This window comes from Rhinopithecus roxellana, chromosome 13, assembly GCF_007565055.1.
Source record: "Rhinopithecus roxellana isolate Shanxi Qingling chromosome 13, ASM756505v1, whole genome shotgun sequence".
Lineage (NCBI taxonomy): Eukaryota > Metazoa > Chordata > Mammalia > Primates > Cercopithecidae > Rhinopithecus > Rhinopithecus roxellana.
The window spans coordinates 101,689,539-101,760,286 of NC_044561.1; the positions used below are offsets into that span (position 1 = coordinate 101,689,539).

Here is a 70,748-nt window from a genome sequence, read left to right on the forward strand (position 1 = left end):
AGGGAGAGAAAGGAAACTAACATTTATTGAGTACCCACTATAAACCAGCACTTGACATCAGTCATCTGGCAAGGATATTACAGGACAAGCATTAGATTTCTGCATTTGGTGGGGAAGGAAAGTGAGGCCCCAGGAGGGGGAGCCAGGTGTCCAAGATCCCATCAGTGGTAAGAGGCCACGAGACTCAGCTATGCAGGGTCAGGGCAGGAAGGAAAGACACAAGCCTCAGTGATGGCCTGCCCAGTGCCAAGCATGGGCTCAGTGCTCCCAACCTCCTTGAATCCGCACAGTCACCCTGGCAGGGACTATTCCTGCCCCACTGTGCAGACGTGGGGCCCAAGTCTCAAAGAGGTGCTGTTTGAATTCCCACAGCTACAAAGCAGCAGAGCCGAGATCCAAACTCAGTTGTCTGTATGGAATTTTATCTCAACCTTACACTGGCTCCTTCTGAGCCAGGGGAAACCAAAATCGTATGTCTCTAAAACCTAAGTGAGGAGCTCAAATACTGTAGGTTGTTTCCAAACCCTGGGGTCCATTCAATCCTCTTCCAGGCCTTGGCAGGAGGGCGGGCAGCCCCCGAGGTGGCCCCAGGACACACTCACAAAGACAAGAATACTGAACACCGGAAGGACTCATTATTACCCAGAAATCTTTATTACAAAAATATTTTGCAAGCCAAAAAGTTTAAGTTGCAACTATATACAAAATGGGGCCTGTTTCCTTCCCAGCAGTCTTAAAATAAACTCCTGAAACCATGCTCCTTCCGCAGGGCTGGTTTGACCTCTTCCTTTTCCTGGGGTTCAATACACAAGGTATGTGGAATCTCCAGGTTGCCAGGCTAAAGCTAAAGCTATACATCTTCCTTGGCCTTATTCCCTTATTTCCCCCTCCAAGAATTAAAATAAAATAAAATGAAAATGGCACCAAGAAAACATTCTTTTAAAATACTGAATGTGTGTGTGTGCATGCGTGTGCACACAATGTGCTATCTCTGGGTAGAAGAGAGGGAAACGAAGGTTTACAAGCCAATCTTTTGGAATTTGGAGCTAGCCCGAGCCAGGTGGCTGGGCCACTGTGGCTCCCAGATGCCACATGGGAGCTCTGGCCAAAGCTGTCCACATGGTCTGTTGGCTCAGCTAATTCCTGGATGTCATCATTGAAATCACCAAGTGACCAGGCCCCAGAGAGCTGGGTCTGTGCTGAGCTCCTGCAGTTCCACCTGTAGGACCTCCAGGAATGGGCAGGATGGCTCAGCTTCTCACTTTTACAGCCTGAGCCAGAAATCCCTTGGGCATCCCAAGGCCAGGAGTCATGAACATTAACATCTCAACTCTTAAGAGTTATAGTGAAGACTGAATACTGGTCACCCCTCTGGCCAACCTTCTGGGACAGAGTGGGAATCAGCCTGAGCTTCACAGCTGTGCTGCCCCCTGGCTGTCTTCAATTTATTCCAGTTTGATCCCAGTAGGATTTGAGCGCAGAAATGGAAGATTTCTTCTTCAAGGATCAGCTCGGAAAACCAGGATGGGGGCGGACACTAAAGGGGTAGGATAGACGGCCAGGGCCACTATCCCTACCCTTTACTATGTATTCCTAAAGTGCTTATGAGAGGTGGTGGGGAGGGGTGTCATCTTCACTATCCCCACTTTACGGATGAGCAGACTGAGGCGTTAGGTCTCCACAAGACTGCACTGTCAAGAGGCAGCCCTCAGCAGGCTGGACTTACCACGGCGGGGTCACAGAAGGCTGCACTACCAGCCGCATGGCTCGGCTGAGAACTTGGCCAAGTCAGTCCCAGTCAGAAGGCTAAGTGTCTCCAGGGAGCAGCTGACCTGATCCTTCTTGCCCGTTCTTGGGGTTCTGGGACTTGGAGGAACTCAGTCTTTGCTGTAAGAAAATCCCTCCAGGACAACAAACTGTTAAACCTCAGACTTCACGAGACCCAACCATGGACTTCAACACATGACAGACAGCCAAGATCACGTTGCTGTTGTTTTAAGAAAAAAACAAAACAAAACACCACAGATCAAGTTTTCTAACACCTCAGTTTCAAGATTGCACGTTTTACATTTCTCAGTAATTTACAGGCGTCCACAGCGAGATGTTGCTTAGTGCTAGCTGGAGGGGCAAGCTCAGGTCTAGAAGGGAGAGATGGGTCTGGGTGGAGCAACGCAGTTGGGCCCCAGGGAGTCTTGGAGAGACCCAAGGAAGTGGAGGGTTTTGTCTCCAGTCCTTTGGGAGGGGTCCTCTCCTCCTCCAGGACTCATGGCTCTTTAGCCTAGGGATGGGGGAGGCCAGGACTGTTGGCAGCAACCTCATCAAGTCTGGATATGGGTTCCAGAGTTTTTTTTTCCAGCTCTTCCATGGAAGGGGCAGTTTGATCTAAAGCGGAATCTTCCCCCCTTAAGCCCCAGTTGGGTGGTGGTGGTGGTGGTGGTGGTCAGGGGGCCACCCTGGAAGCTCAGGCTTCGGAGCATGGGGGAGGCAGTCAAGGGTCTTCGAGACCCATGTGGTGATGGACGGAGGCACAAGAGTTCTTGGACCCCAGGCAGTTCTGGCCACTTCCCAGGTCGGTTCCTGGCTGGTTTGGCACCATCAGCCTCCAGGTGTGTGGCAATGTGGGGGGAGGGGGCCGTGGCTGCCCAGGAAGTGCTGGAGAGCCAAGGAGGGGTGGGGAGAGAAGAGCCACCCTGGCCCCTGGGTCCCAGAGCCTGCACCGCCCCAGCCCTCTGGGAACTGGGTTGGCTGTGCTCATCACGGCGGCTCCCTGTGGGACAAGAAAGCACGTGGAGATGGGTGCTAGAGCAAACCACGGTCCCATTCACTTCCTTGGGACCTGGACGCTGGCATACTCTGAGAAGGATGGCTCGGGCTTGGGGGCCGGCTGCTTGGGGGTTCGGTTGAGGTGGACCATGTCCAGGTCAGCGTAGGTGAGGGTGTCCTCCGATGCGGGCTGCGGGCTGGTCTGAATGCTGGCATACTCTGTGTGGTTGTTGGGCTCCGCGGCCCGGGGAGCAGGCTTCTTCCCCTTGGGCAGGTTCAGGTCTGCATATGTGATATCATTTGTGTCCTGGATTTAAAATACCCAAAGAGAAAGTCATGAGAAGGTCATTCTAGAGGCCTTGGCCCACTCAAACTAAATACCAAGTCTGGATGCTTCTGTGTCCTCTCGGCCCACACTGGCTCAGCCATAAGTCATGTTCCCCTCATCTCCTGCCAACGTTACTTGCCTCCAGCCTTGCCCCTTCCCATCTGCCCTCCTCCTCACCCTGCCTGAAGGGTCTTTCTGACCCACACAGTGTGGTCCCCTCACAACCCCGCCTCAGTGTCACCTCCTCCCGCTCCTGCCTCCTCCCAGCCTGAACCACCTGCAGTCTTTGCCCATTTCTCATGTTCCTCCCTCTGCCGAGGGTGTCTGTCCTGCTTCTCCTTGTAACAAATCCCAATCCACCCTGTAAATTTCAGATGAAGCATGGCTCATCCTAAGACCCTTCCTGGCCCTCCCCTCTCCTGGCAGGGTCCAGGTTCCTCCTTTGTGCTTCCTCAGCCCATAGTTTGTTTTCCATCACAGGACCCACCACCCAGGACCGTGTCTGTTTGGGGGCCTGAGTAGGTGCTGATGGTGATGTGTGTGGGGACATTCATTAATGTATGCATTTATTCCACAAATATTCACTGGGCATTTGTTATGATTCAGAAACCAGGGCTGGCACAGAAGAAGTCTGATTCATACTGAATGAATAGGATGGCAATAATTTCAGCTTCACTCAGGACAAAGCTGGAGACAGGGAGACAGAGAACAGGGGCAGTATAAGAATGAGATCGCCAGTTAGCAAAGCAGGAAACGTTCTGGAGTCAGAAAGCCTGGGTTTGAATCCTGGTTCTAGCTCAGGGATTTTGAGCAATTCACTTAACCTCTCTGGGTCTCAGTTTCTCCACCTGTAAAGAGGGGATGATAACAGGGTCTACTGCCGGGCTGCTGTGAGAATGGAATGAGATTATCCAGGTAAAGCATTTAGAAAAGAGCCTGGTACACACTGAGCATCTGTCTTCAATAAATGTTCGCAATCATTAACCACTTAGCAAACTTGGATACCTCCCATGTGCTAATCCTATCAACCTGCCACTGCCGCCTCAAAATTGCCCATCATGAATGATAAACTTTGCTCCCTCTGTGACTGGCCCCTGTGTGACAGAACAGAATAAAGGTACCACCAACCGGCACACCTCCTAGTTGGTGCATGGTAGTGGCCGATTTCAGTTCTCAGGGCTTACAAGCAGCACACAACCACACAGATCACCCATCCACTCTTACCACAACCTACTTGGGAAGAATTATCTATTCCACTTTACAGCTGAAGACACTGAGACCAAGGGAGGTTAAATAAAGTGGACAAAGTTGTCCAGCTGGCAAAGAACCAAAGTGTGTTGGACTCTGCGGCTGTGCTCTTAGCACACAGCTCCTGTCCTGAGCCCTGCGTGCTCTCATTTACTTCTGTCTGGGAAATCCACATTGATAGCATGCGACTCCCTCCCTGGCCAGGGCTAGCACCTGGCACTGGAATCGCAGGCACTCTGCCAGCTGGGCCGTGACTGTCTGGCTGTCCAGTGCGCGGCACATAGTGGGTGCCCGGTAAGTCTCTGCTGATGGGAATTTCGTGCAGGTGTCCATGACCCGTTTTTCCACCATCATTTTTTTCCCCCAGAAGATTCCAGGAGGAAGTCCAGAAGTAGAATGACAGGGGAGAAGGTCTCCCTCTCTCATGACTGGAAATGGTTTTGTTTTTCCTAATTACTACCCGAGCTCATGTCCAGGGCTGCCGGGGGACCCCATGGGTCACAAGGGCAGGGCCAAGGCATTTTGGTCTACAAATGCTGTGCCTTTCACCAGCCCGACAACAGATTACATCTAAAAAGATGACAACTGCCTTGGAAATGTCAAGGACAGCTGGCGCACTCTCGTTCCGGGTTCAGAGCAGGACCTGTCTTGTTACAAGATGCTGAGGAGCCCTCTGCCTTCAAGGTCTGACAGCGTCAGCCGGTGATAAGCAGGGCTAGGTTTCTCAGAAACCATGTTGCCTGCAAAATCATCTCAGCAATGTTGACCAGAAACCTCCAGCTTGAACGAGTGTGCCCTTGCATGAGGTAATTAATGACATGGGGTCTTTCCATCAGCAAAGGCGGGAGAGGCCCTGGCAGGCTGGGCTGTGCAGTTACAGCATAGAAAAGCCTGGCTGTGAGGAGGAGTGGGCAGTGAGCTGGGAGTGGCGCTCCTGGTAGAGGGACGGGCCTGGGCAAATGCACAGAGGTGGGAAGGCACAATCCACACTAAGGGAGCTGCAGCCTGACTCCAGGGCACCATTTTCATAGGACGGATTGTGAATGGTGCCCCTGGGGAGTTGTGCAATGGATAGCACTGAGTCAGGAGGCTACAACAGCCACTGTTGGCTGCAGCAGAGAGAAGGAATATGCATAGGACATGGGTAAAGCTAGGAATGTAAGATCCTCCACCCTCCACCCCACAGGGAGTCTTAATTTAGAACCAGATCTGCAATTCCGGTTGATGTGAAGCAACCACGCCACGGAGTTTCCCAGGAAGGGCATCTCACCAAGGATTGTACCTGGGTTATTTCTCTGGCATTCTTCTCGGGCTCATGCAACCTAAAAAGGAAAGAGACACACAGATAAAAATACCCTCACTATCTAAAGTGCTCATGCAAATTGGTAAGAATAACATTTAGGCTCCACTTTCTATATGGGTTGAAGACGTGGATGAAGGACTCATAACAGAAATACAACTGCACATCAAATGTTTGGACAAAGGGGTCAATCTCACTAAAAAGGAATTGTAAACAATGCACTATCATTTTTTTTTAACCTACTCTATTGGCAAGGATCTTTAAAAATTATAATACTTGGTGCTGGGGAAGCTATGGTGAAATGAACTGGAGCTTGCATACGTCACTGGTGGGAGAGGCAAACCAGTACAATCCTTTTGGGAAGCAGCTGGCAAAATCAAGAGCTTGGAAGATGTCCTCATCCTTTTGACTCATAATTGCACTTTTTTTGGGGGGAATTCAAAATATAGAAAAAGCTTTCAACACAAAGGCATTTGTCAAGGGCGGGATGGGGGAGGAGGTTTATATCTTAGGGTTCTGCCAATTGGGACTGGTTAGGGAAATTAGGATAAATCCACAGATAAAGATTTAAAAGGTTTATGAGGAGGTTTTTTTTTAAGTTACAAATGCTTACATTAAAATGATAAGTGAAAAAGGAAAATTCTCTGTGGAATTATCTCAATTATGAAAAATGTGTGGATAACACTGGAAGGAAACATAGCAAAATGCAAACTGCAGTGGTCTTTGCATGGTATTTTTTTTCTCCTTTTTAGTTTCCCATATTCTCCAAATGTTCTGTATTATAAACATCTATGTATCATCATTAAAGAAAGAAAAGAAAAAGACCAAGATGTCCAAGTTAATCAAAGAAGTTGTTCGTGCACTTGCTTCTATAATTGGAGGCCACGGCTTGACTCACTGGAGGGTCACAGTCAAGGTGATGAGCATACCAGAGCCACTGGCTTGGCAGAAGTTGTGTAAATTCTCAAGCCGGCAACCCCGGGGATGTTAGCATGGATAATGTCAGAAATGAGCAGTGGGGCTTGGCAGCAGGGTTATTAATGGATTTGGCATGAGTGCTTGGCTCCGAAAGCAGTTCTGAGACATGACAAGCCCCACGTGGCCACAGAAACAACCCTCCAGGAGCAGGGCCATGTCCGCTGGGGAAGATCACACAGATCTGTCCCCACCCTACTGGCCTCCAGCCTTCCTGGAGCTCCCCACTGGCTGGTTGGTTCAAGTCCAACTCATCACCCTGCTCAGAGTCCCACGTAGCCTGGTGTGCTGCCTCCAGGCTAATTCACTGCCCTGTCCTCATGTACCCACTCATCTACCCACCAAATATTTCAGGGGGGGTGCATTTGATGTTATGTACTTCATGCTTCAATAGCAGCATGAAGGACCCCCTTGATCATTTTTCTTCTTGGCTAACTTTCGTGTCTCCTTCAAGACTCAACTATGGTGTCACCTTGTGATGGCTCTGCTGACAGTGCTGGGCTAGCTGGGCTGCCCCTCCGTGACAATCTCAGATCTCCTGTCTATCTGCATATCTGGTTTCTATTGCTGTCTGCCTGCCTGCCATGCTTCCTCACCACATGTGCTCAAAAACAGTGACTTGGAATGAATGCCAGTCAGGCTGCCCCAGGGCCTTTGCATGCTTTGTGCTGCTGCCTCTTCATCTGCTTCAATCCTTTTCTTCCTTCAGATGCTATTTTAAACAGTCTTGTCTTGGAGAAATCTTAACTGAACCCCCAAACTCCATTCTCAAAACACGGTGTTCTTCTCTTTCAAAGCAATTTCAGACTACAACCAATTACCCATTTCCCCAGATTTGTCTCTTCCCTAGATTTTCCTATTTCAGTGAATAGCTCTACCATTGCTCATCTTGTGCTCAGGCTGGAGAAGTAGGAGTCAGCCCTGATTCTTCTCTCTCTTCCTTTACAGCTCTCATCTAATCCAACCTAGGGCTGGTCGGCTCCACCTCCAAAATATCCATCAAAGCCAGTCACCCCATCCTCTCCACCATCCTAACTCCCCTGATTCCTGAAGAACCTCCTCCTTGATCTCCCCACCTCTATTCCTGCTTCCCTGCCCTCCATTCTCCCTATCTCAAATGCATAAGTGATGTCATGTTACTTTTCTGCTCAGAATGCTCAAGCCCTCTAAAACCACTCCAAGGTGGTCAAGTGATACCAGCTCCAAGGCTCAGCCTGGCCGACTGCTCTAGACTCCATCCCTCTCCTGCCTCTGCTCCGCTCCAGCTCCTCTGGCCTCCTCTGCGCTCTGTGCATGCATCTGACTGCTGCTGTCTCAGGGTCTTGGCACTGGCTGTTCCCTCTGATTGGTGTAGTCTTGTCCCAGATATTCCCATGGCTGGAGCCTCCTCATCCTTCTAAATGTCACCTTGCAGATAAGCCCTCCCTGCTCGCCCAAGACCCTACCTCCTTGATCTGCTCTGTCCCTTACCTGGCTTCATTGTATTTAGTCAGCAGCTGCACCACATCCTTTAACTTTCCAGCTTGTCTGGTAACCTGTCTCCTCAGCGGACCATCAGTTTCACACAGGGAGGAACTGGGCCAGTCTCATTCACTGCTAAAGCCCCAGCACCAAGAACTGGGCCAGTCTCATTCACTGCTGAAGCCCCAGCACTAAGAACTGGGCTGGCACATCATCAGCAGTCCATATGTATTGGTTGAATGAATGAATGAATGAGTGAATGAGTGAATGAATGAATCTTTCTCACTGGCTCTTAAGTGCTATGAGACCAGGGGTGGGCCTTTTCTCCTTCCCTTTGCAACTCCCAGCTCAAGGCTTGGCACTGAGTTAGGCTCAGTCCAGATGAATAAATGAAAGACTCAGGGAAGCCCTAAATATTCCAAGAATAAATGCAGTGAATGTCTGACAAGTGAATAAATGGCTGATCGAATGAACCCTAGTGCCCAATTAAGGGAGCAGAGAGACACGTTTTTCTCTCGTCTGAGCTGGGGAAGATTACAGACAATGTTCTGTCTGTACATTCCTAACCCAGGGAGTTAGAGAGAGCCAATCCCTCCACCAGCCCTGCAACCTGAAGAACCCTTTGAGCTCAAAGTGGCAGCCTCCCCGCTTGCAGCCTCCCTGAGGTGCTCGGCTGTTACTCACACCAACGTCCTCTGGAAAGTGTCTGATCGCAGCAAGCCAAAGCCGAAGCCGGCTGCGGCATGGGAAACCACCATTAGCACTCACTAGCTATTGCTTTGGTTTAGAGAGATGAAAGGGAGCAAGTGATCTCATGGCTCCCTTGGTAGGCTCACGCTGGAAAAATAAAAAACAGGCAGAAAACGGTTGGTTTCTCTGGGGAAGAAGAAATAGACAGCAAGAAGCATGGGAACAGTCATGAAGGCACCAGCTTTCGTGCAAGAGATGTCAAGGCTGAAGTCATCATTCTGGTGCTTCCTAGCCGCAGGACCTCGGGAATGTCATGACTTCTCTGGGCCTCAGTTTCCTCAACCATAGAATAGGGAACAATAAGAACCTGATAGAACAGGGGTTCTCAAAGTGTGGCTTGGGAAGAACAGCATCAGTACCACCTGAGAACTTGTGGAAATAGAGATTCTCCATCAGGGACTTTGAAGGTGGGGCCCAGTAAGCTGTGTTTTAACAAGTCTTTTGGGGATTCCACAACACACTCAAGTTTGAAAAACACTGTTCTATAAAATTGGGATAGTGATAAATCATAGGGTTTTTGCAAGAATTAAAGTCACAATTGGGCTAATATACATAAAGGCATAGACAGTGCCAGGAGCACAATAAGTGCTCAATAAATGGTAGCTGCTAATGATGCCATTATTATTGACAATGTCCTATTCTTCCAGAAACTCATTGTCTAATCGGGGAGGTAAGACAAGTAAAAAATCATGACAACAGGGCGGGGCGCAGGGGCTCACGCCTGTAATTCCAGCACTTTGGAAGGCCGAGGTGGGTGGATCACCTGAGGTCGGGAGTTCAAGATCAGCCTGACCAACAAGGAGAAATCCCGTCTCTATTAAAAATACAAAATTAGCTGGGTGTGGTGGTGCATGCCTATAATCCCAGCTACTCAGGAGGCTGAGGCAGGAGAATCATCTGAACCCAGGAAGCAGAGGTTGCAGTGAGCCGAGATTGTACCATTGCACTCCAGCCTGGGCAACAAGAGCAAAACTCTGTCTCAAAAAAAAAAAAAATAAAATAATAATAACAACAAAAACAAAAAAGAGAGATCCTTCTAGATGGGGCTGTGTAGTCACTGGGAAGCAGTATTTTAGGGATTCAGAGAAGGCAGAGTGGGAAGTGCTACAGTGGTTTAGGATGGCATTCATTCACTCATTCATTCATCCACTCACTCATTCATCCATTCATTCATTCACTCACTCATCCATTCATTCACTCATTCATTCATTCATTCATTCACTCATTCATTCATTCATTTGTTCATTTGTTCATTCAATAAACCTTTACTAAGCACCTATCCCATTCCAGGCACGGTGCCAAGTTTAGCAGTTATTTGCAGTGAACCTCAGGGACATGAGCCCTGGCTTCCAGGAGTGGGTTATGAAATGGGACAGGTGCAGAGACACCTTGAACACACCGGGGTGTCCATGCTGGGGCACGAGGAAGGTTCACAGGAAGCCCCCCAACTCTGGAGGATGTCATGCCCTTGCTGACCTCAGGAGGAGCAGGAGGTGACCAGGTGACAGGAGGGGTTCCACTCTAGCTACCATATTGCATAACTCCAGGAGGTGCCATTCACAGAGCCCACTGTGCCTGCCACCCCTGGAGCTGGGGAACCCTGGGTAGTGCATGAGCAGGGGCAGGGAGCACACCTCAGCAGACAGGGCAGTGTGCAAGCGGGAGGAGGAGAGTGAGGGCCCAGCCTGTGGGGGAGGGGAGGAGCACAGTGTGGTTGAGCCGTGAAATGTGAGGACAGGGGGTAGAAGGAAGTGAAACTGTTCAAGGCAACTGGACCACAAGGGGCCCAGGAGCCTCAGGGAGGCATCTGGACTTTATCTGGAGGGACAGGGAGAGCCACTGAAGGTTTTTTTTGGCAAATGATAGAAATGAGTCTTGCCCTTGGAAGAGTGTCCTAGGTGTGGGAGTGTGACAGGCATAAGCATGACAATAGGAAAACACATGTGCCCGGAAGGCAGTGGAGAGCCTAGTTTTGCTGGAGAGGTGGCTCTGCTTGTTCGGGGGAGGAGAAGGCCAGAAGGTTGGGCAGGGCTCAGACCAGGAGGGCCCCTGTGGAGATCAGAGCAAGAGGCAAGGCTTTAGTCCAAGAGTACCTTGGACTCACACTGCTGGGCAGGAGCGGGGCACTCGATGCTTCCCAGAGCCTTCTCTGGCAGAAGAGCTGCTCCTGCTATATGCAACTGCTTTGCCTGGTATTTGCCCCATCACTCCACCCATCACCTGCACCCCTCAACTCAGGATACAGCACTCTATTGCCCCTAACCTTGAGGTGGTCCTTAACCCTACAGTCAATCTATCAGCAAGTCCTCCTGGGTCTACCTTCAAAATATATCTAGAATCTGAGCATTTCTCAGCCTATCCCACCACTTTGGTCCAGTTCACCATCTTTTCCTGCCTGGACCAGGACCGCTATGGTCACCTACACACGCTCACCTCCTATAGCATGGGCTCCACATGTAGCCAGGTGACACTTTTAAAACAAAAGTCAGATCATGTCCATCCTGTGGTTCTTCATCCCACTGGGGATAAAATCCCGAGTCCTTCTAACACCCACAGGCCCCACTCCAGATCATCATTTCCTATTCTGTAATTCTGGAACCCAGAAAGCTCTAAACAATCGAAAGACTGGCACTATGCAGTTGCTGGCAAAACCTGGTCTGAACCAACACAAAGCTATTTATAGCTTTATTTATCACCCTTAGCACGGATGTCTACATGGTTCTATGCAGATAGGTTCACATGGCAGATTACGGTGTGCTGCCTCTGCTCTGCTGGGGATGAAGATCAGAGGCCTTCCAAAAAGCCGATAAAGGCTTCTCACAAAATGGTTCATAACAGCTCTTGCTACAGGGGCATCTGCGAAGGACAAGATGCGTCTTCCTGACCTCATCTTCCTCCTCTCCTTCCCTCTGGCCTAGCACACAGGCCTCCTCTCTGGCCCAGCATGCTCCTCTCCATCGTAGTTCACTAATTTCAGGCACCCGCTTGCATCCCCTTTTCAGAGGCAGTCCCTTCCTCTGCCTAAGACAGCCCCCCACCATTCACCTCCATCCCCTTGCAGGGTAGGAGTTGTCGCCACCTGATATGACACCATGAATCACTTTATTTCTGCGTTTATGCCTGTTTCTCTCGCCGGCGTCTGAGCCCCATGAAAGCCTGGGCTGATTCTTGTTTACTGCTGTATCACCAGCTGGTCCTGAGCAGGGCTGGCACACAGTAGGGACTCAAGTCACTAAAAATGTGAATCAACAAACTAAAGTGCCATCGGTGACGTAACGTCACCGCCTGAGCCTCTGACCAGGCTGTGAGTTTGCAGAGGGCACAGATTCTATCTGACTCATCCCAGCATTCCAGGGCCTCAGCATGCCAAGGTACTCAATAAATATTTACTAAACAAAGGAAAGAGTAAAGTATACAACTTGGATCTGGGAGGATGCATCCGGTGGCGTGTGCAGGATGTCTGTGAGGACAGAAAGCCCGGGAGGTCTCTGCCCCAGTCCACGTGGAATTAGACAAAGGTCTCATTGTCTGGGGAGAGCAGGCAAGAAATCAGCGCCTGTGTGCACCACAAAAAAAAAAAAACCCTCATTTGGGACAATAATTAAAAACAGCATGACCCAGTGCAAAGAGATTACAGACGAGAGAAAGAGACATGTTGACCAACACATCGGTGAGGTCAGTGGACATGGATTATGCTTTATAGTCTGGGGGGCTGTGAAACAACCAAATAATAACTGCAAGAGGATCTGGACCAATGATGTACTTACCTTGTAGAGGAAGTGGAGCCCTGGGCTGAAAGACAAAAGACACAAAAGCCCGTTGTTTAACTAGAAGCACAGTTTTCTTATGTAACTACTTTCTGGCGAAAGGTTTGCCTCCAGGGACATGGAGAGGAAATACTGTAATCACATCCTTGGAACCACAGGAGACCCCTGTGCCCACCCAGTGGGCATCCTCTTCCACCAAGGAAGCCTGTGAGGGAGTAAGCTAGATGGTCCTGCTTTTCCACTTGCGGAAGCTGCCAGGGGTCCAAAAGCAGTCTTCAGCCTGGGAGGGGACAACCGCCCTACCTCTGTCTGGGTCTCACCTCCGTTCAACCACAAACCTCAGTGGAGACCCTCCAGTAAGCCTAGTCCCATTCAGTGCCCTTCGTGGCTTGAAAACAGATTCTAGCAGGGCTGCAAATCGGGGATCAAGGGTGAACCCCGGGTCTGCTACCATTCACTCACTGTGTGACCCTGGGTGGATCACTTCCTGTCTCTGAGCTTCTATAACTTGCAGGGTTGGGCTGAGCATCCATTTATTTGCATGCCACCACTTTCGAAAAAAAGGATCTTGGAAGGAAAGAAAGTGTCCATCTGGTTTAGAGGTTTTAAACCTGTGATATGGCGTAACCCACAGAGAAGCCTCCAGGGTTCAGCAGCCATTTGACTCCCATTTTGCTGTAAAATTGTAATTAAAAGCAACATGCACACCCAAATGCACTCTGCACCGCACTTTAATAGCCTGGAGCCTGCCACAGTGCAAGAATTCTTGCTGCCGGGTTAACGCTTGGTGCCTGGGCAGGTCCTGGATCTTCAGGTGAGGAGTACCTCAGTTGGAAGCTCTGCTCAGCACTGAACGTCTGAGTGGAGGCTGACAGGTTGCAAAGTGCTGGACACAAGTCATCTCTGGGAATCCAGTGACAGGACACCAGTCACCCCCCTTTTACACCAGAGACTAGGTGACTCCTCAGGGTCACACAGCTGGGAAGTGGTTGAGTTGAAATCAGGACATTTCACTGTGGGCATTGAGAGGCTGGGCAGACCCCTCCAGGGCCTAATGAGGGAGATGGGGGGTCTAGTTATGGTGGAGGGAGGTAGCGTGCAGGGTGGTCCTAGACATGGTCCTTGGGTTTAAATTCTGGCCCCACCACCTCCTGGCTGTGAGGCCCTGAACAAGTTTTATAACTTTCCCACGCCTCAGTCTCCTCATCTGTAAAGTGGGGTTAGTAATGTTACCCATGAGGTCTGTGGTGAAGACTGACTGTGTTACTACAGGGAAAGCCCTGTGAGCAGTGCCTGGCACATTGGAATTGCTGGGGGATACTAGCCGTCCCTGTCACTGGAGCCTGTGTTTGAGAGCTACGCTTTGCACACAGACCCAATACTTGGGCTGGGTGCCCTTTACCAGAGCTGCAGCTCTGCAAACTCCATTCCTCCTCTGCAACACCTAAGCCCACAGTAATGAGCTCACACGTGTCAGGAGCCTGGCAAGCTGCCTGGGGCTGAGACTCAGAAAGGATAGCCAGGATTTCACTATCGGCTGCTGCGAATGCTTCATCCCATGGGATGGGTTGTCACCTTTGGTGGGGAAGAGACCTGCTTCCCCACCCAAGGAGGAGTCCTCCCTGTGTGGGGCTCTCCAGGAACTCTAGGGAACCCATTGGGTAGGCGTCTTGGTGGGACATCTTGCAGATTCTGGAGAAGCAGGGCCTGACTCCAACCCTCCCAGACAGGAGCATGAGGCTTGGCCAGTATCTCAGAGCCAGCCCAGGAGGGAGGGAAACCTGGGAGGTAGAGGTGAAAGAGCTCCCGAAGGGATGTGTGATTAGTGTACAGTGTGCCCATCCAAGCTCAGCTATGCCAGGCCACAGAAAGGCAGCTCGGGACAGCACTTGTCCCTTTGGAGGTGGTGGGTCACAACCAGCATTTTAAACAGAAATAAGAATATGACAAAAAAGAAAGTATCAGTTTTAATTTTATATACAAAGGGTGTGTGTATATGTTGGGTTGAGATGTGAAATGTATTTCTATCTCTTGTAATAAAAAAAGGTTGCATAAATACCAGCTTAAAATTGTCTTCTACAAGAGTGGGAAAAAGAACATGTATTTATGGCGATCCTAGAATGTGTCAGACCCGTTATTTCACATGGGCTTATTTGGATCTTGTAACTTCTCCAAGACAGGCATTGCTAAACCCATTTTACAGATGGGGAAACTGAGGCTTCTAGTGGCCAAATTGCTTAGAGGATACAACCAGGGTCTGGAACCCTGGTTTGTCTGACTTCATAGTCAGAGGCCCTGCCACAGCAACAACCAACCCTCCCAACAACCAACACACACACACAGACATAAGACACACATAACACATGCACACGAACAAGGGGAAGCTGTGCCCTGGGTTTGACCCTGTGCCCTCCTGCTGTGCAGTCAAAGACTATGCACCTTGCCCTGTGAGGGGGCTTTCTAGGGAGGTGGCTCATAGTTCCGGGCTCACATACAATATGGGTAATACTCAGGGCTAACATTTATTGAGCACTTGTGTGCCAGGTTACTTCCCTAACAGTTTCCAAGCAATCACTTGTTAAGTCCTCCCAATCAAATGGTGGCGCTGTTATCTCCATTCTCTCTGGCCTCCTGTCCAGGGGCTGGTCATGTAACCTAGATTTATACCAGGAAAGCAGAAGTCTGCCGGGAGGCTCCTGGGAAAGACAATGTCCTCCCTGAGACAGGTAAGAAGAGTCCCTGCCTCCCCTCTTCCCAGGTTGGCAGCTCCCTTGCTCAGTAGTGGCCCCTTGAGGACATGGGGCCTGGGGCAGTGATGAGCATCTTATAACCATGAGGAAGAAGCCAGACTCTAACGTGGTGAGGCCACCGCCCCAGCCCCAGCACCACTACCTCTGGACTTCTTGCTACTGGCAGAAGATGATGTCCTTAACCCAAAACACCTAATGGCGTCTCCCTCTGAGGACAGTCCAGGGACAAACCCTTAGGGAGGAAGAGGGGAATGCACCCACCTTTCTTCTGTCTGATTCGGACGAGGTAGAGGGCTGCCATCAGTAGGGCCACCAGCAAGGTGCACACCACGCCCACCACAATATAGATGTTCCGTTCATTAGTTCCAGTATTCTCTAGGGACCACATGGAATAGAGGCTTCACGTATGCAGATTAAAAACAGAGAAAACCAAACCCACCACAGCATTTCACCACTAAGCAGGTATCATTAGCTGAGAACATCTGGCTGGGCCTTCGCAGATGTCTCGAGTCACATGGGCACACTCACGGGTCTGTACACACTTGCCCACGAGGCTCATCCATGAACAGCACAAAAACCATACTGAGGTGCCAGGGGGGAATATATTTGCCGCTGACAGCTACACAGGAACCCCTGCTGCAGGATACAGGCAGAAATCTCACTCTTGAGGAACAGAAACGTTCCTTCTCATCTGGAGTGAACCACAGAGCGGTCACGAGGGTACCCCAGATCCACTGGAAACTGAATCAGCAGCTGGAAGAAGGGGCAGTGTGGCTACCAGGGTCTGCACAGCTCAGGGGCTCACCACTGATCTGTGCCCGGCACCTGGGCCATCACACTGGGCTCACGAGTTAGCACAGGGGCTCTGAAGCAGGACTCTTGAAATGACAATGGAGGCTTGGCTGCCCAGGGCACAGGTAAGGGGGTCATAGACTAGAACACAGTGGTTCATCAGGAGCAGGGCTCTAAGCCACAGAAAAGTGCTTTCAAATCAATGCCACTAAGTAGCTGTGTGACCCTGGGCAAGTCAGTTAAACTGCCCTCCAAACCCTGGCTGGTGCTTCTGTTACTGGGGCCAACGGTCATCTCTACCTCATTGGCTAAGTAAGGATTATATAACCAACCAACCAACCAACCAACCCACCAACCAGCTAACCAACTAACTCTTTCATCCTGTTTCACTCAAAAAGCATTTATTGAGTGCCTACTGTGGCCAGGCCCTGAAGCTACAATGCAGAGCAAGATAATCATGGCCCCTACCACCTGAGACTCAGAGCTGAGGGGTCATGAAGCTCATCCCCTTCAACACAGCTACGAGCAAGTGGAGGCCCAGAGAGGCACTGACTCGTCCAAGGTCACACAGCAAGTCTGTGACACAGCTGGCATGGAAAGCCACACATCTTGTCTCCCGATATCCTATACATCCTAGGAAAACCTGGCACTGGCCGATGCCCTACACGTCCCATGAAAACCCAGCATTGGCTGATGCCCTACACGTCCTATGAAAACGCAGCATTAGCCGATGCCCTACACGTCCTATGAAAACCCAGCATTAGCCGATGCCCTACACGTCCTATGAAAACCCAGCATTAGCCGATGCCCTACACGTCCTATGAAAACCTGGCATTGGCCGATGCCCTACACGTCCCATGAAAACCCGGCATTGGCTGATGCCCTACATGTCCTATGAAAACCCAGCATTAGCCGATACCCTACACGTCCTATGAAAACCCGGCATTGGCTGATGTCATCCTATGAAAACCTGGCATTGGCCGATGCCCTACACGTCCTACGAAAACCCGGCATTGGCCGATGTCCTACACGTCCTATGAAAACCCAGCATTGGCCGATGCCCTACACGTCCTATGAAAACCCAGCATTGGCCGATGCCCTACACGTCCTATGAAAACCCGGCATTGGCCGATGCCCTACACGTCCTATGAAAACCCGGCATTGGCCGATGCCCTACACGTCCTATGAAAACCCGGCATTGGCCGATGCCCTACACGTCCTATGAAAACCCGGCATTGGCCGATGCCCTACACGTCCTATGAAAACCCGGCATTGGCTGATGTCCTACACGTCCTATGAAAACCTGGCATTGGCTGATGTCCTACACGTCCTGTGAAAACCCGGCATTGGTGAAACCAAAGGGTCACTTTGACACAGCCCCAAGGCTCTCTTTTAGAGCTTCCCTAAAGGGTGCATGAAGGACAGAAATGGCTTCTATTACTAATCCATTCAAGGGTTCTACTATGTACAGGGCATCAGCCACATTGATAACAGGTGATGAAATATTCCATGGCTGCATTGAAATGCCAACCAGGTGCCACCATTTGAAAACAGAAGAGATGTACACCAACACCACGTTGCAGGGGCTGAGAAAATGATACCTTGACACCCTCACACTCTCTCAGGGGAGTGACAGCATTATCTCCTCCTTACATGAGTATGCCCTTTGGCCTAAAGTGTTCCTTGGGCAATCACACAGAAATAGTCACATGTGGGATGGAACATGTACAAGGATGTTCACTGAAGCACTGACTGTACGTGAGACAAGCTGCAAACACCCTGAATGACTCCACCCTGGCTTCCAGTGGGGCAGGCTCCCAGTGGCAGCCAGGCAGATGAGGCAGAGGCTAGAAAGAATAGGGAAGAGGGGCTGGGCCAGTGAGGAATGGGGAGCGTGACAACTATCAGGTGAAGAAGGCAAGATGCAGGATGCCATGAACAGATGGGGCCTCTCTCTCCCTCTTTCCTCCTGTGATATAAATCTATGTCAAAAGATCTATCAAAATGTACATAAACCCTTACCAGTGGTGACTCTTGGAGTGTGGGATTTGGGGAAATGGAGCTGACATTAAAATCCTACTTTATATTTATAGACTTCTAGATTATTCTATAATAAGCAGGAATTACTACTTTTAACATTTAAAAAACCCACAAAACTAAAAGTTTAAAAGAGCTGGGTCAGCTGAAATAGAGGCCTCACCAGCGGCGGTATTTGAGCCCTGCTCCTTCCGGTGGGCTGAGACCTTCAGGGAAAAGCTTTTGTTCACCGCTGGCTGCCCATCATGCTCCACCTGGCAGGTGAGCTTCACATCATCCCTATGGGCAGATACATTCACCAGGAGCCAGCTCGTCCAGTTATAGGTGCCATCCTTGTTCTCTGGAGGGCTTGAGGCCATTTCTGTCCGGGACACGTTTCCGTTCTCCAACCAGGTCAGCTGTAGTCTCTGGGGGTAGAACTTCGTCACCTGGCAGGTGACATTCGCCTGGTTCTCTGCCCTCATGGGCTGTTGAGCAACCTCCAAGAAGGGTGGAACTGAAACAGCACAGGGCAGAAGCTGTGACCTTGTGGCACAGACAGATCACAGGGAGGGCTCCATAACGTAGCTCCCACCACCACAGTGAGGGCGTCACCAGGACAGTGCTAGGCAGGCAGCACGTGCTCAGACATTGAGGGTGCTCTTTGCATATGAATGAAATTACTAAGTACAATGCCCAGCACACAGTAGGTGCTCAAGGACTGGTAGCTCCTACTAGGCTAAGAATGGGTGAAATCTATAAGCACCACCCCTGGCATGCAGTTGGAATGTTACAACCGTAGCAAAATAAAGAAAACCACCAAGCACGTAGAGGCTTGGCTCATAGCAGGTGCTCATTCATTGTAGCTCATTAAAAGTTATTGGTGGAATAAATGAAACTGCTAGCGCAGTCCTTGGCACCTGGTGGGTGGTCACCTAGCCACTGCCATTAAAATGTTAGTAAGTGACCGGCACATCTAGGGGCATGGGAGGTGGGCAGTTAGGAATTTAGGTTCTAGGCATTTCAAGCCCTGGAGCAAAAGTAGAGTTGGATGGGTGGAGGGTGGTGGGGAACGGGCTTGGCAGCCAGGTGTGGGCTTGGGCTGGGTTTGAGGGTCTTCTACCTCGGATGGCCTCAGACAAGTTGGCAGTCCCACGAAGAGGGTCCCCCTGCAAGGTGACGTGGGCCACCTCGCAGATGACTTGAGAGTGAACGTCCCCGCGGGTAAGCACCACCCTGGCTGTGCTGCGGATGCTGTAGGACACGCTCTCTCCTGCGGGGTCCACGTTGGTCTGGAAGTCTGAGAGCTCATTCCCATTTTTGAACCATTTCAGGGTGATGTCTTTGGGAGAGAAGCCGTGGGACTCGCAGGTGAAGCTCACTGTGTGCTCAGCTGTGGCCCTCGCTGTGGGGCCCGATACCACAGGGGCAGAGGGTTTGGCTACAAAAGGAGCATCGATAAACAGGAGACATGACTGAGATGACCATCACTAACGATAAGCGTTTGACACGTTAAGAACCTTCCGAGATATTATTTTTTACCCTTCCAATAATGTGGAAGGATTAATGAGGGCAGTGTCCTTATTCTCATTTTACAGAGCAGGATGCAAAGGTTGGGAGAGGTGAGGACCCATATGAGGTCAGACAGTGTAGGGGCAGGGCCCAGAGGGAAGTCCAGGCCTGAGTTCAAACTTCTCCACTCCACACAGGGTGATTTCCACCAATTTGGGCACAGGATCAAAATTAACGATCCATCTCATCCTTGGTATTAACTCTTGCTACCCTGCCCCCCTGGAAACAGTGCCAACCCCAGAGAGAGCATTTATACAGGTCAGTACAGGGAGTAAGTAGCAAAGTGGCACCACCCTGACAGCTGGAACCAGGCTGCTCAGCCCATGAGAGGGGCGGCCTGGCACACTCAGCTCCTTGTCTATAAAATGGGACAGCAGCATTTCTCCTTCCTGGGATGCAGCGAGGATTAAATGAGGCAACAGAAGCAGTTTTGCTTTGGATAAACAGAAGATGTTTCACAAAAATAAGCAAAAACAGATCTAACTTTAACCCAGACTTTATTCATATCCAGAGCTCTCTCTTCAGGTATTTATGAATTTACTTCACATTTTTCATTTTCTCCACAAATATTCCAGCAGGGGCTAATCTGTGCCGAGCGCTACATTTGGAAGGAAGGAATACTTTTCGGAATCTAGGGTCTTCTTTGGGGTCAGCTTTGGATAGATATTAAAGATCACCAAGTGTGGAGAAAGCCAAAGGGGTTAATTTCTTAATTATCAATAATTACACAGACACAGGGTGCCCAAGCAGGCAGAAGCACTTCCTGGGTCCTGAAAGCACACAAATGGCTGAATCAGAACGTGGGCTGTTTCTCCCTGCAGATGGGCCCTAAACGTGTCTCCAAATTGCTAATTATTACCCTGTACCTCCTATCACAATCACCAGGAAGCACATATCACCCATACTTGCATTTGTAAATATTAACTTGCTCCCTAACACCCGTCAAACATTTTGAGGGCACAGTAAGGAGGGTGTCACTTGAAGAAGTCAAGTCATCGAGGCCAGCAGCCTGGATGTCCCCACAGGGCTGAGGGGCTGCAATCAGTTCCCATTTATCCAGGGCTTCTCTGGAGCTGGACACTGGCTGCTCCCTCCATGCCCCTCAGCTATTTAATCCTCGTTCCATCTCTGTGAGGGGATCCTCGTGTGAGCCCCTTTTAGGACGAAGCTCAGAGAGGCCCAGGACCAAAAGTGGATACAAACCCCACCCTGGTAAGATGAGGGAGGTTGAATGCAAGCACAGAACCTGGTATGTAGCAGGTACTTAATAAATGACCCCTGGGCCTGTTATCAGGAGGTCTGGTCATTACTGCTTCTGAATCTACACATTTATCCTTTAGGCAGCAGAACAAAGCAGAGCAGAAACACCAAGAAAAGGCTCAAACCCTGCTCCCTGCAGCTCATGACAAACCCAAACGATAAAAGGAGCAGAAACCACCAAGTGAGGATTCTCTCCCCTTTTCTAAACAATCCCCTCAGGAAACAAGTTTGGCGAATTGGCTTTCAAAACACAAACAAGATCACAGGCGCCTCCCTCCAGAGGAGCCATTTACGGAAGCCGGAAGCATTTGAAAGGAGGAGGGAACAGATTCCTCTGTGACAGCTTGGTGTGTCGAGGCAGGGTGGGTTCTGGGGCCGAACTGGAAGGATTTGCTGGGATTCCGGCGGTTGTTTAGACACACACATTTTCAAGATAGAAGGTTCCCCCATCCTGAGGCTGGATCTGAGCAGGGCTTTGTCTGGGGCCCCTACCTTGGCCCCCGTAGGCCTGTATTATAAGGGGGGGTCTGGCCAGGCCACTGGGGCCTCCAAAGAGCTGTCCCGGGTACATGTTGTTCAAAAGCATCCACAGCCTGAAAAGCTGTTCTCCCATCTGGCACCACAGAGGACCGTCTTTTCCAACTTGTCCTCTGTGACCTCCGGGTGTCTATCCCAGGGATTCTTAGTCCTGGCTCTGTACTAGAATCTTCTGGATTAATTAAAAACTTTAGATGCCTGGGCCCATGTCAGGCCAATTGAAGAGGCATGTCTGTGGTAGAGCCTGGGATTGATTTCAAAGTTTCCCAGATGATCCTAAAGAGCAGCCAAGATTGAAAGCTACCTGAGCACACCCTAAGCACCATTTCTACTTGAGGGCTGGAGGAGCACTGACCCATCTGAGGTTGCATGGCTTCGGCATCACAGAGCTCACATCTGTTGAACATTGACTGCAGGCCAGGTGCTGCCCTAAGCACTCTACAGGATTTAACTCATTCGGCCCCAACTCCTGGTCTATGAGGCTGGTGTTATCACCTACAAGTGAGGACATTGAGGCCCATGGTGGTGGAGTGCCTTCTCCCAGGTCACAGAGCCAGGAGGTAGCAGAGCTGGGATGTGGCCCAGGCAGTTGGACTCTGGCCACGCTCTCCTAACCACAGTTCTGCAGGAGTTCAGGGACAACCTGAATACCGCCACCATTTAAGGCTCTGTGTACATCCCCTCCAATCCTCACAGAACCCCTGAGGGTTGGCAATCATCATCACCATTTCACAGACAGGGAAGCTGAGGACTCAAGGGAAGCCAGGATTCGCCCAAGATCACATGATCTTGGGAAAACCCCATTGCTTACTAAGGTCTATCATCTCCTCAGGCTCACCGCATCCTCATAACATCCTGGAAAGGTTGGTACCATTATCGACATTCTACACATGGGGAAACTGAGGCTCAGCAAGGGGAACTGGGTTGCCCAAGGTAACACATCTTAAAATAACACCTTGATGGCAGGGCACGGTGGCTCACACCTGTAATCCCAGCACTTTGGGAGGCTGAGGTGGGTGGATCACCTGAGGTCAGGAGTTCAGGACCAGCCTGGCCAACATGATGAAACACTATCTCTACTAAAAATACAAAAAAAAAAAAAAAAAATGCTGGTTGTGGTGGTGGGTGCTACTCGGGAGGCTGAAGCAGAATCACTTGAACCCAGGAGGTGGAGGTTTCAGTGAGCCAAGATGGCGCCATTGCACTCCAGCATGGGCAACAAGAGTGAAACTTCATCTCAAAAAAAATAAAATAACACCTTGATTTGGGGGTGTCTACTCTGCACTGGGTGATTTATACACAGGAACTCAAATCCTTTCTATTCTCCCAAAGGAGTCCCTGATTATCACCAAGGAGCAGCAGCAGGGCCACATCCTCATCCTGGCACTTTCTCCTTTTATAACAAGTACTATGAAGGAAGAGCCATTTCTTGCCCCTTTCACAGATAGGGACTCTGAGGCTCAGAGAGGAGACCTGTGTGGTGAGCAAGTGGGGGAGCCAAGGTTTGGTCCCCACCAGCCTGACTCACAGCCCCTGTCTCTATAACACTCAGCTATGCTTGTCAAAGTGTGGAGAAATGCTCCACCCTTCTCATTCCAAACTCTTGCAGTTCTATAGCAATAAGCATAGGCTGAGGCAGGAGAATTGCTTGAACCCAGAAGGTGGAGATTACAGTGAGCCGAGATCGTGCCACTGCACTCCAGTCTGATTCTACAGATGAGGAAACCGAGGGTGAGAAAAGCAAAGGCACTGTCTCCTCATCCCCCAAGTACCCAATGGGCATTTCCAGCATTCCCCAAGCTCTCGTGTCTATCAGTTGAGCAAGTGCCTGAACTTCATGAACCCTGACACTAACCACCACCTTCCCTTTTTCCCTTTGAGATCCTTGACTTCATGCAATTCTAGGGAGAAGCCTCCTGCCATGGCACCCAGATCTGGTTACCCTATAGCCATAAACTGAAGTCAGTGGGCTCCTGACAGCCTGAGGGGAGAATATAAACTCTTGCTCCAATGAGCCCCAAGCACCCACCAGGAAATGACTCATTTCCTTATCCTTAGTCCTCAGCACCATGAGTATGTGAGCATGTGGTCTGCTGGGCTGCAGGAGGCCCAACTCTGCTCCATGGATGCTGCTCAGTGATGTGCAGAGACCTGTCCTTTAGGAACAGGTTCCCATATCATGAGACATCTGCAGGACCTTTCTGATAGGGGCCAGTCCCTCCTACTCCCATAGGGTTTTGTTGTTTTGTTTTTTCTTTCTTTTTTTGAGACAGAGTCTTGCTCTGTCATCCAGGCTGGAGTACAGTGGCACAATCTCAGCTCACTGTAATCTCCACCTCCTGGGTTCGAGCAATTCTCCTGCCTCAGCCTATGCTTATTGCTATAGAACTGCAAGAGTTTGGAATGAGAAGGGTGGAGCATTTCTCCACACTTTGACAAGCATAGCTGAGTGTTACAGAGACAGGGGCTGTGAGTCAGGCTGGTGGGGACCAAACCGTGGCTCCCCTACTTGCTCACCACACAGGTCTCCTCTCTGAGCCTCAGAGTCCTTATCTGTAAAAGGGGCAAGAAATGGCTCTTCCTTCATAGTACTTGTTATAAAAGGAGAAAGTGCCAGGATGAGGATCTGGCTCAGTTGCTGCTCCCTGGCCTCCTCCCACCTCCCTCCTTTCTCATCCAGGGCATCATTTAGGCTGACAGCATAGCAAAGAGGAGTGAGCACTCTACTAGGAGTCAGCAGATTTGGGTCACACCTAGGCCACTTACTTGCTGTGACTGTCTAGGCACGGGATGCATCATCTGGGAACTTCAATGTCTCTTCCTATAATATCTGCACAATCAGGATAAAGCCACCCTCCCTGCCTATGTCCAGCAGTTGTGGGGAGACTTGATTGTTACAATGTCTAGGAGGGAAATTAGGCCATATCCACACACATTAAAACACACACCCCCTCTGATCAAGCAATGGCACTTCCAGTGGCCGTCTCCCGCCTGAGTAAGGTCACACATGTATAAGGTCATCCACTGCAGGACTGTTTTAATAGCTCAAGGTTGGGGACAACTTACATATCCAGCAATGGAAGACTGTAAAATAAATCTGACATTTCCATAAGCTGGAGTATTCTGTAGCTATTACACAATGCAGCAGGTCTCCATCCTGATATGAAATCTCAGTATCAAATGCTAAGGCTTACATTTGGGAGAGGTTTTCCAATCACCAATGAGTCTAACGGTCTGAATGTGAGTATTCTGAACCTTTAGGAAACTGATGAAAAGGAGAAGTGCTGGCTCCCTGCTTAGCGGTTCTGTTCAAGGAGATTTCAGTCAGCACCTGTGATGCACCAGGCTCTTCTATGGAAACAATGTCTAACACTGGGGCAGGAACGAGCCTTCCTGGAATCAGATGTGGGCTCTGGTCCAGATCCTGTCACCAACTGGTCCTGTGACTGTGGGCAAGGCCCCTGTCATCTCCTGACTTCAAGTTTCCACCTGTAACTGGGGGTTGGGCTGCATGGTCTGAGGGTCCTTCCTGCACTAATGTCCCAGGATCCGGAGTTAGAACAAGGATTCTGGGGCTCTGGCAGTAAATACAAAATGAGCATCTTTGCTGCCTTAACTGAGGAACCCAAAGTCACCTAGAAGGGAGACCTCCTCCCTGGGGTGAGGGACATTCTATAATGACCCAGCTTTGTTCAGAGCCTTTAGTGACTGCATGAATCAGTCCCTAAACCATACAAGGGTTTTTCTAAAAGACCCACAGAAAATGCCCAAACCTCTGGCTTCTCCTCTCACCAGGGCCATCAGATTAAACAGTAAATCTGTGCCTTTTAGGAATCTTCTCAATTGATGTTTGGTGATGAAATAAAGGAAAGCACATCCTCGCTGCTCCCTGCCCTGGGTGGATTCTTATTGGAAGGGATGAGAACACAAGCTTGGTGAAGCCTGGCACACAGCAGGTTCTCAGGGAGTGCCTGTTGCATAGAGGAGACTCAGCCACACTGAGGGGGAGTGCTCCCTGGAGGCAGCAGGTGAGCTCTGGCCCTGTGCCTGGGCAAGTCACTCTATCTGTCAGTTCCCTCATCTGTGGAACCAAAGGGCTGGGCCCGATTGGAAGAGGCCAGGGCTACAGAGCTGGGCAGATGAAGGATGCAGATGTTCCCACCCTTTACCAGCCGTGGAGCCCTGAGCAAATAGCATGACATCTCCAGGCCTCAACTTCCCTTATCTGTAAAAGGGGGAGACATTAATTCATGAAAAGGAGCACCCACCACCACACTTGATTGTTGCTCAAAGAATGGAGAGTGTTATTATTGAGTTATTGTCACACACCAGGGGATGAAGGAGGCCCGCGATGTACTCACCACGCACAGAGAGCTCAGTGCCTGCTCCAGACTTCAACTCCACGTCGGGGCTCCCTTTCCGGAACTTCACACAGTAGTAGGTGCCGGCATCTGCTGGGGTGATGTTACTGATGCGGATGGAAAAGTCCATGTTGTTTCTCTTTGTGAGGTCTGAAAGAGGTGTTACCCGGGGGAAGTGGCCTTCTTTCTGATGGTAGATTAATTCCCGGCCTGGTCCAGCTCCTCTGAACCACTGGATGGGCCCCACAGGGATCAGGGAGGTCACAGTGCAGTTCAGAGTGGCCGAATCTCCAGCTGCGACTGACACGGACTTCTCAGGCTGAATCACCTGCAGCTCCTCCTCACCCAACACTCCTGGAAAGGAGCACAAAGCAGTCATTTTTTTTTTTTTCATCCTTACATGATCCTCTGTGTTGCCTCAAGTGTTTATCAATGACTTTCATCGACAGGGTGCACACCAGGAGCAGGCTGTGAGGTCAGTATACTGTGTGTATTATCTCATTTAACCTTCACAACAAACCTGCAACATGAACCTATATTCTAAGTGGGGACACTGAGGCACAGAAAGCTAAGTGACATGGCAGAGAGTGGGTTTGAATGCTTGGAACCTCTCTGGAAGAGTCACATCTGAGCTGGGCTCTCTAATTCCAATCTGAATGAGCCAGAAGGGAGCCTGGTGTTCCAGACAGAGGCAACAGGCTGGGCAAAGTCTCAGAGAAGGGACCTGGCACATGTGGGGCTCTACAAGGCATTAGATTCTGTTTCCGACCTGGTCCAGGATGCAGGCCCCGAGAAGGGAGGCTGTACTCAGTGGTTTGGGCAGTAGGAGAATGTGGTTTGAGTTCTGGATCAGTGGCCTACAGCTGTGTCCTTGGGCCACCACTCAGGTGACTAAGAATATCCAATGTAGACTCATGCCAGTGTGTTTGAGTCCCCGCCTGGAGCCCAGGACTGAGCCTGGCTAGCAAAGTGCCACACAAATGCAAGAGCTGCCCTTAGTTTGCCCTTACTGCTCTCGGCCTTGGTTTCGTCATCTGTAAAACAGTTACTATGACCCCACCTCGATGGATCTCTGGGAGGATAAAACAAGCCAAGGCTGGGGACAGTGTCCAAATGCAGCATCTGGTTTTTAGAGTCATCAGACCTAGTTTAAAACCTGGCTTGCCCTTTGTTCTTGTGGGACCATAGTTTATCCATCGCTTTTGAGTCTCAGCTTTCTTATCTACAGGATGGGTAGAACACCCCCAAGGCCTCTGCTTCGTTCTGAAAAGAAAACAAGATCACACATAGAAGTCACTTAGCCGGGAGCCGGGCACTGAGGAAGATGTTGTTACTATACACTGATGAACAAGGCGGCGGCTGTAGCTCAAACTTCACTCTCACCAACACCTGCTGATGCCCTGTGACCCAGGCCTCAATGTGATGGGGACACACTGGAGCTGGACCCAGTCCAGGCCTCAAGGGCTCCCAAATGTGTAGCTGGAAGGAGTTGTAGAGGTCAGCTGCAGGAGCCTGAGCTCCAGTCAGAGACACTGGGGCACACAAGACAGGGACCCTGGGTGGAGAGACTGGGGTGCAGGGGAGAGAGCCCAGATAGGAAGAGGAAGGCAGGATGAGGTTGTCATGAGATGCGTTGAAGATGCTTAGGGACCGAGTGAGAACAGTTCAGAGCAAGGCACAGCCAGGGCCTTGATTCTGAACAAGGTGAGGTACAAGAAAAAAAAAAAAAAGAAAGGCCGGACGCGGTGGCTCACGCCTGTAATCCCAGCACTTTGGGAGGCTGAGGCGGGCAGATCACGAGGCCAAGAGATCGAGACTATCCTGGCTAACATGGTGAAACCCCGTCTCTACTAAAAACACAAAATAAATTAGCCGGGCGCGGTGGCCGGCGCCTGTAGTCCCAGCTACTCGGGAGGCTAAGGCAGAAGAATGGCATGAACCTGGGAGGCAGAGCTGGCAGCGAGCTGAGACCACGCCACTGCACTCCAGTCTGGGTGACAGAGTGAGACTCCGTCTCAAAAAAAAAAAAAAAGACAGATCATGATCATAAAGACCTCAGAGAAACACATGCCTAAGAGCTAGAATGGGGGAGAAGGAGAGAATGAGGTAGACAGAGGAGTGGCAGCTACCTGGTGTGCAGGTGACAGGTGACTTGGGGCTCCAGTTGGACTCTCCACTGACCTTGTCCTGCCCTGACCTGGGCCACCTTTGCCTTGTACATCAGACAAGGCTGCGGCAGATGTCCAGAGCAGCCCCTCTGGCTCTGGCTGGGCAGGAGAGAGACCCTGTGAATTTGCCCAGCAACCCATGGCCTGGCACCACCCCAGTGGCAGGGGCAGGGCAGCCAGGGAAAGAGGCTCACAGACCCCTATCTGCCCTCACTGCAGCAAGCCCAGGGCTATCTGCCCATTGTCCTGCCTCTTTCTCCCATTCCCAGCCTCACCCAGTCTTGACTGCAAGGGATCACCCTTGGGGCCCAGTTCTCATGGCAGGTGAGTGGAGTCTCAGAGTACCTAAGACCACTTCACCTGCTCTGGGTGTAAATATGACCATTTCGACTTTATTTTCCTGACCAATCACTTAAGACCTCAACTGCTTTTATTGTCAGGAAGTCCAGCTTCTCATTTCATTTCCATTTGAAGTTGAACATGGCAAGATCTTCATGGCACAGGAGAAAAAAACAGAACCCACAGTGGAGAGAGGCCTAGCCAGCATCAGACAGCCTGGGAGGGGTGAGGCTGGTGGCCAGATGTGTGGGAGGCCCATCCAGGCAGGGACATCAGAGGCAGCACCAGCAGCTGCCAGCAGCACTGAGCTAGGAACTTTCCCAGTAGGTCTGTATTTCAGCCTCGAGACTGGACCAACTGGAAAGGCTGCCTTGAGGAAGCACATCCGCTGGGGCCAGTAGGCCTGGGCGACAGCATGGCTCCCGCCTTAGCCACCTCTGTACCCACCTTCCCTGGACCCCCATTCCATCATCCATAAAGTGGGGTTCTGGCATCCACCCCAGCACAGTCATGAGGACCCCAACACGGTGGTAAGACTGCTGCATAGGTGCTGGGTAAGTTTTAATTCTCATTCTCGTTATCATCACATAGCTGTATTATTCATATATTTGATTTTCTCTGGATTGTCACATTCCCAATAGTAGGATGTAGGATCCACAAGGCACTGTTTTCAACCTCCTGCCTAAAACAGTGTCATCGATAAAAATATGCAGAATGAATGCCATAACGAATGAAGGAAGGATTTCGTCTGCTCCATGACCCTGGGCAAATCTCCTCTCTCTTCATGTGTTAAATGGAGTTGATACTGGCATATCTAGGAGAGGGTGCAGGCCTGGAGCCTGGGACTGAGCCTGGCTTGCAGTTATTATTATCCTTATCAATAACACCACACGGGGCTGTGAGTCAGCAGTTGGTGAGGGAGCAGGAGGCGCAGGAGAGGCTGCGGAGTCAGGCGTGCAGCATGTTGGAGCAGGGCTATTCTTGTGGTGCAGCCGGAGGCCTGTAATCACACCCCAGGCAGGCGACAATAAAATCTGGAGTTGTGTAGGGTTGGCTCCCCCATTTTTTTTTTTTAGCTCCTCTCAAGCTCTCTCCACCAACTGCAGCCAGATTTAGGCGGCTTAATTAATTAGCTAGTGTTTATAAAGCGTTTGAAGAATTTTAAAAGTGCGACGTAAGTGCCAAATATTATTTTAATCTGTGTATGTGTGTGTTTTTTTCCAGTAGAGAGGTTTTTTATTTTTTTTTTTCCTTGCTTGCTTTCTTTTTCTCTGCAGGTTCTGTTCTGAGAATCAGGCTTGTTAAAAATCACTCCTGGTTCTGGGTCTGGGGTCACTTGCTGGCCAAATTATTTCCTGCTCTCTCTCGCCCGCCTGGCAGAGGACGCAACTGTCCAGGGGCCTGAACCGTCTCAGGGAGAGGAGGGCGGCTGGGCAGGCATTCCCACGCACTGCCGGTGGGAGTGGAAATTGGAACATCCTTTCGGGAAAGCAGCTTGGCAGGATGAACCAAAGGTGTGAAATCTGTTCACCAGCCTTTGCTGGGCTGCGCCCTGAGGACGTGACCCCAGATATGGAGTAGGTTTCCTGTATAACGATCTTAAAGATGTTGGAAAAAGCCCAGACAGTCAACGATAGGGGATGGTTAAGTGAATTACGGCCTATCCCCTATGTGGAATTACAGGCAGCTGTAACAAGCCATTACCATGAAAACGGCGGTCATATAGAAATTTTCATGGCATCATTTTAAATAATATTGTGTTTATGCAAATAAAACCTGTTCACTGCAAGGCATTTAGAGAAAATAAAGAAGTATGAAAACAAAGTAATAATCTCACATCACACTATCAAAGATAACTGCAATCAACATTTTGATGTAGTGAAAATACGAGTGAAGAAAAACAATCTAACATCATACCTTTAGGTAACCAAGAATACGTGCAGACATTCTGCTTTGCATTCACTTAAGTGTTTGCATGAAAATAAAAAATTGAAAATATCCTAATATCCCAGGAAAGGAGATTGGCTGATCCCATTACAGTGAATCCACTTTCACAGATATAGGCCAAGTCTATAGCCATGAAAATGATGGTACAGAATTACAATGGAAATGTGTTACAAGATCAGAGTCTGTTACCAAGTGGTAGATCCGGTGTGATCCCAAACTCCCAGTTTTGGGCAAAAACATGATATTAAAGAGTAGCCATGATTATTTTGAGTGGTAGATTTACATGGAATTTTGCTCTTGCTTACATTTTCTGTTTGCACTTCTTTCGTAAGAAAAAAAGATGAAGAAAATCTATACTCTCTGTATGATCATGACTTTGTAAAATAAAACTATATATAAACAACTGGAGGGTATTAAACGAAGCTATAAAATGTAACTCTCTTTGGATCATGAATCTAAACTTCATGAGGTTTTTCTCTTTTTTTCCCCTCCTACTTTGGGCATTTTTCAGCTTCTCTAAATTGGATGAACACAAAAGAATATTTATAGCACCTCATTTTGTTTTTTAAAAAACCTGTACATGTAATGATGTATGTTACCATATGTGTACTGTTTGAATGAACCTCTCCTCAAGGGATTTAGTCTGTTTTGTTCACTGCTGTTTCCCCAGCTCCTGCTACTGTGGTTGGCACAGTGTAGATGCTCAATAAATATTTGTTGATTGGTCAATCGCATGTCTAGAGAAAAAGGTTTGCAAGGACGATGGGTTAAACATGGCACTGTTGTGGTGTGTTACACCTGGGAAATGGGACTGAGGTAGGATGGGGGTTGGCAGGTTTTCTTATTGCTTTATAATAAATCATATGTTGTATTTTTTTACAGTGAACATTTATTGGTTTTGGAAAAAAGTTAAAGTAATGAAACAAAACACAAGAACATGTTTTCTAAGGGGAGAAGTCAGCACAGTGGGTGGTCACCATGCTTGTTGTAAGAGGAACTCAGTGCCCACAGCAAGGGCGGTCAGTGCTGCATTCTGGATCCTTCCGTGTGCCAGGCCCTGAGCTAAGGGCTGTGAAATGGCTGTGTCCCTGGACTCATGGAGCTTCCACCCTCGAAGGCAAAGATGGATTTCAAAGAAATCAGTCAAATGATTACATCTGGAATATACCTAACCCCCTTGGGCAAGAGGCTCCTGCTGGCATCTTAGATCTCATCTCCCGGCCCCTTGCTGTGACCTGCTTCTCCCGCCACATCTCCTTTCTCTTCTTTGAACTGGCCAAGGATGGTGCGACCACCTGCATCGAATGCCACTGAGAGATGCAGTCAGATGAGGGCTGAGAACTGACCACTGCGACTTAGAAAATGTATTTGATTTCTTAAAAAAAAATGTTCATGTGTGTGGCTTTTCAGATTAAAAGATGAAAATAATTTTCATAAAGAGTAAAAAAACTATGCATAGTCACTTTTCTTTTCTTTTTTTTTTTTTTTGAGACAAAGTCTCACTCTTGTCACCCAGTCTGGAGTGCAATGGTGCGATCTCGGCTCACTGCAACCTCCACCTCCCAGGTTCAAGTGATTCTCCTGCCTCAGCCTCCCGAGTAGCTGGGGTTACAGGCACCTGCCACATCGCCCAGCTAATTTTTGTATTTTTAGTAGAGATGGGGTTTCACCATGTTGGCCAGGCTGGTCTCAAACTCCTGACCTCAGGTGATCTGCCCACCTCAGCCTCCCAAAGTGCTGGGATTACAGGTGTGAGCCACTGCGCCCGGCCCACATAGATGCTTTTTCTAATAGAAAAAATATCAACTTAGAACTGAAGCTTGAGGCGGGGGTGGGGAGGGCTGCCTTGCCCTGGGGTGTGAGTCTTCCAGAAGCCTGTCTCATGGGGCAGGGAGAATGAAGCTAACAAGCACATTTCCCAAGAGCTAGCCTTGCCCAGGTGCTCACTGCCATTGCATGGGAGCTTGCCCATCCCCTGGAAGCAGGGGGCCACCACAGCAGGAGTCACAGGGACAGGCTGGAGGCCACCTGTTTGGATTCTTTGTAGATTCTTTGTTTGTACTCAAGGATGGCCAGGGCCTGGGAGGCTACGGCTGGAGCTCTGGCAGTGCACAGGGCTCAGCATTCTAGAGTGGCTGCAGTGATACCCGGCTCCCTTCTTCCCTCACCATTATTGTTATTCACCATCCTCAGAAGGCTGCGATTTTCTGCCCCACACTTATAGCAGCTCCTCATCAGGGGCTGCCTCTACTATCTTCTGGGTGTGACTTAATGCTGTGTGCAAGAGTATGCAGTGCAAGAGTGTGCATTAAAGAGGGTGCTCACAGGATGTAGAACAGGACCTTGCAATAGCACATGTGAACATAAATGTGCATTAAAGTGGATGCATACAGGATGTAATAAAGGGCTATGCAGAGAACATGTGAACATTAAGTGTGCATTAAAGTGGATGTACACAGGATGTAGTACAGGGCTGTGCAATAGAACATGTGAATATGAATGTGCTGAGTATGCATAAGAGTATGCACATGAGAACACATGTGTACATACATGTATGAGTGTACAGAGCATAAGCATCTGCACGCGCATGTACACATGGGTGGGCACAAGGAGGAGTGTGAAAGAGACGGTGCCTGTGTGCCGGAATATGTCAGAGTGCAGCACAGGAGTGTGTCTGAATGGGGGGCTAGGGATCATGGGTGTGGGCATGTGAATTGTGTGCAGGAGAGTGTCTGAATCATGGTGGCCTGGGCATGTGTGGGAGGGTGTGAGTGTGTGGGAGGGTGATGCAGGAGCGGCATGCACGTGAGTGTGGTGTGTATGTGTGTGTAGAGGGTGTGCGTGTGGGGGTGGCACGTGTGTGACAGAGTGGTGAATGCGTAAATGTGATTGTGAGGGTATGCGCACTGACAAGCAGGGAGGTATGCACATGCCACTATTTGTGTGCACCCCAGGTGTCCGTGCGCCCGTGTTTGGGAATGTGTCCAGCTGGGAATGTGCCTGGCATAGATGAGGTTGCTGTGTAAGTTTCCACAAGCACAAGGGTGATGGAGGATGTGAGAAGACACACTTCCCTCAAGTCTGCCATGGGCTCCTGGTGGTCAACACCCTGTGTGGTATCTGTCTAGGGTCCTGCCCTTGATAGGAGGTACTAACCTTTCTAGAGCACCTACTTACTATGTGCTGGCCACAGGGCACAGCAGTGAACAGGCCAGCCCAGAACCATCTGCTGGAGCCCATGACCCCATGCAGGGAGGCAAAAGGTAGCTGGGGCTGCATTCGTGGTCGGGGCTGCACCAGTGGATGGCTGCATGGATGCCGCAGTTCCCAAGAAGAGACCTTGGGCATCCAACAGCCATGACTACACAGTGATTTCCTCTGGAGTCAGAATGATTCATTCATGCCCTCTCAAACCTCACTCTGCTGCCAGACCCTGTCCTAAATACCATAGAAAACAGAGCTAAATAAGACAGGCCCTTGCCCTTGAGAATATCTTAGCATGTGGGGCCATCCTGGACATGAGCAATGACCACAAACATGGTGATCAGTGTTGCAAGAGAGGTCTGGGGATGGGGTTCTGGAAGAGTGAAACCCAGGAAGACTTCCTGAAGCTGGTGGCCCCTGAACTAGGTCTTAAACGCTGACAGAGGCTGGGGTGAAGGAAGGCATTCCAAGAGGAGGTAACCACATGAGCAAAGATGCAGAGGTGACAGGACTCAGGGTAGAGTCCATGGAACATGCTCACTGGCTATAAGGAAGCTGAGATGGGGAGGACCTGGGACTGGGCTGACCTAGCACCCTGAAGGATGGTTTCGGTTGCCCATCTGAAGAACAGGCCAGCACTGGGAGCATTCTGCCGGCACCACTGGATACACCCGTTGGGCAGGGACAAAGCAGGTGCTGTGGTAGAAACTGCTACCTGCATTGAAGTCACCAAAAATGGGGATGCATGTGGCCTGGTAAATGAGCCGAGGGCTGGCCCAGGGGCTCAGGGTCCCCACTCCTTCACCCTTGCCCTGGGTAGCTCTGAGAACTCAGTGCTGTGCCATATCCCTGCAAGGAAGGGGCAGACTCTGGTGGCCCCTTCCATGCAGTAGATAAACTAAGGTGGTAAGACCGTCCGGAGCTCAGGCTCTGGGGCCAGATGACCTTTATGTCTTGTCTCTAGCAGGGTGATTGGCAAAGAGGCTTTTCTCTAAGCCTCTGTTTCCTCACCTGTAAACAGGAAATGCAGCTCCCTCCCTCCCCAGGTCAGATGCTCTGTAGTTAGAAGTGCTGGACTGAAAATGAGACATTTCCTGGACTCCCTTTCATCCACGTCCCACAACCCATCTGTTAGTAGATCCTGCTGGCTCAACTTCTAATACATGGCCAGACCCTGACCTCTTCTTACCACCCTGACTGAACCTCCACGCTGACCTCCCTGCCTCTGCCTTACCTCTCTACCAGCCACGTTCCCCCAGCAGCCAGAGGAGCCTCTAAAACCTAAGTCAAGTGACATTCCTCCTTCGTGCAAAACCCTCCCACAGTCCCCACTGCACTCAGAGTGAAATCCAGAATTTTTACAGTGGACCCAGGGGCCTACAGCCTTGTTCTTCCCAATTGTACCGGATTCTCCACTCACCACATGGCCTTTGCACTCACCATTGCTTCTGCCTGGCACTTTCATCCCTAGATATCTACATGTCTGGCTCCCTCCCCTCCCTCAGGCCTATCTGAGAGGCCTTCCTTGGCCATTCTGTCTAAAATATTATCCACTTCAATGTCCCCGGCTCTGCTTAATTGTTCTGTATATCGTCCCCACTCAAAAAACTACGCATTTCCTTGTTAATTTTTTTAAAAGTGCTCATTTCCCTATCATAGACTCTTATAAGTCCTTTGAGAGCAGGAACTGAGTTTTCTTCCCTAGGGTTGGAGCAGTGCCTGGCACTGGTTGAAAGTATGTTTTGATTTGGATTCCAACTCTGCTACCCATGAGACTCCAGGAAATGTCTCACCCTCTCTGGACCTCTGGCTCTTTATCTGCAGAAGGGGTCTCATGATGATGATGATGATGATGATGATGATGATGATGATGATGATGATACTAGGGTTGTTCTGAGAATGAAACGGGCTAGCGTGCCTGGCACAGAGTAAGTACTCAATGCAGAGCAGCTGTCACCATGCAGATGGGTGTCTAAAGATGAAGGGGGCGACAGATGACCACGTCCTTAAGCCTGAGAGGCTCAGGATCCTCTCCGAGGGAAAAGCAGCTCTGCCTCAACGCATGCATGAGGTGAGCAGGCTGAGCACACTGCTGGCAAGGAGTCAGGGGGGACAGGCAGTGCTGGGAGCCCTATGGAGCATTTGCTGGGTTCAGATGGAACCTGGAGGTGATGAAGCGATGCTTGCAGTGTGACCCTGTTTGCAAAGTGGCAGGAAAAGAACTGCAAATCTGTGTAAATATCCTTTAGACTTAACAGGCTTTTGGGGGACCAGCAGAGGCTGGAAGAGCAGGTAGAGGACATTGACATCTACTAGGCTTGGTGCCTTGACAACCTAAGGACCTTCTTTCCTTCTCCCCATTTTGCAGAGGAAAAAACCGAGACCTGGAAAGGCTGAGAGCTTGGGAGGTTCTCCCAACCTCCAAGCCCTAACCATTGCCCTGAGACAGGCCCTGCTGCTGCACAGTTACACTTTCATGGGGGCAATACATGGGCTAGGCCAGATAACCAGAAGCCTTCATTTAGCCCTCAGGACATTCCAGCCCAGAGTGGCAGGTGCTATTGTCACTATCCCCTCCTACAGATGAGGAAGCAGAGCCTGGAGAGGCAGGTAAGTGGCAGAGGTGGGATTCCAACACTAGAGCCTGGAGCCACCCCATGCAATCGCTTCTCCCTGCGACAGGTTCCCTCCAGTTCGGCCTTCTGGATTCTCAGGTTGCCAAGGATGCACACACATTTTCCCAGCTGAGATAAAGGGCCCCTTAAAAGCGACACGCATTTATTAAACGACATTTGCCAGGGTTTCAGCACACTGCCGGCAGCAGTCAGTCTCTGGACTGACGGGATTTTTCCCCAAGCTGACACTATTCACTGATTCCTTTTATAGAGCATTTTGCAGCTTGCAAAAGCACTTTCCACGGCTCTTAATTCCTTAACCCTCAATAGTCACCCATTTGGGAGGAAATAACGTTAGCAGTTCCATTTTGCAGATGGGGAAACGGAGGTTCAGAGCTGGGAAGACACCTGCCCCAGAGTACACAGCCAGTGAGCGGCACATGCTGGACTCCAATTCAGGAATGCGCCCCAAAGCAGAAGCCCCTCCATGGCCTCTCCTGCCAGAGGAGTCTGTGGAGTCATCAGTACAAAGGGCCAGGAGGGCATGCAGGCTAGAGCATCAGGGCTGGAAGGGACCTGCAAGAGAGGAGCCAAGCCGAGCCCCCTGGTCACAGAAGGAGAAACTGAGGCTGAGGGGGCAGAAGAGTGGGGAGTGGGTTTCAGGTCTCCCTGCTGGCAAAAGATGGAGCGGGGACTCCACCAGCTTTCAAAATTCCCAAACCATAAAATGATGACAATCACATAACAGCAGTAACAATAGCTAATAAGCGCCGATGCTGCCCAGAGCAAGACAGGCCTCATGGAACCTCTGCAGGAACCCAGTAAGACAGGGCTGTTACCACTCCCATTTCACAGAGGACCAGATGTGAAGCTTTGGGAGGTACAACCATTTGGCCAAGGTCACAGGGCTGCCAAGCAGTCTGATTCCACCTCCCTCTGTCCTAACCCCTACCCCGCACCAGACTGCCTCATGCGGTGACCCTCTGGAGGAGGCTAACCTCAAGGTGGGGCCTCCAAGCCAACCCCCAGCCTAGAGTGCAGCACTAATTACGTCACGTTTCATGGTTTGCAGCACCTGATCATTCATCATGGTGTCTAAAGTGGGGCAAGCAGTTTGTATAGCCAGAATTTTAAGTACGAATTCTGGGGTTTCCTGCCTGCCTCCTCCTATCCCTCCTGGCATTGATATCTTTGTGCTTCCTGATATCTTAGGGTTCTTTATGACAGCTTGATGGGCAGGGAATTGTGGTATGATCCTGGCTCTGGCCACAGAGGTGGGACTGTGTGGTAGTTAGGGAATAAGCTTTGCTTGTACAACCTCATAACTCCAAGCCTGCTCTTTAAAAGGGGGCTTTTAGTACCCACCTTGTTCTTTCATTCAATCAGTATCTTTTAACCCACCTACTCTGTGTCAGGCCCGGTGCTGAGGTCCTGGGAGGCCCGACGGTGAGCAAGAGACACAGCCCATCTCTCATGCAACTTATATCCTAGTGGGGGAGATAGGGCTGAAATAATGTAACGAATTAATATAGAAATAGCTAGGAGCACTAGGCAACAGGCAGATTTGGCCCAGTGATAGAAAATCACAAGCGAGAACCTCTTTTGGAATGGGATGGTTGGGAAAGCATCCAAGGAAAGGAGGTGGCACCTGAGACCCAAAGGAAGCAAAGACCAGGCAAGATGTTCCCGTAGAAGAGACAACCGGTGCAAAGGTCCTGGGGTGGGAAAGAACCTGGTGAAGGGCCAGAAAGGAGGCTGCCAAGGCTGAAGCCCAGGGAGGAAGGAGAGTGGTCAGAGGTGAGGATGAAGAGACAGACATGGTCCAGAAATGCCATGCGGTAAGGACTTTGATTTTCTACTAAGGGTGGTGGGAACCACCGAAAAATATTTCAGCAGAACCAAAGATGACTTGATTCACTCCAGCTGCTATGGGTGAAGGGCCTGAAGGGTGCAAGGGTGGCCGTGGAAAGCAGCCAATGGGGATGCTGCAGCATTCAGGGGCCTAAATCCTAGCTCTGCACATAAAAGCTTGGGCAAGTCACTTTACCTCTCTGAGTCTCAGTTTCTTCATCTGTCCAATGGGTTAATGGTATTTCCTATCTTACAGAACTGTGGTGAGAATTAAATGAGAGAATGCATAATGATCCTGTCACAAGCCAGACATGCTCCATGTCAGGTGCTCAACGAGCCACATCCTGCTGGTCTGGCCCTGACCCCTGCTCACTCCCCCACCTCTTCTCCTTTCACTCCAGCCCCACTGGCCTCTTTGCAATTCCTGGAACATACAAGCTCATTCCTGCCTCAGGGCCTTTGCACCTGCCATTCCTCCCACATGGAGGGCTCTTTTCCTGCTATCCCCGTGGCTACTGGCTACTCCTCCATTTTCTTTTCTTTTTTTTTGGGACAGAGTCTTGCTCTGTCACCCAGGCTGGAGTGCAATCTCGGCTCACTGCAACCTCTGCTTCCTGGGGCCAAGCAATTCACCTGCTGTAGCCTCCAGAGTAGCTGGGATTACAGGCACATGCCATCATGCCCGGCTAATTTTTGTATGTTTAGTGGAGATGGGGTTTCGCCATGTTGGCCTGGCTGGTCTCAAACTCCTAACCTCAGGTGATCTGCCCAGCTCAGCCTCCCAAAGTGCTGGGATTACAGGTGTGAGCCACCGTGCCCAGCCTTACTTCTCCATTTTCTTGAGGCCTGTGCTCTTTAGAGCAGCCCTCTCTCTGTCCTAACCTTCTCCTTTCCTTCCTCCTGCTTTTCTCCCCAGCTACGTGGCATCATTTGTTTACCTGGGTGTATTTTTTTCTTCCTCACTAGAATGTCCGCTGCACGAGAGCAGGTGTTTTTGTCTGTCTTGTTCACATTTGTATCCTCCAAGCACCTAGAGCCCTCCCTGGCACATAGTAGATGCTCAAAAATATTTGTTGAATGAATATTTACAATTAAAATGACCCTAATAATGACTGCAAAGTGGTTAAGGGTAAAGTGAGGAGTGGAGCCTGGCTTTACCTCTCACTGGCTGTGTGGCCTAAGGATGAGCCCCACTTGGCCTTGGGAAGCCTCAGTTTCCTTATCTGTAAAGTGGGGATGAAGGACCATACTGTTTGGCTCGTGGTGAGGGTCAGACAACAGTTCACGGGAAGGGATGTGGAGAGAGTATGGGTGGGTGAAATGACACCTCATGTCTAGCACTCGCTTTATGATACTCCCCGGTTCTCCTCTCCCCAGCAAAAATAGGGGCAGGGGACAAGCATGGTAGAGAGTTGATCAGTGTCAAAGCTGAGGCTCATTACATCATTCCTTCTCATTTTGCATATGTTTGAAATTTTCCAAAATAAAAAGATAAGGAAGAGCTAACACATGTTCAAGGCTCAGCCTGTGCCGAGCACATCGTGTACCGAGTATTTCTTCCACCACAGGCTTCCATTTCTGGAGAACACCGATGGTCGGCCTGAAGAATGGAACTGTAGAAACGGCGCTGGTATCACCGCCCACCTGCTCCAGCCGTCCCTCCTGGCTGGGAGGCCCATCGCTCACTCCCGGCTTCCAATCTCCCTCCTGATCCGAGCACCTGATCTCCTTGGGCTCTTGGCGCTAATCTGCAGCCATCTAACACCCTGCGCCCCCGAATGAATGTGCCAGGAAATCTTACAGACACAAAGAACCAATTCTGCAGCGTTTCCAACTTCCACCTCAGCTGTTTTGCATCTCTCTGGACCGAGGGCCTGGCAAGACACCTGGCAGGGAAAATCTATCTCATGGAGGGCTTCATCAGAATAACCACCCCAGGAACACCCGAAGTTTACAGGAAAGCAGATTCAGCTGTGAAAATAGATGCTTCCTTCTCTAGTATGGGGACAGGGACGCACCTTGGGGACACACACTGCCCCCACCTCATAGGAAGGTGCACTGATAGAAATATGAGAGGAGGCCGGGTGCGGTGGCTCATGCCTGTAATCTCAGCACTTTGGGAGGCCGAGGCGGGCGGATCACTTGAGGTCAGGAGTTCGAGACCAGTCTGACCAATATGGTGAAACCCAGTCTCTACTGAAAATACAAAAATTAGCCGGGTGTGGTGGTGTGCATCTGTAGTCCCAGCTCCTGGGGAGGCAGAGATAGGAGAATTGCTTGGACCCAGGAGGCAGAGGCTGTAGTGAGCCTAGATCGCACCACTGCACTCCAGCCTGGGCGATGAAGTGAGACTCCATCTCAGAAAAAAACAAAAAACAAAAAAACAAAAAAAAAAACAAAAACAAAACGAGAGCATCACTAAGGGAGCAGGGTGCCATCACACCTGGGCCTCAGTTTCCCTACCTGTCAAGCAAGCCTCAGTGATGGCTAAGGAATGGCACAACAGTTAACCACATAGGCTCTGTGATTAAGCTGACAGTGGTTATCCAAATCCAGCACTTACTGTGTGGCCTTGGGCAAGCTGCTTCACCATTCAGAGCCTCAGTTTCCTCGCTGATCGAATGGGTCCGAAGATACCGATGCGTATCACCAGGTGGCTGTGAGCACCACTAGGGTCGCACACACCAAGTGCTGAGCCCAGGAAGCAGAGAACCCAGATGGTTCCTATAAGTATTACTTTAGTGTTTTCCCACAGAATTCGGGATCCTGTCAGATTTCTGGCTGAAACAGTGGAAAGTTCTAGCACAGCCCAGTTTTTAAAAGCCTTGGCCTGGACCACAGGAGGCTTGGCATTCCAGCGGGCCTTGCCATGGATCTCCTGCGTGGGCTCAGCCAGTTTTTTTCTCTCTGTTCTTTTGGCCGCACAATAAGGCACTGGATGAAAGCACAGAGGGCTCTCTCAGGCCCCCTATGGCTTTGCAGGTCCGGGAATCCACAACTGCAGACCTGTGGATCCAGACAGAGACACCTAGAGGCAGGCTGTGCCCACAGCGCTCAGTCCCTAGTAACAGGCAATTAAATCACTCTAGCCTGGGTTTCTACTCAACTTGTCCATCCCCCAACAGCATAAAAGCTGGGCGGTGCGGTGGCTCACGCCTGCAATCCCAGCACTTTGGGAGGCGGATCACCTGGGGTCGGGAGTTCGAGACCAGCCTGACCAACATGGAGAAACCTCATCTCTACTAAAAATACAAAATTAGCCAGGCGTGGTGGTGCATCCCTGTAATCCCAGCTACTCGGGAGCCTGAGGCAGGAGAATTGCTTGAACTCGGGAGGCGGAGGTTGTGGTTGAGCCGAGATCGCACCATTGCACTCCAGCCTGGGCAACAAGAGCAAAACTCCATCCAAAAAAAAAAAAAAAAAAAAGCTACAAGGAAGATATCAAGCTGAAGGACATTTGTTCACAGAACAGCCTTTGCTGTTTTTTAAGTACCCCCTATGTGTAAGCAACTGTGCTAGATGCTTTATGAAAATCCATCCCAATGTTATAAATGAGGAATCAAAACAGAATAAAGCCATGCTAATTACAACACTGGTTAATATGTACTGAGTGCTTACTACATACAAGGCATGGCTTCCAGCATTACACATGCATTAATTAACTTAATCCTTGCAATAGAGTGGCTAATACCATTCCTCTTCTACAGATGAGCAAAATAAAACACAGATTTCTGCAAATTGTTCAAGTCAGTAGCAGGGTTCAGATCAACACCCAGGGGTCTTAGCACTGTCTTAGCACTATGCTAGGTTGTGTGTCTGCGAGGAGAGGCTCCTCTGACCTCCCCCCAGGAGGCACATTAAGTTGAACCTCGAAGGATGAGTAGGATTCGGACATAGGAAGACAAGGAGGTACAGGAAGGGCATTTCTGATGGCAGGAACAGCACGGGCCGAGGCCCAGAGCTGAGAGTTCAGCTGAGGGCATGGATCCGTACAAAAGCATTTACCAAACGGAGTGAGGCCGCATGCTAATGGATGTTCTACAAATCAAATGCCGCTTGTTCGTATGTTCAGGGAACACTGGAGTAAATGTGACCCAGCTCGGGATTCTACAATGCAGGGCTTCTCAGGGTCTTTGGGGTGCTCGCATGGCTGAGTAGCCAGCAAAGCTCTGGTCTGCAGGGAGGAAGCCTTGTTACCCTGCAGCATCTCAACAGGTCAGCTTGTTGGAAAACATGTGGCTGGAAATCAGGCCTGGCAGGGAGGAACCCCCGGCCTCACGGCAGCTTTGTGTTTTTTTTAAAGAAAACTTGGACCCACTCAACAGTTTGGAGCTGGGGAGTGACATGATCTGAGTTGTGTTGACAGGCCAGAAATCTGAGCACATTTAAAAAGAGAGAGAGAGGGGGGAAACCTTCCGTCAGTCCAAGACTACAAATAAGAAAATAACCTGTCGCACGGAGCCATTGGAAGCAGCAAGCGAGCGCGTGTGGGATCCGTACAACACTTTTAGACTCCCTTCCTCTCGCACACCCCCTCTCCATCTGTCGCAAAGGGCACCAGGAAGATGCAAGGAGGAATATTCCAGCTCTGGGGGCTCCAGAGCTCAGCAGCCCAGATGGGGGGCGCTTACAGGAGCCACATCACCCCTCATGTGTTGTTCCTGGTGAGGACTAAGGGACTGTCAGTATTTCCACCCTCAGCAGGCTTTCAGAGAAATGCTTGTGACTTCATCAAAACCTCTGCCCAGAGAAAGAACTCTTCCACAGTCCTCCGCCCAAGCCCAGAGAGGGGCCTCTCTCACTCCCTCTCCAGCTTGGACTAAATCATCCTGATTAAGTCACTGAACTTATTCCTTAGAAGCCACCCAGCAGGAAGGCCAGTATCCAAAATCCTGGCTCCTCTCTATCACTTGTAAGTTACTTCCCTGGTTTGGGACTCAGTTTTCCACATCTGCAAAATGGGGATAAGAGCCAATTCATGTTTTGCGGATGAGATGATGCAGGTGCAGCATCTAGCTTGGAATGCCGTTAACTATTTAATGAACGTTGGTTCTCCTCCCTTCTCTCAACACATGGTTCACACCAGCACTTCATAGGTGCTGCATGACTGCAAGTACAGACGTGAATTATGGTGAGTTCCCGAGGGGTTGGTAAAGGCCAGAAAGTACTCAGAGAAAACTATGGCTTTAAAGGAGCTTCCAACGGCCTGAGCGTGTCGAGCCAAAGCACTCCCGCCCTGTTGTCTCTTCTTAAGAAAGAGGAAGTGAGATTAACTTTACCATTTAGGAAAGTACAGAGGAGTCCCCAGAGTGTCACCCTCTACCAAAGGGTCAGAGGTTCACTGGGGGGCTCTGCTTCTCCCCAGATCCTGAACTGCAACTTGGCTTGGTCTCCTCCAGGCCAGAGAGAAGAAATGAATGGGAGTTTACCTGAGGTCGGCCTGGGGAGTGACTTAGAGGTCTCAAGGCCTCGCTGGGGCCAAGCAGGCATCCTGTGGGTTCAGCGTCAGGCCCTGCTGACACAAAATCAGGTGCCAGGTGTCCCCAGGCCCCAGTCCTTTGCCCTTCTCCCAGCCTCAGAATCTCCCTCAGTGCAGTTGTTTCAGGAAACAGGCCTCACATTGGATCCAAAAACATAGGTTGGTGACTTCACTGGGATCTTTTTAGAATTTCCCTTTGGCAGCATTTGTGCTAAAAGCAATCTTTAGAAACTTCTTCCCTTGCCTCCCCCAACCAAGATAATTCACATGATTGGCCCCACCCCCCCAAAACAGTAATCATGTGAAGACACAGCAATCATGTGACACCTCCCAGGCTGACAGTTCTGCCTGAGACACTAGTAGTCATTCAATCCAAAGCCGCCTTCCTAAACCTGACATTTCAGTTTCTCACTCGAACAAATCCATTTTCTTAGAAAATTGGACAACTGCCTCCTTGTACCTTCCTACCCTCATATCCTGTCTACTTCTTTGTTGTAAATTCCATGTCTGGTGCAACAGGAGGAGGGGCCTGAGGCCCCATCCTTCAGCCAAACCAGGTGACTTCCCTGCCCAGGCCCATGGTGTGACCAGGACCCCAAAGAACAGAGACTGAAGGATGCTGGGAGGCTTGAGCTATGATGGTCGCACCCCATCCCTTCCCCACCACCCTCGACCAAGAAATTCATTCTTACCTCCTAAGATTTATTTATTTCAAAGCTAATCTTGGCCCCTCTGCTGCTCCCACTTTTTCAGGCTATTGATGCTGAATGGATTGGAACGGAAGTTTTATGGCCCAATCTTTACCATTTTATAGATTGTTTTTATAGGCAAAAGGGGGAGATGTGCTCACAAGAAAGGTGTTGGTGTTCCCAGCCAGTGCCCCAGGAAAGGCAGGCTGCTCATCTGAACACTTGCTAATCAGCGTCACTGCTCATTTGCCAGGGACTGAACCACAGGCTCCTGGTCGGAGAAGGGTCTGGAATAGACATTTGGAAATTAACTCGGGCCCAATTCCCTTCTTCAGGAAAATTAAGCACTTGTGATTGACACTTGTGCATTTCCAGGCCAGGAAGGATGGCAGGGCAAGAACTCAGACTTTTGCAGGGTACAAATGGCCGGCTCAGGCAGGAAGGAGCAGATAGGAGATGCCACTCACTGGAGAGACATGAACTGTATCAGTGCTCCCTTCCACCCAGCAAGGACCCAACTATAACTGAAAACAACTGGGGGTGAGGTTGGGGGGGAGTGGGGTGGGGTGATACCTATGTGAATTCCTGGGTTTCAGGGGAAACTGCAGGGCAGGGAGAAGCAGCTGTCCACCCCCCACTTCTTCCACCCACTCTTTGCTAGTTCTCCCTTTCTCCCTGCTATCAGATGGTTACCATCTCTAGGCAAATGCAAAAGGGGGTGTTGGACACTGAGCTCATCTTTACCTCCCTCCTCAAGGGTGGGAGGTACAGAGAGACCCCTCTGCCTACAACACAGCTTCAAGAGGACAAAAAACAAGATCCCCATTCTTCTCTCCATCCCAACTCCCTTAACGCCATTTCTCTGCTCCCCCCACCCCACCCAGTGCCCTCCCAGGAGACCCATGGTTTTGCAAAACCCATTTAAGAAGAAGGACTCCTGAATGGTGACCTCACCCTTTGGTGAACATACACAGTAGCCTTCAGAGCCCGCCTGCCGGCGACAGCCAGGTGTTTGATGTAGGCCAACAGAAAGACATGCTCAGAGCCACAGGTAACATCCCCGCGGAGCACCTGAACTGCAGGGAGCTGCCTGGAAGCTCGGGGAAGGCAGGAGGAAGTGGGAGCTGGGAGCACCTCTAGGAGCAAGACCACCAGAGAGAGGCTTTGGCAACCACAGGGACAATTAACCATGTTTTTACATAAGGATCTGTTGCTCGCAGCAGCTCGCTGTGGGGTTACCGTGGCCTCCCGGTTCCCTTTCTCCCAGGCACACACTAACACTGGTTTACTCGGCGCACCAGAGGGAGGGCTCACTCTTCCCTAATTGCAACAGCTTGTCTCTGTTCCATTCCAGGCAGCATTGGGGGGACCTCTGCCCTCACCTCCTCCCCTCACACCCTGAAGTCAAACGTGGAAAGCCATATGTCCATGGGGAGAGATTCTGGGGAAGGAGGACCGCCCTACTCTGAAAGCCACTGTCAGTCAGCCTTCCCCATTGGACTGGGCAGGGGCTGAGTGAAGCAACTCAGCTCTTTTGTCTCAGTGCCCAGCACAGTGCACACAGTCAGAGTCCACAGAGACAAACTCTCAGAGAAGAGACTTGGGTTCTACCCTTGGCTGTGTGACCTTGGGCATGTCGCTGGCCCTCTCTGGGCCTCAGTTTCCGCATCTATAACGCTGGTTACAGGCGTCTCTCTCCCTGTTACTGCTCAGCATTAGCCGAATGGGTCCCAGTGCTAGTCTGAGAGGCCTGAGCCCGCAGTTTGGGGAGGGCAGCGGTGGGGAGCGGGGGGTGCTTACCTGACCAGGCGCAGGACGCGGTGAGCAGCAGGCAGAGCAGCGGCCCGAGGCGGCCGGGGGCCGGGCCGGCGGGCTCCATGGGCCGCGGCTGCGGAGCGAGGAGGGAGAGCGGCCGTGAGTGCGCGCTCGGGCGGGAGCAGGCTGGAGCGGGGAAATGACTAAGGCTCCCCCCCTTCCCCCCTCCCGGCTGGGCCTCCCCCCGACTCCGGAACGGGCGCCTGGAGCGGCTTAGGAGCCGCCGTCGCCGCCGCGGTTTTTGGAGACCCCCCCCTCCCCGCCCCCCAGGAGAAATCGAGAGACGGAGACGGGGAGAGACCCCAAGCGCGCGAGAAATAAAGCCAGGGGCGGCCAGAGAGAGGCGGCAGGAGAGAGAAACAGACCCAAGGGAGCCAGGCAGAGAGCCAGAGACACAGAGAGGCGAGAGGGGGAGAAAGAGGGGGAGAGAGAGCGAGCGAGCGAGGAGCGAGCGAGGCGGCGCGCAGATCGAGACAGACAGCGCGGGAGAGAGGACCGCGCGAGCAGGGGCGAGGGGCAGCACGGCCGAGCCCGGCCGCGCGGAGCCGCCCCCGCCGCTGCCCACCTGCCCCGCCCGGGCTCCACACGGCGCGGGCGGCTGGGCTCGCTCCCGGCCCGCAGTCCCGACCGCTGCCCCCGCCCTCCCGGCAGCCCGGCCCCCTCCCTCCTTCCCTTCCCCCCTCCTCCCGTCTTCCCGCCGCCCGGGGAGGCTTCGGGGCTCCGGCCCCGCCGGCACCTTCTCGGCGAGCGAGCGCCCGCCTGCGCGCCAGCCAGCAGCGCGCCCCGGGGGAGGGAGCGAGGGCTGCGAGTTGCGCGCCCGGCCCGGGAGGGCAGCGTCGCCCCCCGCGCCGGCGCCCGGGCCCCGGCACCCCCGCGCGGGCCCCCGGCTGCTGCCCGTGAAGGCGGCCCCGCGAGCCGCCGCAGCCCGCTCGGGCTCGGGACTAGACGAGCCTCCGGCTCCGACAATGTGCCAGTTCAGAAGCCCGCGCGGCTAGTCCCCAGCGCCGACCCGTCCCGCTCTGCCCCTCCCCGTCCCTGCCAGGCTCGGACCTGCGCCGCCCGCTAGGGCTGGAAGGCACTAGAAGCGCCGCCGGGGCTACCCAGAGGCCGGGTCCCCGCTCCACTTTGCGCAAACTTGTTTTTCTAAGGTCAGCGCCGCGAGCTGGCTACATCGTCCTCTTAAGGTGGACTGGGGAAGTTGCGGCCGACCTCCCCTCGCCTCCGGATTCTGGCCGCGCGTCTACTCCCCGCTTCCCACTGGCGAGAGGCTGGAGGCGGCGAAGGAGTCGGGGAGTGGAGGCGCGGGGGTCGGGGGGTGTCTGCCTTTTAACCCTCCCCAAGAGGTCGTGCCTCTGAGCCCCAAAGCTGAAGGCCCCTCTTGGGGATGGGTGCGGGCCGGAGGGGCCCGATCCTTTCAGAGCCGGGCCGAGGTGAAGGAAAAGAAGGAAGTAAGTGAACGCAGGGGGAAGGGGAGAGGAAGAAGAGAGTGATGGTACAAAAATAGCGTGTGTGTAGGAAGGACTTCGGTGCCGCCTGGAAAAGAGGCGCGGGGAGGAGAGGGAGCGAGAAGGGGGCTGTGGCGGGGAACCAGAGGGGAAGGGCCGGGGCCTTCCCAGGGAGGTGGGGGCCTCCTGGCCAGGTGTCTCGGTGGTGGAGGGCAGATTGAGGGGGTGGGGAGGCCCAGGCCGGGGCGTGTGTGGGAGAGCGGGGCCCAGAAGGACAGGCCCGGAAGAAGATGAGGGGTGGGAGCCGGGGTCAGAGGCTTGGAGTTGGAGAGGACAGAATCTCGGTTTTCCTGGAGGGAACGCCGTTCCTGTAGCAGCCAGGTCAGTGATGGGGAGTGTCAGTGTCCTGGTCACCTGGCAGAAGAAGGCTCCGCACTGTGGGAGGAACACAAGTTCAAGACCCGCTGCTAATGGGAGAGAATTTTGCTTCACACAGTGGCAGTTAAGAGGATAGGAATGACACAAGGTGAGAGAAGGCCCAGCCCTGTAAATGGACAGAAAGTTGAGGCCCAGAGAGGGAATAGGTTTGCTTAAAGCCACACAGCAAAGCTTGGGGTAGCAACAAGATTTGAATTCCTGTTTCCCAGGTTAAAGACCTATGCAAAGTAACACTACCACCTCCCCTCCTGCCCCAAGCCTCCTGGTTAAATGCCTGGTCCTGCTGTTGTGCAGGGGGGCAGGGAGGGTGCCACACTTGAGAACATGGGCTGAACTCCCTGGGTTCAAATCCCCTGGCTACTGTTATGAGCTGGGTCGACTGGAAAGTACCTTACCTCTTCTGTGCCTCAGCTTCATCTGAAATGAGGCCAGCGTGAGTCTCAATTGTGAGGATTAGATGAGTTAATATTTGTAAGACATGTTAAAAAGAGCCTAGCATATACCAAATGCAGCATAAGCATTTGATAAATAAGTGAAGTGTTTGACAGCAGTCCTTGAGAACCCACAGGGTTTTGGGCAGCATTTGAAGTGCAAGGGAATTTTCATTTCTTTGGGTGTGGGAGAGCACGAGGTCCCTGTCCATGAGGAATTTATATTCTAGTAGGGGAGACAGATAAGTGGACAAGTAGAAATAATTAATGAAGAACGGAAGATTGAACTTAGAGAAGGAGAGGGATGAGCATATTTTGATAAGGGGGCCAGTAGGACCTCCCTGAGACATGGGTTGCTGAATCACAAGTAGGATCAACAAGGGGAAGATTTGGGGAGAAAGATGTTCCAGGAAGAGGGCCCAGCACAAGGAGGGGAAGGCCCCTGGCGGCTAGGCTGGAGGAGAGAGAGCACAGCATGCAGGAGTGGGGAGGGTGGGATGGTCTCCAAGACCTGGGTAAAGAGCCTGCATTTATTCTGCAGTTGGGAGACCCCTAGAGGGTTTTCAGCACGGGAGGGCCATGTCTGATTTATGTGTCTAAAAGGCCACTCTCCAAGCGTAGGGTGGACTGGAGAGAGGAGCGTGGAGTTGGGCACCAATGAGAAAGGATATTGTTCTGGGGTTATCCTGGTATCTGATGTGGGGGCAGGGAAGGTCTCCATCTCTTCAGGCCACATCTGGTCTAGACCATGAAGGTGACCAGGGAGGCTCCTGGGAAAATCTGTCACCAGACTCTATCTGGGGTGGGAGTGGAGATGGGGGCTGCTGATGAAGTCAGAGAAGAGGCAGCCTCCTGCCCTGGACTTCTAGAAAGCTATGCTGTTCAGTTCCCCAAGACACACACTCACAAACCTGCCCGGGGATTAGGAAACTGGGGATTAGGGAAGGATAATAATTGAACCACCTGCTATTTATATATAGCACCTTTGGCAAAGGCGCTCAGCAGGGCTTCCCTCACCTCTCCCTCAGGAGGGGGCCCTGACCCTTGTTCTCTGTCCACATAAAAATCATCCTTGGCCAATCTCAAGGCTGAGAAGCCATTGAGACCCACAGGCCATGGGTAAACTGAGGTGAGGGGCAACTTGTCTGAGGCCACACAGAGAGATTATGGCAGATAATTGACATGAATCAGCCACCCCCACAGCAGGAGGTCTGGGCTGCCCTACTTTAAAATCTAACTGCTTTCACACATATTCATTCATGCACTCAACAATGTTTATTAAGCATCTGCTGGGTGCCAGGCACTGGGAATGCAACAGTTGGAAAACAGATAAAAATCCCTGCCTTCAAGGAGCTGACATTCTAGTGGGAGGAAACGAACTGATAAGTTCGTCAAATGGGATGGGTGCTACGGGGTGGGGGGAATTAGCCAGGGAAGCGGCCCAGGAGCGCTGATGAGAGGGATAGATTGCAATTTTGAAAAGGGATCAAGGAAGGTCTCACCGAGGAGGTGAGATGGGAAGCCAGGGGTGGTTGCATCCCTGCATTTGGTGCTTGACTCTTCCTCTTACTCCTAGAGGGCACAATCTGTCAGCAAATCCTGCCTGCTGGGCCTTCTCATCTCAACCAGAGCCAAACCACTTCTCAGCACCTCTGCTGCTTCCGCCCTCGTCTGAGCCTCCACCGCTCTCACCTGGGCGCCCTATTTCCACCTTGTGCCTTCTGTCGATTCCTTGACTCAGCAGCCTGAGGAATCCTTGCACAGAAGTCAGATCACATTCCTTCCCTGTTGTCAAGGGAAGAAGACAAATGGGCACGAGGAGGAGAGGATCAGGGGCTTGGAAGCCAAGATTTTGCCGATTTGACTTATGCAACTTGGGCAAAACAAAATGTTGAGCCTCAGTCTTTTCATCTGTGAAATGGGGATAACAAACTCTGATATGATGGGGTCAATAGTGACAAGTGAAAGCAGCCATGATAGCATGGCAGGGCCTATCTGGAGTTTGGCCGTTGCAGGGGGGTGGATGACACCCTTGTGTGTTCTAGGCCCTTTGAAATACGTTATCTGAAGCCCTAGCAACTCCACGGGGTTCCCAGAGGTGAGGAAACATGCCCAGAGACAGAACACGACTTCACCAGGGCCACCCTGTGGGGCATGCTGGCACCTGCACAGCCCAACTTCACCTGGTTCCAGCCCTGCCCGCGCTCTGCTCCCCACTTCCCGTAACCCTGGGCTGGCGTCAGCAGGCAGGCCTGCCAGGAGGCTGGAGCTGCCAACGACCTATTTTTCTGGGCAAGAAGAGCCATTTGGAGTTAGAGGTCTCAGCTGTGGAGCCAGAACAATAAAAATAAAAACAGCGTGGACTCCTGGGCAGCCTGGACCAGAGAACCAACTGCCCCAAGAGTTGCTGCTCACCAGGCTGAAGAACAAGTGGGGTGGGGGGATGGGAGATGGGAATGACCTTACTGAGCCCCTGCTGTGTCCTCTGGCCCTTGCAGAGTAAGGGTAATCTCCAGGGCTCACAACAGCCCCTTTATCTGGGTCGCCAGACCAGTCAGGATTTGAACTCAGTTTTCCAAACAATTCCCATCTGTTCGGCATCCACTATGCTTTACAGACTGTGACATTCATACCACACCTGGGAGGGTGAGCTAATCATTCCCTCATTTTACAAATGAGGCAGCTCTGCTCACACGCCACCTCCTTGAGAGGTCTTGCCAGACCACCCTGTTAAAGTAGTCACCCTCACCCCTGCCCAATATGCCCTACCCTCTTCCCTACTTTATTTTATCTTCATAGCATGCATCATGACCTGCTAATATTGTGTGTCTCCATTGCATTTTTTCTGTCTCCCTAACTAGCTCCAGGTCAGTTTATCCTAGTGGCTTACACACTTCAGTGGTCTCTCAGACTAGCCCCGTAGGGCAAGTTGTTTTGATGATCTGTGCTTCCTTCGGGGTAATGATAGGACCTTGCCTGAAAGGGTTCTTGTGAGGGTTAAATGAGTTAACATAGGTTAAGCGTTGGCCAGTGCCATTGTTTTGTCCTAGAGCTGCAGCCCCAGGCCCTTCAACAGTAAACAGTAGGTTGTCAATAAATATGTATTAAATTTTAAAACTGGGCTGGGCATGGTGGCTTATACCTGTAATCCCAGCATTTTGGGAGGCAGAGGTGGGAGGATTGCTTGAGCCCAGGAATGCTAGGCTGCAGTGACCTATGATTGCTCCACTGCACTCCAGCCTGGGCAACAGAGCGAGACCCTATCTAAAAAAGTAAAAATAATAAGTAAATAAATGAAGTGCTCTGCCCACGATCCAATCTCAGGGCAAGGAATTGGCACAACCTGGATTTGAAGGTGGGTCTCTATGAGCCTGTGCTTCAATCCATCCCACTTCATAATCACCTCTCCACAGGCCTCCCTCCAACCACAGCTGTACAGGAATCAGAGCTTTGGTTCTACAACATGAGCTGATACCAACAGCCCCTGGAGGGATTGTTAAAACACTGATTCCAGGGCCCCAGCCATGGAGTGTCTGATTCAGTAGGTCTTAGGTAAGGTCTGAAAATTTGCATTTCTAACAGGGTCCCAGGTGATACTGATGCTACTGATTCAGGGATCACACTTTGAGAACCACTGAATAGACTGCCATTCAAGCCAAGGTGAGACTCCTTTGTAAGCCCAGCCCCAGTTTCCCTGTTGGTTAGTCTGTCCATCCCTCTGGTTTCTGTCTTCCCCTTAGGGTGAAGGCAGAGAGCAGGAGAGCCCTTGGCTTGCTGTCGAGACTATAGCCAGTGCTCCGAAGCCTAGGGGCTGTGACAGATCACCAAGCCAGGGCCCAGGGGAGCTTTGCTGTAATTAGTGCTTTCCTGGGGAAGTCAGCAATTGAGCAACTCAGTAGGCAGGCAGCTCATAGGAGCCCATCAGGGGTGGGACCACACTGTCAGACCCTAAACACTGTTCTCAGGCTCTGGGGATCTGGCTCCACCCAGAGCTGAGCCCAGCTGTGCTGAGCTGAGCCCTCCCCAAAACCTCTGGGTGGGCATCCCTGTACTGGTGGTGTTGCAGGGGCAGAGAGCTAATTGCCTCAGCCATCACTGAGAGACCTGGGCTTGATGATTTCCAGGTCCTTCTCTGGTGCCCAGCACCAGGCCTGCTGAAAAGTCTTAGACACACAAGGATCTGGTGGATGAAATAAGGAATGAACAGATGACCCTAACTCCAGTTCTGATGGGACAGTATAGCTCGGTGGCTAAGAGATATGCATGCAATTCCAGACTCTGCCCCTCACTATCTGTGTGATCTCAAATGGGTCTCAGCCTCAGTTTTCTCATCTGAAAATATGTAAGGGCAGGATTAATGCATAAAGAGGAGATCGAGAGACAGAGATAGAGAGAGACAGAAAATATGCACCAATGCATGGCAGCTGAGAATGATGTTTGTTGCCTACTCCATCTCGTTTTGTTCATGCAGTTTCTTAGGCAAAATACCTTGGTGCCCTCCTTGACTCATCTCTTTCTCTTTCTTCCCTGCCAGCCAATCCTCTTGGCTCTACCTTCAAAATAAACCCAGAATCCAAGCACTCCTTCCCACCTGCATCACACTCCGGTCCCAGCACGTTCATTTCTCACCTGGATTAGTGCAGTCGTTTCCTCACTGGCTCCCTACTTCCTGGACTCCACGCCTTGCTGCTTCTTCAGTGAAAGCCCCCCATTGGCCTTCCATTCCTTCTCTTGGAGTAAAACCTGAAGTTCTCAGTGCAGCTCCAAAGGCCCCCTGTGATCCCCTGCTTCACTGACCTGGTCTCCCCACACTCTCTCCCTTGCTCACTCCACTCCAGTTAATTCATCTCAGTATTCCTTGAACATGCCCAGCAGGTGCCTACCTCAGGACCTTTGCACGGGCTGTTCCCTGTGCCTAGAACCCGCTTCCCCAGCTAGCTGCCTAGTTTGCCCCTGACTCTTCCTTAGGGTCTCTGCTGAAGTGTCCCCTTTGCTGAGAAGCATGTCCTGACCACTCAGCTAAAACTGTCCCATCACTTCCTATTCCCTACTCCACTTTATTTTTTGATAGCATTTCCATTTCTTGACACCCTATCAATGTTATACATTTGGCTGATTGTGTGGCTCTTTCCCAGTGATCTTTGAACTCCATAAGAGTTCTTTGCCTTTGTTCCCCAGCACCTGGAGCTGAGCCCACACAGAGCAGGGCCTCATGCAAAACTACTGATAGAGTGAAAGAAGGAGCAGGAAGCAGGATGCAGCTCTGTCCATGAGGGCACTGGTGGCTGGATCCAGGGGCTCAGGCTCTGCCACCCTGAGGGCCTGGCGTGGCCTGGGTTTCCTGAAGGAACAGGTGTCCTCGTTGAACTCCCGACTGCTTTCCTGGGCAGGGAAGCCAAGACTCTAGTTGACCTCATTTCTGTACCCAAGAGAGGAAGTGTCTGTCCCTGGGTAGGAACTGGTTTGGCTCTCAGGGAAAGCCTAAACGACACATACCACTTTCTCTGCTGCTACAGATTCTGATTGGGACGATGGCCTCTGGGTAGCAGTTGGCCACACCAGCCTTCATGCTGCCGCTGCTGCTGGAGCAAGGAGGGAAGTGGATTGGGAAGTCTCCCAGAGCCCTTTGGTCTGTACCTGATGGGAGCCTCATAGCTGTACAAATGAGGAAACAGAGGCTCTACCTGACCAACATACTGGGTTAGTGGCACAGCAAGGCCGTAAACCCAGATCTTTTGATAGCAGATCCCTTAGTCTCCCTCATTACTCCCAACTCACACCCTGCTGCCCCAATGCCTACAACCCTGGGCTGGTTCATACTTGAAATTCCACCATTATAGTTTTCTTTCTCACTGTGTGTCTTGTTCCCTCTTCAGCAAAAAAGGTGGTAACCATCCCTATGAATCTCTGGGAATAGATGAGGAGACTGAGGTGCAGAGAGGGAAATGGGTGGCCTGAGCTCTCATGGCCTGTAGGCATGACAGGCCACATTAGAAAATATTAGTCTGTTTATCCTCTTTATGTTTCTTCTCTTCAGCTTCAAGCAAATAGTTGGGCTTAGTAAACAGGTGCTGCAGGGATTTAGGCAGAAAAATGAAGGCCACTTAGTCTTTAGTGAGGTCTAAAACCAGAGATTCCCAGGAAAGACTGGGAGAGGTTGGGGGCAAGCACATTGGAGAAGCTGGAGGGGGTCAGGCTGACAGGGGGTGCTGTTCCCACCCCAGCAGGATTGGGGAGGGGACAAGGCCTCCAGGGCAGGCCTCATGGTGGCTCCAGGTAGCCATACCTGTGTCTCAAGGCCTCTGCCCTCATGGAAGACCCTACAACCTCACAGGGTGGCTGAGATGGGGGGTCCCTCAGTGTGGAACAATGGGCACAGCCTCCATCAGTCAACAGATATTTATTGAGCACCTACTATGGCCAGGGGCTCAGCTGGATGCTGGAAATTAGAGTCACAGTTCCTGCACTCAAGGCATTCGCATTCTAGTGAGGGAGATGGAAAGATAAACACATGAGTTGGGGGAGGGGATGCTGTTCTATGCAGTGGAGGTCTCACTCAGGGAGTGGTTTCCTAAGGAAAGTATGAAGGAGAGCCACAGGAACACCAGGTGAAAGGAACGGCCAGTGCGAAGACCCTGGGATGACAAGTTCAAGGGCAGCTGGGCAGCCAGGCAACGGGAAACTAGTCAGGAGTGAGGCAGGTGATGAGGTTAGAGAGGGAGTAGGGCCCAGTCTGCTGGGCCATACAGGCCAAGGTGAGGCCTTCACCTTTTACTCAGAGCCAGATGGGAGCCACTGTGGGATTAGGAGCTGAGGAACTGCAGGCAAGCAGTGTGGACAGATTTGTGGAAGCCACCTCAAATGTCCAGAGACTCTCTAAGACCCTGGATCTGAGCAGGCTCTGGAGAGGAGAGAGCCCCAAGAATGACCAAGGTTGGGTTTGCTTCACGTCACCCCCATGGGATACATTCACAGACCAGATGAATTTAAGTAATTTGGGGCTTCTCAAACTTTATTCTTGTTAAATGCAGATTCTGACTTAGTAGGTTTGTAGCGGGGCCAAGATTCTGCATTTCTGGTAAACTTCCCGGTGAGGTTGAAGCTGCTGGTCCCTGGACTGCCCTTTGAGCAGTGAAGATTTAAAGGAAAGAAATGGCCACGTCTGGCCCAGCTGTGTCTGTGGTTTGAGAATCATACCTGTTGCTCGGCTTCAAGGCCGTCTTTCAGGGCTCTTGACAAATTGGGCAGGCCCTCCACTCAGCCTGTTGCTTCCAAAACCAAATGGGTCTTTCCCCAGCTCCCTGCTTCCTGTATGACAAGGGAGTGGTCAGCGTGGGCAGTGGGCTCCGGAACCAGCTTACTTGGGTCCAGATTCCAGCCGTGGCAGCTACAGGTGGCAAGACTGTGGGGAAATGATTTTATTTGTCTTATCATTTAGTTTCTCATCTGCAAAATGGAAAATTCATGATAGCTTCTTTACAGAGCTATTTGAAGATTCAAAGGAATAATATTTAACAAAAGTCTGGCACACAGGAGGGACTTAATAAATGTTATATCACTTTCCCTTCAGTTTCACCTGTCCTTTAAAGTAGTGATCTATATGCCTTTATCTCATTATTTCAAATTTTTCTATTTTTGTGTATGTTCTATGAAGTACACAACAAAGAAATATATAAAAATTTGTAAAGAGTATCAAATGTACATACATTGAGGAATACATGTTTAAAACGTTTTTACTAATAGGGAATATGATACAAAAAATTTTGAAGATCACTGTTTTGAAGCCCAGTGGAATTGATAGAAATGGAGACTCTCAGGGCTGGAATAGATTTTAAAGGCATTCAATTCCCCTGGCACCCACTCTCCCATCTGATGCCCAAAACCCTTGGCTGCACTAGATTGCCTCCAGTGGTGGGGAGCTCACTACCTTTCCGGGCAATCCATTTTGTACAGCTCTGGGAAGTTTCCTGAGCCCAGTGCCTATCTGTATTCTAGCTGCCTCTGAGTTCCCAGGAACTGACTGAACTGCTCCTCCTCTTACGCCCCTGTGTCAGAGCCCTGGGATCTCCCAGGGGCCCAGTGCCAGGTTGTGTGCAGAGTGGGTCATAAATAATGTCCTATGAATGAGAGGGAGTGGGAGATGGGGATGAGAAGGGTGATTTTGACAACTGTCATTTGGAGGTGTGTTAACAACTCAGTGCTGTTGTACCCCGGGGAGTGTGTTGATCTGTGTAACTCTGAATCTGTATCTATTTGTTTGGATTTATTTGCATGTGTTTGTACATATGTGTATGTATGCATGCATCGTGTGTTTTGCTGTGTGGCTGTATATGAGTGTGTGTGTATGTGTTGTACTGCAAATATCCACGTGTGCTGTGCATGTCTTTCTCTGTGTTTCTGCATGTGCGCCCAGGTGTATGTCACTGTGGGGTGTCTGTCTCTGGTTTGTTTGCATGTGTGTGAGTGCTGCACACGTGTGGGCGTGTTTGCACTGTCTGTGTGTGTGTGCACATCTCTCTCTGTTTCTTTGTGTGTCTGTGTGCCTGGGGCCCTCCTTTGTGTGTCTGTGGGTGTGTGTGTGTCTGAATCTGCAGGAGTGTGTTTCTCTTCCCTGCTCAGCCCTTTCAGGGAGCTGGGGTGACTCGCTGCAGCCTGGTCGACTTAAGGCCGTCTGACTGGCAGGCAGCATGGGTTCCACACCCTCCTCTCCTGCTCTGCTGTGCTAATCACTGGGTTATATGCAGATGGCAAATGTGTGGCTGCCAGGCTTGGAGGAGGGACTGGAGTGGGGGTGTGCAGATGAGCAGACACCAAAGAGCGAAAAGGCAATTTAAAAGCAGAAAGGGGGAAAACAAGCCTGCTTGGCTTTGGAGTTATGGGTGTGGGGTTCTTTCCAGAGGCGTGAATTTTATTAAGAGGATGTGATGACTACAATGTCTTCCTTCCCCTAATCGAGTAAGAGTCTTGGAATCACAGGATTCTAAACTCTCGGAATTTTCGAACTATAGAATACTAGAATCTCAGCCGAATGCAACTCTAGACTCCTAGAACCTCTTCAAGGACCCTAATCCTCCTGGGATTTTAGCATCTTCACATGCACATGCAGTTCTTCTTGTCCCCCTTCTCTTTGTGTAGAATCATGGCCAGGAAATGACCTTGAAAATTCATCTAGTCCACCCCACCCTGGCTCCGGGCAGGGCAGTGGAGACTGAGGTCCAGCCAGTGAGGACATTCTTGGAAGTGTTGCACTGGAATCTTCCCTGGCTCCCTTGCTGGACAAGGACTTGTTGCCTGAAGGGTCTGGGGTCTCATATTATTCTTCCCACCACCACCTTCTGCAGGGACTGAGTTCCTGGCAAAGACAAAGGCACCTGTGTCCCCGGGATATGTTCTCAGCAGTTCGGGAGCTGGCACAGGCTGCAGGTGTGGGGAGAGTAAAGGGGCGGGGCTCGGTTCCCCTGAGATCCTCCCTTGGTGGAGGTTCAGTAACTCAGCCTGGGGTGGGGGTGGGTGGCTAACCAGGCAGCCACATGCATGTCCCAGGATATTCAGTGGGGTGTCTTGTTCCTCTTATTGCTTCCTCTTACTGCTTAAAGGAGTAGACTATGTCCAATCGGGCACGGTGGCTCATGCCTGTAATCCCAACACTTTGGGAGGCCGAAGCAGGTAGATCACCTGAGGTCAGGAGTTCAAGACCAGCCTGACCAACATGGTGAAACTCTGTCTCTACCAAAAATACAAAATTTAGCCAGATTTGGTGGCAGGCACCCGTAATCCTGTAATCGCAGCTACTTGGGAGGCTGAGGCAGGAGAATCGCTTGAACCAGAGAGGCAGTGAGCCAAGATCACGCCATTGCACTCCAGCCTGGGGGACAAGAGCGAGACTTTGTCTCAAAAAAAAAAAAAAAAAAAAAAAAAAAAAAAACCCCAACTATGTCCTGTCTCAGGAACCCCGGAAGCCATGGACTGTCCCTGAGGGAGGGCATTGCACTGTACTCTGAAACCCTCCAGGACTCACCTACACTCTTTAATGTGGCAGCTTTTCAGGCTCTGGCTACTAGCCATCCCCTCCCTCCCTCCCTCCCTCCCTCGCTTCCTCCTTCACTCCCTCCCTTTCACACATGTCCAGCCACAGTGAACTCCCCTTTTCACCTTGAATCTACTTGACTTCATGCTTCTGAATGTTTGCACAGGCTCTCTTTCCTTTTTATCTCTTCTTCTTGGTGCAAACCCTTGTTCATCCATGGAATACAAGCTGTCACTCAATTGTAAGCACCATGAGAGAGTTTGGTTTATTTAATAATTTATTTCCCAGAATCTACAACATTTTGCACACATTAGGTGTTGAACCAATGTTTGTTAAATGACTAACTGACTGAACGTATGGTTCAAAGTCAGCTCATTTCCACTCTAAAGCCTCAATTCTCCAACCCCTTCTAGATATTTCCCTGGGGTCCACACCACGCCCGAGATTACCTGTGGTTGTGAGCCCTTGCTTACTTCTTCACCAGACAGGGAACCTCTTGAAGCTGGAGCCATGTCTGATTAATCTTTTTACCTGTAGCATCCAGTTCAGGGCCTGGTACCCAGCAGGTACCCAGCAAATGTGGGGCCCTTGCCAGCAGCCTGGCTTGGTGACTTGAAATCCCCTGTCGGTCCCAACTGCATGCACCGGTCCAAGCTGTTGGCAACATCTGCCTCAGAGTCTCATTTGCAATTATATGTTCTCAGGCTCTTACCACTTAATATTTAATAACCAGGCGGCTGCCCTTCTCTGGCAGCCAGTTAAGTCCCTGATTGCCTCTTGTCTGAACTTGGCCCCAAGTGAGGCAGGGACTGCTTTGGGGTTAAGTGTAAAGTCTGTGTCCTGAGTCGGGGGCTAGCATAAAGCCAGACCCTTGGAGATGGAGGAAGGAACGGCTGCTGGCTCAAGGCTCCTGGGTGACATTACCAGACAAGAGGCATATTGGGCATTTGCTCCAACTGGTTCTACCTCTCCTCCCCTGCCATGTAGGTTGATGCCCGCTCCTGGCCTCATAACAGGGGAGGAGGAAGGAAGGAAAATTGTTAATGAGAGAGTCCCTGACTCACATCTGATTGATCCAGGAGAAAGAAAGGGGGATTCCACCTGGGCTGTGTTCCAGCAGGAAAGGTAGGTTCTATCCTGTGTAGCTTGGCCACCAGGAGCCAGGGTAGTCCCTGTGAGGGCCTATGGTGCCACGGAATGGGGCTCTGGCAGCCGTGCCAGCCTCTCCTGGCACAAGGCTAGGGAATCCTTCCAAGTTGGCTGTGGAAGGAGATGAGGCAATGGTGATGACCTGACCCTAGGGGTAACCCAAGCTGCTGCCCAGCTCTGTGAAACGCTGCAGGCCCAGGGAGGCGTGGGTCAGTTTTGAAGGCTGACCTCTGCAGAACTGCTGGGGTGAGAGAGCACAGAGAGGCCAAATGACATCCAAAGGTCATGGGAGGCTCCAGAAAGGGGAACAGAAAGCACAAAGTCTCTGAGGTTGGACACTGCTACTGAAGCCCGAGGTCCAGAGAAGGACTCACACCTGGGAATCTCAGACTTTGGATCCCAGAGGGCATTTTACAGGGTCAAGAGACTTGCTTTCCGGGTCTCACTCTGCCCCTAATAAGCCCAGTGACCTGGACAAGTCACCCTGGTGTTTATACTGTCATCGCACATGTTGGGCAATGTGACTGCCTGACCCGTTCCTGCGTGGAGTCCTCTGTTATCCCCTCAGAGGTCATTCGGCCCAGTCCAGGAATCTGAGACCAGAAATGCTGCTCTGTTGATCGACAGGGCTGGTCCCTTTAGAAGGTGGTGCTTAGTATAGAACACTATGCTTCCCCAGTGGGCAGTGTTTACCAGCACTTACTGTGTGCAAGGGGCCATGCTCAATAAACCCTCTGCCAACATACACAGTCTCAATCACCTGTGCCATCCTTGTCCCCTCCCTTTCCCTCTCCTGTTCATCGTCCTCAGGTCCTGTGACACTATCTTTAAAACCCAGCCCAGCCCTGATCCACCATCTCGTCCTACGTTCCCCCGCACTGCCCTCGTAGACCACAGCTGCTCTCACACCCATGGCTGTACCAGCCTCTTTTCAGCTCCCCTGCACCACCCTGGCCCCTGCAATCCATCCCCTACCGGCAGCCAGGAAGCCTTTGAACCATCAAAATCAGATCACGTCCCTCCCCTGCTCTGAACCTCCAGAGACTGCCATGGTGCTTCCAGTCAAACTGAATCTTACAGCCACGCTGCTCTACATGGCCAGTCCCCACTCTTCTCCATCCTGAGGTTGTCCGTCTTTGCTGCCCACTCTGCTTCAGCCACACTGGCCTCCATCCTCTCCTCAAATGTGCCCCTCAATGTGTCCTCAAATGTATCCAACCTGGGGCCCTTCAAGGCTGTTGATGTCACCTGTGCCTTAGTTCAAATGCCTCCTCCCAGAGTGTCCTTCCTTCGTTCTCTAAAAGACCCCTCCTCCTTACACCTGGCCCCTCGTTATCCCATTTCCAAGTTTTATAGCACTTATCACTTTCTCGTATTTCTTTTATTTATTTATGTGCACCCTCCCCCACCTGGAATGCAAACTTCATCAGAACAAGACTTAGTCCCTGTTGTTTCCTGCTGGTCCCCAGGGCCTAGAAGGCACCAGCACGTGGCAGGGACTCCATGGGATTTGTCAGAGGAGCGATGACATGGCCTCGAGGGATGCGTGTAGTAGTAGTATCCCATTTAATAGAAAGCCCAGCAATGCTAGGTGCCTGTGCAAATTATCAAACTTGTAAAGGGTGGAGTTGGGATTCAAACTCCCATCTGGGTGGCTCCAGCATCTATGCTTTTTGTTCAGGAAGCTGCATGCTGTGGTCATGGTCAGAGCCCCTGAGCCCCAGGGACTCAGAGGTCAATTAGGGGTGGGGGAGGGTGAGGCACTGGTGCTGGTGGTGCCTGGGATGTGCTGCTTGATTTTGCCCCCAGCTGGGGCCCTACCTTAAGGTTAGGGTTCTGGAACAAGGGGCAACCTCACCCACACCCCTCTGCCCAAAAGCCACCCCTATAACTCCTGTTGAGGCTGATGAGCCTCTGTGGAAGTCCTGGCTTAGCTGTGGGTCAGTGAGCTCATCCCCTGCCTACCCTGTGGGTTTCCAATGCTCCCTCCCTCTGTCGCAGTCGTTGCTACACAAGTTAATGGAATAACAAGACACTTTACCCATTATCTGATGCAAATACCTTTCCTCGCCAGCACCAGCTCTACAGCTCAGATCTTCCTATAACCCAGCAAACAAGCCTCCCGCTCCAGGCTCCAGCTGAGGAGGCCTGAGCACCAGCCAGGCACATACAACCCCCTAGCCCGAGCCCTGGAAGGAGGGGTCAGAGGTGTTCTGCTGACGGGGTTGTGGCATCAATCTTAGTATGTTTCACCAATGACATACTACAGGGAAGCCCACTGTGCACAGGCAGTTTGCATATTTCACCTTCACATGATTACATACAATTCTGATCCTCACTAGGCAGATGTGAGGATGAAAGGCACAGGCAAGGCTGTGTAGCGCTCAAGTGGTGGATCCAGGTGGGTTTCAGACCCACATCCCAAAACTTGACCCCTCTCCTATCCACTTCCTAAAGGCTTTGTCTGAGTGGCCCCATTTAGACTCGATTTCTCTAATAGCTCCATAGTAGGAGTTCTACTTATAGACAAAGAAGACGAAGGGGGTGGCACCTTGCTCTGTCACGCTAGGGTAAGTGGGACTCTATGCCTAGGAAGGTGGATGTGTGTGAGGGGGTGCAGTTGGGACAGGAGTGCTCCCAAAGCTTGCCCCTTGGGATGCTCTAGTTCATATTCAGTGCTGCAGGCATGTACAGGGCATGTATGCAGGCATGTACAGGGCACCTAGCAGATTCTGGATCACCCAGATGGAAGGTGGACCTCCTCCAAACAATTGCATGCATCTCACAGGATGGCAGGACAGACTTAAGCTCCCTGTGCCTCAGTTTTCTCATCTCTAAAATGGGGAAGATAATACTATTACTTCTTCTATAGAGTTGTGCTGAGGATGAAATAAGAATGAAGCACTTAAAAGAGCACCTAGCACATACTCAATGACTGATCCACAGCCATTTTTATTGTCACCTCCAGATCCCACATAGGCAGCTCTGCTCAAGGTCTATTGTCCTGACAAATAAAGCGCTAGTTCCGTCTAGGTCAGAATTGTCCCTAAGCCAATGGTTCTTAAACTCCAGTGTGCTTCAGAATCCAGTAGCATCATGTGAAAAATGTAGCCACAGCAGGTCTGAATGTGCCTGGGAATGGGCTTTCTAGGAAGCTCCCTGCATCCCATTCTGACACAGGTGGTTTGCAGCAGGGCCCAGACCTGCTGCTCGGGGGGCACCAATGAGACTTTTTCGTGGGAACATGACTCCTGGTGACCAGCCCCTCCTCATCCCCATCAAGGGAAGTTTAGGATGTAGCACAGTGGTCAAGGCCTTGCCAGGAGACCTGGGTTCAAATCCCAGCTTCCCTCTTCTGGGCAAATGGCTTCCCTCATTTCCTTTTCTGAGATGTGAAGGTCCCACAGTTCCCATCTCCCTGTCTGAGGGTTGGATGAATGCCTATCCAGAGTGGGCCTGAGACATGTGGCACACCCAGCAAGCAGGGGTGGCTGCCACCTTCACCCTGCAGCAGTTTGTCTTCTGAGGCTTCTGTCCCTGAGTGTTTTATTTTCTCTTGATAGATTCCAGCTCATGTTCATGGACCTGCACCTGCATACAAATGCCGGGAGGACTGGCCCGCCCCCAGGATCTGTCCTCGCCCGCTCCTCACCAAGCACCCGGCTGCGAGTTCCCATCAGGGCTCGGAAGTCCTGGGGCCTCCTGTGAAGCAGAGACCACCATGCTAGTCCAGCCTCCTTGGTTGTGGTCGTGGCCGGAAGCATCCAGACTGCTGGCCCCTTTGAGAGCGGGTGTCTCTGTGAGAGAGTGGCCGCTGGGAGGTCTTCAGGGAACTTGGGCGCCGCTGGGACAATTGGTTGCTGTTTAGGAGAGTGAGGTTGGCAGGCCCTTGGCCCTCGGCACTAAGCTTCTGCCAGGCCCCTGCCAAGCCCGGGGCGGGTTTCCCACTGGCTGACAGTTTCAGGGCCATTTGGGGAGGGGTCCCAGGGGAATTCATTGCCCCCTCTCTTCAGCGTCTTTGCTGTGGTCCAGGAAGCCCGGGCAGTGTCCGCTCTCAGACGGCAGGTCAGCACAGCCTCAGACATGTTCTGACGATGCCCGCTGTCTACCAGGCTAGGGGTGGGATGCTTAGAACCAGCCTCCCAGATGCCTTAGAGACCCCTCCAATGGGCTGCCAGGGGCCTCACAGGCCATGGCAATGCAGAAGGCCTGGCTGGCTTGAGCCCTTGCATGCTTGTTAACTCTGGGTGGCCCTAGTCAAGAGCCTTGACTGGGGAAACAACTGAACAAAACAAAGCGTCTACCCTCCTGCAACTTACATTCTCACGACGGGAGGTGGGGGTCAAAGCTGTGACAGTGCGGGGGAGAAGAATAAAGTGGGGATGGATAAAGGGGGATGGATGCAGGGGAATGGATACAGGGGGTGGCTGCAGAGGAGTGAATATAGGAGGATGGATACAGGGGGATGGATACAGGGGGATGGATGCAGGGGGATGGCTACAGAGGAGTGGATGCAGGGGGATGGATGCAGGGGGATGGATACAGGGGGATGGATACAGGGGGGTGGCTACAGAGGAGTGGATGCAGGGGGATGGCTACAGAGGAGTGGATGCAGGGGGATGGATACAGGAGGATGGATGCAGGGGGATGGATACAGGGGGACGGATGCAGGGGGATGGATGCAGGGGGATGATACAGTGGGATGGATGCAGGGGGATGGATGCAGGGGAATGATACAGGGGGATGGATACAGGGGGGTGGCTACAGAGGAGTGGATGTAGGGGGATGGCTACAGAGGAGTGGATGCAGGGGGATGGATACAGGGGGATGGATGCAGGGGGATGGATACAGGGGGATGGATGTAGGGGGATGGATACAGGGGGATGGATGCAGGGGGATGGATGCAGGGGGATGATACAGGGGGATGGATGCAGAGGGATGGATACAGGGGGATGGATGCAGGGGGATGATACAGGGGGATGGATACAGGGAGATGGATACAGGGGGATGGATACAGGGAGATGGATACAGGGGGATGGATACAGGGAGATGGATACAGGGGGGTGGCTACAGAGGAGTGGATGCAGGGGGATGGATACAGGGGGATGGATACAGGGGGATGGATACAGGATGGTGGTGTGGGGTGATTTCTGCCAAGAGGTCAGGGAGGGTCTCTCTGAAAAGGTGACATATGAACGGAGACATGTAGCTATGTGGAGGAAGAGCGTTCAGACAGAAGGAACAGCATGTGCAAAGCTGCTGAGCAGGGACAGGGCCTGGCATGTTTGAAAAAGGCTGGGAGGCTGGTGTGACTGGAGCAGAGGGAGGGAGAGGGTGAGGGGAGGCAAGGAGGCCTAAGCAGAGAAACTCCTCACCACCACCATTGTCTCCATTTTACAGACAGGAAACTGAGCCCAGAGAGGTTAAGCAACTTGCCTGAGGCCACACACCTGGTCAGTGGAGGTACCTGGCTGGATGCCCACTGTGATGTCAGACCCACTTAGCCCCATGTGTCTAACATGCTCTGTTGTGAAGCACAAGTGGCACCTTGTTATCGGTGACCTGGGGTCACTGAGTGCTAGCTGTTTCCCTTTTAACTGTAAGCCCATTTGGCAGGGTTGTGTGCTGGGCACCCAGGAGCCGGGTCATCTTTTAGGACCTTCCTGAGATCTGGAGTCTGACAGGCCTGAGTTCAAGTCCCCCATTTACACTCACTAATCACTGGGGTTTCCTAGGCCTTGGTTCGCTTCTCTGTAAAATGGGGCTAATGCTGCCTACCTCAGTGGCCTGGCAGGAAGTGAATCAGCCCGAGACGTGGTAGATACTTAGAAAACATTTACCGCCTTCAGCCCCCCTCACCCAGGCCTCTAAAGCTGTGGTCCTCAAACCTCACAATGTCCTTCCCTGGGGAGAAACAGCCCTCCCCAAAAGTGCTGGGTCTACATGCCTGGGGGCTTTAAATGGGACTCTGATGCAAGGTGCTGCAGGACCACCACTGCAGTAAGGTTTCTGCAAACTTTGGACAAATGGGCGATGTTGGCATCCCCCACTGTCCCCTCCCAGGGCCCTCGCTGCTTTTCCTTTGTGGCATCCATCACACTTGTAATTACTTGTTTAGCATCTGTCTGCTTCTCTGGGCTGCTTGTGCTGGCCTTGTTCATGGCTGGGTCCCCAGCACTGAGCAGCCTGCCTGGGGCGTAATAAGTGTGTGTTGGGAAAACAAACAAACAGACGCCTGGCTGGCTGAATCAATGCACGGATGCTCTTCGGAGCAGCTGGACTCAGTATCCCCCCCAAGGCCTGGGTTCTGACACAGGCTCTGTGGCCACTCACTTCTTGTGTGATCTTGGGCAAGTCACCCTGTTCTCTGAAAAATTACATTACCGAGGAGGAGTCAGGTGCAGAGGATCCCTGAAAGCTCTGGAAGAACTTGTTGGAAGTGGGTTTTTGGAAGACGAAACTGCATGAGCAAAGGTAAGGAGGGAGGGAAGTGCATAGCTTGTTCAGGGGACGGCCAGATGGCTAGGGGGTCCGATGCTCTTCGTATACCATGGTGTGTGTGTCTGTGTTTGGGGGAGTGTGGGATGTGTGCTTATGTTGTTGTGTGTGTGTGAGTTTGAGAGTGTATGTGTGTGTGGTGTGTTATTGTGTGTTGTGAGGAGTGTGTAAGAAGCTGAGGCACAAGGAGGGTAAGGGTCTTACTTAATGCCCCTGGGGTGGGTGGCATGTAGTAGCCACCCCCTCATGCATGCCCTCATCCTCTGCTCCCCTGGCCTCAGGATGTACCAGGCACTGACCCAGGCACTGGGGTTCCAGCAGCTACAATGGCAAACAGAATCCCTGCCTTCACAGGGACTGCTGTTGCACATAGAGGGGTGACATTGTGGAGCAAGGGCACGGTTGGCTCTGGGGGCCTCGAAGGTCAGGCTGTTGAGCTTAGACTTAGGCATGGAGGCACACGGAACTGTGGGAGGGATCTCGGAGGGGAGGTGCCCTGGGAGACATTGAGGAAGGAAAAGGCACCATGAGATAAGTTCTGCAGCTGCAGAGCATTGGGCGCTGCTGATGGAGTAATCAGGAGACATTGTGCTCACTTCTTCCCTTCCTAGAAGAGGAATCGCAGTACAACCGGGGTGAGGCGAGTGTATGGGCAACTTAGCTCAGTAGCTAGTGTGTGTGTGTGCGGTGTGTGTGTGCATGTGTGGTGTGTGTGTGTGTTGTAGAGTGACTCAGAGTGGACTCTGCATCTCTGCGAGAGGGAATTCTATCATGGAAATCGTTTGGTGGCCCTCAGAGGCACGGGGTCATGCAGCAAGCTGGCACTAGAATATTTCGAGCTCGCAGTAATGAAAGCAAATGGCAATTTGGCGTGTCTTCAGGCTTGAAAGCCGCAGAGCAGCGTTCAGTCATCAGTGGCGGTTATCACCCACCGATAATGGGGGCTGCTGTTTGGGGCCTGGTGAGGGAGAGGAGGGCTCAGAGAGGTTAAGTGACTTGCCCAGCATCACATGGCCAGTAATGGGAGGGCAAAGTGCAAGGTGCAGAGTTTGGTCTTTCCCCCTCCCCCAAGGCCAGGCCGCTCCCCAGAATGGATCATCTCTGAGCGTTTCCTGAGCGCTGGTTTCCATAGCAGCAGGGCCATTCCTGCACACTGGATCCCCATCTTTCCCCAGCTTTGCTGCTGTGGGGGCTGCAGGGGTGGGGATGCTTGGTCTTGGGGACTGCTGGGGTGCCAGTAGGAGGGAGCTGGACAGGTCATTTGGATGGTCTTGGGGCCTCCAGGCCTTACAGAAGGGCCACATTTGTTCAATTTTTTTTCATTTCGGCTCTGGAGTTGGGTCCACTTCCAGGTAGGGGGTAGGGAGAGAGAGGACAGAGAATGAAATAGGAAAAACACCAGAAATAGCGAATGGAAAAGTCAGAGACAAAATAAACTTTACAAAAACCAAGACAGAGAAAAGGTGTTTGCTTTCCAGAAAAATTATTTCATTTCATCTTTACAACCTTGGGAAGTAGTTTCTGTTTACTCCAAATTGCAGACGAGGAAACTGAGGGCAAATGCAGTGCTTCTCCAAGGATAGTTCAAGAGCCAGCCTGGGAGGTCCCAGGGTGAAAGGTTGTGGAGAGGATAGTGGTTAAAATGCAGACTCTCTCACCCCATCCCGGACCTATAGAATCTGATTCTCTCCAGTGGAACCAGAACTCTGCATTTAGCCAGTTCCCCAGGAGAAATTTCTATAAAGTTTGAGAGTATCCACAGTCAGGAGGGTTGCCCTGTCTATGCTGAAGTTTATGCAGCACAGAAACTCAGAGCCAGGATTTAGGACCCAGAAGGGAATAAGATAGAGAGGAAAGTGACAAAGAGAAGCTTTTCAAAGCAAGACAGATATGCCTCAGAAGAGATGGCAGAGAGCAAGAGAGAGAAATAAGACAGAAACAGATACATGGGGGAAGTCCTCTGAGCTAAGAGAAGGAGGAATCTGGTAGGGCTAGCGTGCATTTTTATTGATTATGGATTGCCTGTCACTGTAAACAGAGCCCTCACCTAATCCTGAGAACAATCTGATAAGGTAGGTCCTATTGCTCCCATTTTCTGGATAAGGAAACTGAGGCGAGGAGAACAAAGGGGAAGAGCCTAGCTTTGACCCCTGGTGGCCTGGCTTTGGAAGGGGTCACAGCTTAACCACCAGGCTAGGCTGCCTCCCAAGCAGAAAGTTCAGGGACTCAGACTTAGACTCCAATTTTTTCTCCATCACCCTACCTGTGTGACTCTGGGAAGCTTTCTGTGTCTCAGTTTCCTCACCTGCAAAATGGTGATAACAATACCTGTCTCAAGGAGTTCCTGTGGGGCCTTGTCTGAGATGGTACAAGAGCACAGAGCAGTACCTAGTGCTGGAAGTGCTCCATAACAGTTAACTGTAGGTAAATACTTAGAAAGTCCAGGAAACATATAAAAGGTTCTCACAAATGGTGGGTTTCTTGGGGCCTCTTTGCCCCAAACTGGGGCACAGGATGGTGTCTTAGTCCATGTTATGCTGCCATAACAGGATACTGCAGACTGGGTAATTTATAATGAATAGAAATTTATTTGGCTATGATTCTAGAGACTGGGAAATCCAAGAGCATGGAGCTGGCATCTGGAGAGGGCCCTTGGGCTGCATCATCCCATAGTGGAAGGCAAAAGGGTAAGAGATTGTGCAAGAGAGAACAAGAGGAAAGGGGGCTGAGCTCATCCTTTTACCAATAACCCAATCCCACGATAACCAACCCACTTCCATGATAATGGCATTAATCATCCCTTAAAGGTCCCACATGTCACCACTCTTGCTGTGGGGATTGCATGTCCAATATGTGAAATCTGGGGGACACATTCAAAACTTAGCAGAGGGGAAGAGACTCCCAGTGAGTCTTGCTCTTCTCTGAGTCTACAGTAAACCTACCAAACACAGAATCATTGACGACACAGAGACAATGGCCCGACTCATGGCCCTGTCGGCCACTCTAAGCCATTGGGCTCCTGTGAGCCTCACCAGGTTATACAGGGAAGCCCCAACCTGTGGCTCACAAGAGCTCACTCCTAAGTCTGCTTTTCCAGATGCTACGGTGGCTCTGGTTGTCACTATTATGTAGACTATTATGTCCACTGTGCACCTGCCAGATATCCTCTGGGTACGTTGGTGCCATCTCTTCACCCTGTGACTGAGGCGCAGGAGCCCTGGGGGTGCAGCACTCACCCTTCCACGGAGGAATGAGTTCTCCCATTTTACAGATGAGGTAACAGAGGCTTAGAGGCAAAGTGATGGGCCATGGGACACACATCTGGAAAATGGTACAGTCAGAACACACACACACACACACACACGTGGCTGTGCTCTGGTTGCCTCTAACAAGCATTTATTGACCCCCTGCTGTATACTGGGCATTTGTGATATATGTGAGCATATTCATTACCTACATCCTCTGATAGGCTGGGGACAGCATAAGAGGAAGGAGATCCTCCTACATGGCGTGATGGGTGCAGCAGCAGCAGGTGACATTCATAGCAGTGTGCCAGGCACACACCCAAGGATGTCTCCTTACTCCATGCCACAGCCCTGTGGTCACATGATGACCATAACTTGGGTGATGATGAGCAGCCAGCTTTGGTCCAGCCCCTGTTCTCAAGTGTGGGTGGTCTTGGGTTGACTGGGGTGGGAAGGGGTTAGGAAACAAGCCTTGTGACCATTGGGCCTTTCTCTGCTGGTGGCGGGCAGTGTGAGCTTTGTGTCTTTGCTCTCGGGACAACACAGACCAGCTGATAATGCTGATGTTCATTGACCCTGTGATGGTACTGTGGTGCAGTTTATACAATTGAATCTTTGGATTTCACTTACTACCTGAGGGTGGGTTTTTCATGGTCTGTTATTATTATCTCCATTTTACAGATGAAGAAAACTGAGGTTCAGAGATTCTAAGTAGGGAGGATTTGAATCCAGCACTTGAATGCCAAGGCCTGTCCCCTAACTGCCTCTTGGTTCTCTGGGAAGGGAGGGATGAGGCAGGTCAGGGGCTCTGGGCTGGCTTCCCAAAGGAGGAGGTAAAGGCTAGACTGAGACTTGAAGGACAAGCAGGCGTGGGACTGATGGAGCGTGTGTATGGAGAGGAGGTGGCGGCTTGGGCAGGGCTTACTGGGTGGGGCCCAGCGGGGCTGGAAGGTGGGAGCAGGGCCTCAGCAAGGAGCCGGCTGCAATCTCATCTTGTCACCTGGGTTATCCTGTGTTAGTAAAATCACAGTGAGGTCACGCCCCCTCCTACACTCAGAAGGCTCCTGTGGTTCCACATTGAGTGCAGACAAAAAGCCGAAGTTCTGACAGAGGCCTGCAAGGCCCTGCTCTGGTTGACAATGGCCATTCCTCTGACCTCATGTCCAGTCTAGGTCCCCCTTGCTCACTGAGCTCAGGCCATGCATTTATGGAGCACGTCGGGCACACTCACAGCCCTTCTGCCTGCAAAGTTCTGCTCGGAGATATCTAGAGGGCCCCCTCACCTTGCCAAATCTTTTCATAGACAGGCCTTCCCTGACCATCTTATTCAAAATTGTGACATCCCCCTTTCCGCACCCCTGCCTCTCATACTCTCCCTTCCCCTTTCTTGGTTTAATTGCTACTTTTTCACAGCACTTAATCAGCATCTGACATGCTATGTATTTTACTTGCTTATTTGTTTAGTGCCTGGCTGTCCCTATAATGACGGCAACTTTAACTGAGATTTTGTCCATGTTATTCACTGCTG

At 51.2% G+C, this 70,748-nt stretch overlaps 1 protein-coding gene and 1 long non-coding RNA gene across 6 annotated transcripts; one reads left to right on the forward strand and one right to left on the reverse strand.

The window, feature by feature from the left end:
* Nucleotides 1-629: 629 nt before the first annotated feature.
* LOC104674639 (tyrosine-protein phosphatase non-receptor type substrate 1) lies at nucleotides 630-47,431 on the reverse strand. Of its 5 annotated transcripts, none has more exons than XM_010379027.2 (9): nucleotides 47,038-47,431; nucleotides 45,973-46,060; nucleotides 25,881-26,234; nucleotides 19,274-19,591; nucleotides 18,335-18,667; nucleotides 15,604-15,717; nucleotides 12,593-12,617; nucleotides 5,622-5,661; nucleotides 630-3,070 (listed from the first exon to the last, which is right to left on the reverse strand). In XM_010379027.2, exons 2-9 carry the CDS (start codon nucleotides 46,049-46,051, stop codon nucleotides 2,822-2,824), a joined length of 1,512 nt encoding a protein of 503 aa, XP_010377329.2. In that variant the 5' UTR covers nucleotides 46,052-46,060; nucleotides 47,038-47,431; the 3' UTR covers nucleotides 630-2,821. The 5 variants fall into 5 exon arrangements, with proteins under 5 accessions (XP_010377329.2, XP_010377327.2, XP_030769790.1 ...); XM_010379025.2 differs by having other exon boundaries at nucleotides 5,610-5,661; XM_030913930.1 differs by lacking the exon at nucleotides 47,038-47,431 and adding an exon at nucleotides 46,724-46,982 and having other exon boundaries at nucleotides 5,610-5,661.
* LOC115892633 lies at nucleotides 47,297-51,413 on the forward strand. Its single transcript, XR_004052491.1, has 2 exons — nucleotides 47,297-47,435; nucleotides 49,878-51,413. It is a non-coding gene; the product is annotated as an uncharacterized LOC115892633 (long non-coding RNA).
* Nucleotides 51,414-70,748: the final 19,335 nt, after the last annotated feature.

Coding starts and splice junctions, on each gene's coding strand:
- LOC104674639 (XM_010379025.2), bottom strand. CDS start 46,051: ATGGAGCCCGCCGGCCCGGCCCCCGGCCGCCTCGGGCCGCTGCTCTGC. Junction 19,592..25,880: donor CACTGAGCTCTCTGTGCGTG/GTGAGTACATCG, acceptor CTCCTTTTGTAG/CCAAACCCTCTGCCCCTGTG. Junction 15,718..18,334: donor GGGCTCAAATACCGCCGCTG/GTGAGGCCTCTA, acceptor TGTGGTCCCTAG/AGAATACTGGAACTAATGAA.